Here is a 72,089-nt window from a genome sequence, read left to right as displayed (position 1 = left end):
AGCTGTGTCCCCCTAACTTTTAAAATGGCTGTGATGTCCCTAGCGTATGCTAATTTCTGATGCCATAATATAAGTTTGCTCACTTTCTGCAAGTTCACATGACTCAACATAACACTTTGAGACATACTGTATATAGGGACCTAGGTAGTTAATGCTAGCTAGGTTTTGCATTCTCACATCATGTAGTAGTAGTAGTAGAAGCAGCCTTTATTTGTTTACAGTCCAGCAGAGGGCAGCACGGTGGTGCAGTGGTTAGCACTGTTGCCTCACAACAAGAAGATTCTGGGTTTGAACCTCATGGTGGTCAGAGGCTTTTCTGTATGGAGTTTGCATGCTTTCCCTGTATTTGCATGGGGGTGCTCTCATTTCCAGAAAAGACATGCAGATTAGGTAAAATACCCAGCCAGTGCATACTTATTGCCAGTCCCAAACCGGGATAGATTGGAGAGGGTTGCATCAGGAAGGGCATCCAGTGTAAAATCTATGCCAAATTTAATATGCGGAACAGATCAGCTGTGGTGACCCCTAATGGGAGAAGATGGAAGAAGACACAGCAGCAGAGTGACATTCTTTTCTTTGCATATCCCAGCTAGTTAGGAAGCTGTTGTCAACAGTTGGTACTGATGTTAACAGATGTATAAAACAAAGGGTTTTGTTGTTGTTGTTGTTGTTGGTGGTGGTGTTTTTTTAATTTCATGATACTTTACCATTCTAGGAAGATGAAGATAATAGTAGTAAACAGTTCTGTCCTCCCGTCATGAATACCTGGGCTGTATTCCAATACTCTGAATTTTTATTGTGGGGGATGATGGTCTAGCACAGCTATTGCAAACATGATTTCCATCAGTGACCAAATCTCCATAACTAGCTCCATGAGCTTGCAAGATCACATTTCTATTATTCAAGTAAACTGCAGAAATGAAATTCTGGTTCTCCTGGAGTTGTTTGAGTAGATGTTTAAGTTGACTGGATAGTGAAGGCACAGGGACCCCTAGCGAGGCCTGTACAGTAAAAAGATAGCAACACATTAAGTTGTATAAATTGTGGAGCATCCATGCAGAACATCACTCATCCCAATTTAAAGCAGCTATCAACCACATTTCATCAGCCATTGATACACATTCATTATGGCAGGGAGTCACAACAGTTCCAATAGTGTCAGGGAACAAATGGAAAACAAGAACAAAGAAGAGAATTATAATCTTCAATCTCTACAAACCTGTTCAAGTCAGTCAGCTACAAGTTCTCAGGTCAGTCAGGCTATCACTAAAGCATAGGCAAAAGACAAAGCAGCCCAAGCCAAGGCAGTGTATCCTCAACAGGAGAAAGAGTTAAAGGTTGAACAAGCCTGTCTTCAAGCTAACCTTTAAGTCCTCCAGGTGACAAAAGAAAGAGATACTGCTCAAGCTAAAGTGGACATGTTGGAAGCTGGTTTGACTGAATCTGATTTAGCATCTGCAGTAAAAACTTCTATTCCTCTGTCACTTCAAACCAGTGAAGAATGCCTGAACAGTGGCAGTAGGTTTCCACCAATCTTAACCCCACAGACCATGGGACTAGGTCTGTACCAGCATCCCTTCTGAGCAGCACAACATAGCTTCACAGGAACAGCCTTTTGTCAGTAACTATCCTCACTTGCACCAGAACCTCAGGAAATGTATGATCTTGTTGACCTTATCTCAGGTCCTGAGATATGTCCACAAGTGGCTGTTAACAACACTTGTCTCTAAGGACATTCTGAACACTGCATACTTTGAGTGCCTCTTCAAAGTTAACATTCTCAACAAAGCAGTAGCACACTTAGTCCATGTCACTCATTTCTTCTCTCAAACTAGACAAGGAGACCATTGCTATGGCTGGCACATCTGTCACAAAAGCCTGTCAGAAGAAGAGTTGGAGAAAGCTAAGTTACTGGTCATCAAGAGTTTGCCACATGAGTGCAAGGCAGAAGAGTTCAAGTGCATCAAAACATCAGCAAACCTTCATCATAGCAGTTTGTGGAAGCTGCATCCTTTCATTGACCACACTGGACTACTCAGAGTTGGGGAATCATACAATTGCAATTGCAATCACACGATTGCAATTAGGCACAGACCAAACCAACCCCATCATTGTTCTAGGCCGTCACCATCTGGCAACCCTCATTGTGCGCCATCACCACCAGGCTGTGAAACACTAAGGGAGGCATTTTACAGAGGGTGCCATCAGAGCATCTGGAATCTGACTAGTTTGAGCTAAAAGAAGCATCACTAGTTTGCTCAAGTGTGTCATCTACAGAAGGTTTTTCAGGAAAACATAACACCAACAAATGGCAGATATGCCAGCTGAGTGGGTACAGTTAGCTCCATTCTTTTCCTATGTCAGTGTAGATATCTCTACATGTTGGGAGTTGGATTCCTGCTGTACCAGAGGAGGGCATGCCAAGTGTTTTCATGCATGTGCACATGAGCTGTGTATACTGAAGTGAAGAACCTCTGAGTGCCAGCAGCTTCGCCAATGCACTCAGAAGGTTTTCCAGTGTCAGAGGGCTGGCAAAACAGCTACACTCACACTGCAGCACAAACATGGGCATGTGATGAGAACTGGAAATGGACAGATCTTGCTCCGACCCACAGAGTGCAGTGGAAAAAATAAAATGGCCTCAACGAGGCTGTAGCTCATACTGGCCAAGATGCCCATAACATCATAAATATGACAGGTGGCACCACCATCTTCACAATTTTTATGCAAATCCAGCTGGGGAAAATTGTATGTTAGTTTGATTGAAATCGATCAATCCTGTAGGAGGAGTAGTGATTTTTGTAAATTGTGGACGGATGACATGTGATTGCATAAGCTCACCCGGCCTGGCCTGTGGCTGGATGAGCTAATGTTCTCATCTCATCTCATTATCTGTAGCCGCTTTATCCTGTTCTACAGGGTCGCAGGCAAGCTGGAGCCTATCCCAGCTGACTACGGGCGAAAGGCAGGGTACACCCTGGACAAGTTGCCAGGTCATCACAGGACTGACACATAGACACAGACAACCATTCACACTCACATTCACACCTACTGTCAATTTAGAGTCACCAGTTAACCCAGTGGTTCCCAAACTTTTTGGCTGGGGACCCCCTTTTGGACTTCAGAATATTTTTGGGACCCCCTGACATCGACCCCCACCACCACCACCCATTATGCAGTGTGTAGTGTAGTAATAATAACCATAATAATAATAATAATAATAATAATCAGACGGATATTAAAGTTGCTATTTTTTATTCACAGAAGAGCATTATCCACAAAAGAGCATTGCACATCATAATAAAACAGAACATTACACAGAACATCAGAATATTTTTTCAGTGACTTGTGTGTGCTTGCTTTTCAGTACAGTTTTTCAAATCTTGGTGATAACTGTGAGATCGCCACCCTTAGTTCGTTTTCAATGTTCAACTTTGCCCTGTATTTGGTCTTGATGGAGGCCACTGCAGAAAAGCCCACCTCACAGAGGTAGGATGTGGCAAAAGGGAGGAGTATGGCCACAGCCTTTCCACCCAACAGTGGGTAGTCTTTTTCCACCCCAATCCAAAAGGCAGACAGTGACTTGGCCCTAGACTGCTGTTTGTATCCTATGTCTGAGGTCACATCAATGAACTGTTCCTGTTCAGTAACACTGAGATGAGCAGGTGGCCTTGTATTGAAGGGGTCTGTGATCCATTCATAGTGTGCCAAATCCATAACAGGAAAGTACCTCTGAAAATGTTGTTGGAGGGCAAAAATGTGTGAACGAATGCATGGCATGATTGTGTTGTGACTGTTGGTGTTATGGAGAAATGAATGCAAGTTCTGAAAGCAATCTGTTGTTCCCTCCTCAATCATCTTTCCCCACAGTTCCAATTTCCTTGTAAATGACTGCATTTTAGCAACAAGCTGAGGGAGATGGGTGTTGGGTCCTTGCATTTGCAGATTCAGTTCGTTCAGTTTTTGGAAAATGTCACTGAGGTAGGCAACTGTCATCAGGAACCATTCGTCGTTGTAACAGAGTGCCAGTGCATGATTCTCCTCCTCGAGAAAAATCCGTATCTCCTCTCGCAGCTCAAACACCCTGTTCAATACCTTCCCACATGACAGCCATCGCGCTTCGCTGTGAAACAGAACTGCCGTGTGTTTGGAGCCCATTTCTTCACAGAGAGCAGCAAAGAGTCGAGCTTTAACAGGGCGCGTTTTGATATAATTGACAGTGGCGATTACGTCTGTCATCACCTTGTTCAGTTCGGGACTCAGCTGCTTCGATGCCAACGCTTCTCAGTGAATCATACAGTGGGTCCACTGCACATTGGGGGACACACGCTTTATGAGCGCTTGTAGCCCACTGCGCTTCCCAGCCATAGCCTGAGCCCCGTCCGTACACACTCCAACACAGCACTCCCACTTCAATTTTGCCTCTTGCAAATAAGTGTCAATCACTCGGAACAGTTCATCAGCAGTGGCTCGTGTTTTCACCTCCTTGCAGAATAGCAGATCCTCTCTCATGTCCTCTGTATCAACGAAATGGATGTACGTGATTAATAAACAGTCTCGGTTGCTGTCAGTGGCTTCGTCGACCTGCAGAGCAAACCGGGTGCTTGCACGTACTCGGTCGGTGAGCTGCTCCTCAATGTCGCCAGCGATGTCATGTATGCATCTTCCAATCGTATTATTTGAGAGGGGGATCGCCCGTAACTTGTTTGCTGTTGCCTCGTCGACCATGGTCCTCACCATTTCAATGGCACAGGGCAGGATCACCTCCTCCGCTTCTGTGTGTGGCTTCTTGCTCTGCGCAAGGAGGTAGGCCATTTTGTAGGAGGCGAGCTGGGCATTGACATTGACGGACGCAACTTCAGTGAAGTTCACCCGTTGTGCCTGAAAGTTCAAAAGTTTCCACCGAAAGAATTCAACCGGCTTGTCCTTGTGCTCGGGGTGTGCCATGTCCAGGTGACGCTTCAGCTTGTTTGGCTTTAAATTTTCTGTCGCCAGCACCTTCAGACAGAGAACACACTGCGGTCATTCCTCACCACCCACCAATGTGCTCGTAAAGCCCATTTCGATGTATGCATCATCATACCGCCTTATCTTTTTGACTGCCGAAGTGCATGGGAACTCGTCCTGTGCAGCAGCCTTGCGTTTTGTAGGAAGCACGCGTAGAAACTTGTCCATGTTGTCATAAAGTCGCCATCCGATGTTTTGTTCTGAATCTCAAAATAGGGACCTGTTTTATACAGTTTGTATTCACAGGAGGAGGGTTTGCTAATAACAACAACAATATCAGAGCAATCCAACAGATTGGCGGTTTAGCATAAATTGAATGGAATTAATATTCAAGGACGGAGCGCGATTACTGAGTGAAAGGGAGCAATTGAATTCTAATGACCGTGGCAGCTATACACTGAATGAAATTCATATTCATATTATTCAAAACATTCCAATGCCTGTTTTTTTTTTCTGTGTTATGCAAACAGTCCCGTCTCTCCGCGACCCCCCTGGAGTCCCTCCGCGACCCCCAAAGGGGTCGCGACCCCCACTTTGGGAACCGCTGAGTTAACCTAACCTGCATGTCTTTGGACTGTGGGGGAAACCAGAGCACCCGGAGGAAACCCACATGGACAACATGCAAACTCCGCACAGAAAGGCCCTCGTCGGCCACGGGGCTCGAACCCGGACCTTTTTGCTGTGAGGCGACAGCGCTAACCACTACACCACCGTGCCGCCCCGGATGAGCTAATGATAACTTGTAATTGTTGAACTCATAAAAGTTTTCAAATTGATCTGACTTAGAAATAAAGCTTGGTTAACTGCAACTAACAAAGACTTGTCTCTCCAGCAAACTTCTCGCTACTGTTGTCTGAACAAGTATTTTCAAAATATTATAACAAGTATTTTTGAGCTGTAGTCGGTTTTGTTAACCCCTTGAGGGGAAACCCCATGCATCTCCTAAATTGAGAGCAGGAGATTGTTCTGCATTTTATGGATGGAGGACCTCATGGCCTGAAGTTCATGACAAGCAAATTGTAGCTTTTTGTCGAGGGCATTTGCAACATTTGTGAAGTGGCTGAGGCCCTTTATCACTACACTGCAAAAAATTGAAAACTGAATTTGAGGAGAAAATTACTTAATACTAGTGAAATTATCTTGCTGCATGGACAGATATTTTTACTTGAAAAGACATCTTAGAATAAGTTGGTTGCAATCTAGAACTAGGTTTAATAATCTCAGAATTGGTGTCTTGTATTCTTCTAATAGGAAATGCTAGATCAGTTCAACTATTTAAGACATTTTCACTTGCTAAGATATCATTTTTTTGCAGTGTATATTCAGTCAACACATTTTTGTATGTTGTACTTGAGGCAAGACTTACCTCAGTCTTTACCTGTTATTCATAAACATGGTTTCAGCTAACTTTCAGCTGTGTGCTCTTCATTTTTTATTTCTATATTAATTTATTTGTCAAGCATTCCTTAAATACAATTGCAACAGCATACATTTTCATTGTTAAATTTCATTGTTAGCCTCACAAGAATATCAGAACTCTCTGAATATCAGAATGGCAGAACTCTCGTCTAAACTTGAAAAGTTTAGTAAAGCCAATAACATCAATAGCACTTGTCAGAAGTTGAGAAAACTCAAAAATCTCTTGCTTCATATTGCCTTGATAATTTGAGTTTTCTCAACATTTTCATTTTTACAGTGTGTACAGAAGTATCTGCAAGCACGTTATTTCACCTGGGTATTTAACTCACCTCATCCATCCAACATGGGCATGAATATGGGAGTGAATGACTGCCATTGCTCATCACATTCTGGACTGTATCCTCCTTGAAGGGAAGTAATTCCTAACTCATGAAGTCCTGATGACCCTCATGGCTCAGGTCAGTGTCATTATGAATGCAAGGCCTATCATTCCTGTGTCTTCTGACTGTCATCCTCATTCCCTTGATGCTATTGACCCAGAAAACTGGAGTGCTCCACCCCCTGCCTAATGACTTTGAGAAAGGAGACCTTCTAAAGGAAGAATGGAATTGAGCCCAAAGCTTGGCAGGAACTTTTTGGAGCAGGTAGTGCCAATAGTACTTGAGCACCCTGCAGAGCAGGAACACATGGTTAGACAAGAGGCCTAACCTCTAGCAAGGAGATGTAATCTTAATGAAAGATGCTCAAGCAAAAAGAAATGACTGGCTCATGGCTGTCATCACAAAGGCCCTTCCAATCTAGGATGTATTGGTGAGGAAAATGGATGTTAGAGCGATCAAAGAAGGTGATCCAAGGGTTTATACCAGACCTGTGACAGAAGTGACCTTTCTATCTCTGGAGGACCCTTAAGATTAGATGTAGTAGTCATGTGGGCAGGAAGTGTGGGAGAGATGTTTAAGCTGACTGGATACCAAGGCACAGGGACCTCTAGCGATGCCAGGATAAGTGGATTAAATGAAACTTTTATTTAAATAAATGTGTAAGCATTAATAAGCTTTTTTATTATTTCATTTATTTATTTATTTATTTATTTATTTATTTTTTTAGTTTGTTTAATAAGGCTTCTATAGCTTGGCAACACACTAAACCTGAGTTGAGTCTATCGATTGCAACCAATTTTGACATATGATCTGAGACACCTTTGGAGGTAAACTTGGCTGCTATTTCATAAAAAATTGCCACAGTGGTCTACAAAAAGTTTTATGTGATCACATGCCAAGTAAAATGTCCCCCCCCCCCCCCCCCCCCCCAGCTTATTCCATTCAGCATTCCAATACAACCTAGGACCTCCACCTATAGTACCACTCAAAAGTTTGGACACACCTTCTAATGCAATGGCTTTTTAAATTTTTATGAATTAAAATACACTTTGTGTAAAGTAATGATGGACTGTTGTTTGTCTTTACTTAGTTGAGCAGTTCTTGACATAACATTACTACAGTTGTTGAATAAAGCTTTTTACTGTATTTTTTATTATTTACTGTTTGATGGTCTTAAACACACTAAGAAGTCAAGAAATTCTACTAAATAACTTTTGACAAGGCACACTTGTTAATTGAAAAGCATCCCAAGTGACTACTGCATTATTTAACTTAGATCAGTGGTTCTCAAACTTTTTTCACCAAGTACCACCTCAGAAAATATTTAGCTCTCCAAGTACCACCATAATGACCAACATTAAAATACAGTAGCGTAGTAGACCTAAGTATTCATTAAAAACAAGGCGGAGGTTTTATTTAACAAGTATATTTAATATTGTTGGCCACTGTAACATTACACACAGTACTTTGAACAGTAACACTGTTTAAATATAGGAAAATAAAACACTGTACTTAATGAATCAAATAAATTGGCTAAATCTGCAACATCTGTAGTCTCATCAAGCTGTATGGTAAAATATCTACTGTTCTCAATGCGCTCAATCAGTGTCTTTTTAACATCGTCAGCCATGTCATTTATTCTCCTTGACACGGTGTCATTTGAAAGCGGCACCAAGTTTAACTCTCTGGCAGCTTTCTCTCCACACATGATACGTGTCATCTCTTTGGCTAATGGTAAACACAGCAGTTCCCCGATTGTGTGCGGCTTACCGGCTCTGGCGATCAGGAGGCTGGCACGATATGAAGCTTCCTGTGCTTTGGCTACAGGTGTACCATAGGACAGAATGGTGGACTTGGACTGCTTCAGTTCATCATGTTTTCGTAAAAAAAAAAAATCCATTGGTTTGTCCTTTAGTGCTGTGTGTTTGGTTGTAAGATGCCGTTTGAGATGCAATGGTTTCATGGACTCATTGCTCAGAACGTCCCCGCATACAACACACTGCGGCCTGGGCAGCTCCTCTGTCCCGCTCCAAATGAATCCCAGTTTTATGTATTTTTCGTCATACTTCCTCCTCACTGGTTTCTGCCGTTTCCTAGCAGTTCTGGGGCTGGTTTTGCCACTGTCGTTAGCATCTGCGCTCGGCTTACACACGTCCTCTTCAGTTCTCCCTCTCTCCTGATCCACGCTCCCATTCGCGGATTTAAGCCACGACAGTAATTTTGTCGTACTCGTCATAATTAGCAAAGCCACCTCCACCTTTTCCCATCACAGCCTAGTCTACCAATGGCAGATAACCGTCTGTCAGCGGAACCGGCGGGAATGCGTACGTACGCTACGTATGGCTACCCAGAAGCACTTGCAAACTTTTTAAAATTATTAACTTAATTTGTATCTCCTTTCATTTTCTTGTCATCGGTTGATAAGATATTTTTCATCCATTCGGATATTATGGATAGTATTTCACGTTTTATTTTATTTTTTTAATTTTATTTATATTTAATTAAGTGATTCTTTGGCGTACCACTAGAATGGAGCCCACGTACCACTAGTGGTACGCGTACCACAGTTTGAGAATCACTGACTTAGATGGTTACACATTTGAGCATTTTTTTTACATTTGTATATATTATGTTATGCATAGCAACTTGAAACTGATGAGCTCTGTTTTTAAACTTTCCACTGTTGACATAACAGTTTCATTGACTTGCATCTCAGATTGAAATCTCTGACCTTATATTCAAAAGTATTTCCTACTCTAGATAATCCAGAAGCCTGGTACAGAAAACATACTTTTAGTAGGTTTGAATGCAACATGAGATATTTGTTTTAAAATTAAACAGTAAGTATAACAGGAACAACAATTAGTGTTAATTTACTCTTATTTGTTGGAGGCGAAGTGAATATCGGTGAATAATAACTGAGATGAAGTTGGAGTTATTATTCATCAATATTTACTGAGCCTCAGGCAGATAATTGTTTTAGTATAAATACACAGGTGATTATTTTTTAAAAAATCGTATTAAAAAAATTATTTCAAACTTCAAAAGCGGCATGCGACATGTCACTAGGCTGAGTCACCTAAAATACTTTTTTTTTTTAAATAGATAAAATAAATTGCAATTCCACCATACCTTTGAATAGTTTTAGATCAAACTTTGTAGCATCTTGAGTGCTTTTGGGAACATTTTCTTTCATAATTTGTAATTCTTCCTCACTCATGGTGATGAACTGATTGGCCACCATTTTGCTGGGTCACTCGAGAAGATTGTCAAAAAATAGTCCGAATTTCTCAACCAGAGGTAGAAGGCTGTGGAACGTTGTTTTACTGTTGAATTCCTATGCTCATGCAGCAGGTCAGGATGAAAATGACTATCATAGCATATACCCTATGTGGCTGGTCAGACTGTGACTCCCAATAACATTTTAAACTCTTAGTGCACTAAAATCCTCGATCTGGTGCTTGCAGATGTAAACATTTAATGTTAAATAATCAACCCTTAAAATTTGAAAGAAAACTGAAAAGCTCTTACTTCATGTACTACCTAATTGGATTTAAAAGTGTTATGAGATTATATTGCTTTTATACGACCAATATTTGTTTCCACTTTGTTAGTAGAATAGCAACATTGTTCTGCAATCTTTTTTCTTTCTTATTATTTTTATAACTATTTTTATAGAGCAACAGAAGAGCACAGGTTATTTGTTATCTAGAATAACAACTATGGTCATATACGAAACCTGCCAATCACAGCTGTGTGTTTTTCATGATAACACACACCCTCTTATGTCCTGCTGTTTAAAGGAACGGACACAGCATTATGAGCATTGTGGTAAACTCCATGACTTTATTCATGACTTTAACTCTGCTTGTAGCAGGTGAGACTTTTATTCTTCATTATAACATTTTTTATTAAAATGGATTTAAAAAAAGAGATTTACACACACACACAAAGCATAATACTTGGTGTTAACATGGTATGATTTGTATGCATTTTATCTAATATTTGCCTTATTTATCGATGTACTTTTCATTTCTGGCAATCTCAGAAAATTGATAAAACAGCTCAGTCTGAATTGTCTGAAATAAATGCACTGCTAATGGTAGACAAGTGAATCGGGGTATCCTTGCATAACCACCCCACCCCCCACACACATTGTTTTTGTTTGTTTGTTTTTTTCCCAAACAGAAGCACAGCAAAAGAAAAAAAAAATCCAAATCTCACCATTACATTTTCTCGTTTTCAGGTTAGCTGGAGGAGAGATTTTGTTGATATTTTCCATATGCAGAGAGACTGAAGATAAAAATGTCAAAAGGTATAAAACATTACTTTTAAAAAAACAATATGAATGAAATGAACATCCCAAAAACCAAGATAGATTAAAAGCCAACCAACAAACAAACTAGCTAATTATCTTTGGCAAACTCTCATCATATGAAAACAATATCTAAATACTTTTGCCCTTTGTCTTTTTCTCCACCCTTGGACTGACCTAGTTAATAATGAGCATTATGTTCACTGCATATCTTTATTGTGTTTGCATTATACAAGGACTTTGTTCTATAGACGGACTGCTGGGTGTTTGAAAAGTATATTGTACCCTTTTGCTGATTTGTTTGGGATTTCTTTGTTTAGCAAGTACAACACAGTATTATACAGTGCTTTCCAAAAGTATTCAACTCCCTTAACAGTCTTTGGATTTGTCTGAATTACAAATGACACTTCAACAGATTGTTCGAGATGGTCTTTTTTAATTACAAATCAATATGCTCTTAAGGTAAATATTCAAAGTCAAAATTCATTATTTGTCAACAAATCTAAAAAATGCTGGTATTCGACCCTTTTATACTTGTACTTGGTAGAACCACTTTTTACTACAATAACAATTTTAAGTCTGTTGGAGTAAATTCCTATTAGCTCTGCACACTGTTTGGGAATGATTTTCATCCACTCTTTGTTGCAGATTTGCAGTCTAGATTAAGAGTGGATTCTTAACCCTTTGATGCAAAACATGCATCAAAAGTGACCCGGCTGAATTTTTATCTTCTATATCTTTGCAATAAATTAATTCCATGATTCAGTATTCAAGGTATTCCTCAATTAACTTATTTTGATCATCATACATCCTTATTTTATTTTTTCCTTTCTTACTTTTTGAATAAAAACCCTTTTTGTATCACTACCCTTCTAATGCACAACATGGGTCAAAAACGACCTGCATTCATTTTCCAGGTTATTTCATGTATGGCTGAGTGTTTCTGTGATATACTTTTGAAATAAATTCATTTTGTCATTTACTTTTCCAAATATGCAGTAAATATCTTGTTTTTGTTTAGCACAAATCATCATTTATATTTTTCCTTTCTTAAGTTATGAACAAGCACAGCTTTTGTAATTCTACATCAAGTTTACACACATGGGTCAGAAACGACCCGCATGCATTTACTACAGCATTTGGTGGGAACTGTGAATTGTGCTTGTGTCAGACATTTCACAGCTCAGCACAGCGCCCTTTGCCCATCTAATACATGTAAGTAATGTTTTTCAATTGTTCTAACATTACCTTAGAAAAAAATTGATTATGTTTAGGTTACCTTGAGAGTGAGTAGATTGCTTGTCAGAAAGTTACAAGTAATTACTATTAGCTACCGAGCTGTTGACATATTCTACTTTAGTTAGCTAATTTTATTGTAGTTGGCTTAGCTAACTACATAGTTAATAAATAAATAACTGGCCCCATTCACTGCTAAAGTAATTACTTGAAACAAATTATTATTATAGTATTAAGACATTTAATTTTAAATCACACTTGGATGACCCATGTGTAGTAATATAAAAAGTACAACCCTGATTCCAAAAAAGTTGGGACAAAGTACAAATTGTAAATAAAAACGGAATGCAATAATTTACAAATCTCAAAAACTGATATTGTATTCACAATAGAACATAGACAACATATCAAATGTCGAAAGTGAGACATTTTGAAATTTCATGCCAAATATTGGCTCATTTGAAATTTCATGACAGCAACACATCTCAAAAAAGTTGGGACAGGGGCAATAAGAGGCTGGAAAAGTTAAAGGTACAAAAAAGAAACAGCTGGAGGACCAAATTGCAACTCATTAGGTCAATTGGCAATAGGTCATTAACATGACTGGGTATAAAAAGAGCATCTTGGAGTGGCAGCGGCTCTCAGAAGTAAAGATGGGAAGAGGATCACCAATCCCCCTAATTCTGCGCCGACAAATAGTGGAGCAATATCAGAGAGGAGTTTGACAGTGTAAAATTGCAAAGAGTTTGAACATATCATCATCTACAGTGCATATCATCAAAAGATTCAGAGAATCTGGAAGAATCTCTGTGCGTAAGGGTCAAGGCCGGAAAACCATACTGGGTGCCCATGATCTTTGGGCCCTTAGACGGCACTGCATCACATACAGGCATGCTTCTGTATTGGAAATCACAAAATGGGCTCAGGAATATTTCCAGAGAACATTATCTGTGAACACAATTCACTGTGCCATCCACCATTGCCAGCTAAAACTCTATAGTTCAAAGAAGAAGCCGTAACCAAACATGATCCAGAAGCGCAGACGTCTTCTCTGGGCCAAGGCTCATTTAAAATGGACTGTGGCAAAGTGTAAAACTGTTCTGTGGTCAGACGAATCAAAATTTGAAGTTCTTTATGGAAATCAGGGACGCCGTGTCATTCAGACTAAACAGGAGAAGGACGACCCAAGTTGTTATCAGCACTCAGTTCAGAAGCCTGCATCTCTGATGGCATGGGGTTGCATTAGTGCATGTGGCATGGGCAGCTTACACATCTGGAAAGACACCATCAATGCTGAAAGGTATATCCAGGTTCTAGAGCAACATATGCTCCCATCCAGACGACGTCTCTTTCAGGGAAGACCTTGCATTTTCCAACATGACAATGCCAAACCACATACTGCATCAATTACAGCATCATGGCTGCGTAGAAGAAGCGTCTGGGTACTGAACTGGCCAGCCTGCAGTCCAGATCTTTCACCCATAGAAAACATTTGGCGCATCATAAAACGGAAGATACGACAAAAAAGACCTAAGACAGTTGAGCAACTAGAATCCTACATTAGACAAGAATGGGTTAACATTCCTATCCCTAAACTTGAGCAACTTGTCTCCTCAGTCCCCAGACGTTTACAGACTGTTGTAAAGAGAAAAGGGGATGTCTCACAGTAGTAAACAAGGCCTTGTCCCAACTTTTTTGAGATGTGTTGTTGTCATGAAATTTAAAATCACCTAATTTTTCTCTTTAAATGATACATTTTCTCAGTTTAAACATTTGATATGTCATCTATGTTCTATTCTGAATAAAATATGGAATTTTGAAACTTCCACATTATTGCATTCCGTTTTTATTTACAATTTGTACTTTGTCCCAACTTTTTTGGAATCGGGGTTGTATTTTTGTTCATAAAGTAGGAAAGAAAAAATTAAATTAATGATTTGTGTTAATTAAAACAAGATATTTAAAGAATTCTTGGAATATTCAATCATAAAATAAATTGATTTCAAAAGATAGAGCAAAGAAAAACTCAGTCAGCATGAAATAACCTGGAAAATGAATGCGGGTCATTTTTGACCCATGTTGTGCATTAGAAGGGGTGTGCATATGTTTTGCATCAAAGGGTTAAGATTGGTTGGATATTATTTGCTGACTGCAATTTTCAAACAATGCCACATATTCTCAATGAGAATCTGATCTGGACTTTTTCATTGCCACTGTATAACATTCACCTTTTTGTTTTTAACTACAATATGGTTAGGACCATTGTCTTGTTGAAAGTTTTGCCAAAGCTATTAGCTATTTTTTAGCAGACAGAAACAGATTTGCATGTAATATCCCTTGAATTTTGCTTCATACCGTACATACTTCCTACAATTTTAACAAGAAACTCAGGTTCTGAGGATGAAAAGTGTTCCCAGGGCACGATGATGCCACTGTCCTATATTATGTTTGTACCACACATAGTAGTTTGAAACTTGCTCAGAGATACAATAGGCTTTCAATATTTGTCTCATTACACTAACACACTCTGGTTGACTGTTCTTGAGCAATATTTTCTTCCTAAACAACCTCCCATACAGTCCTCAATTCAGCAACTGCACTCTGTAACTCCTTCAGAGTGACACTTGGCTTCATTGTGGCTTCCCTTACAAATCAGTGTCTTGGTTTTGCACTGAGCTTTGAGCAGAAGCCTTGTTGAGGTAGTGCTTGGTTTGATTATGGGCATAATTCAGCTTCCATTTAACTTCACTACTAATCCAATAATACCAACTTCTTAGATATAATTTTAGACCACACATTTACATTTCTATGTTTTGATATTCTACTACCTTATCTTTGACTTCCTTATAAAACTCATTAGACATAATTTTCACTCCTTTCCTTCAGAATGACTCTTCAATGGTAGTTCAACTAACATTTTATTTCAGAATATGAAGCATGTTAATATTTAACATATTTGACATGTTTCAAAGGTAAAGGTCAATTATAAACCAATTGTGTCCTCTGAGAATATCTTTCATCTGGAGTTTCTGGAACCCTGTGGGTTGAATACGTATGCATACAAAATTTTAAGTTTTTGATTTTCTTTGAAATACTTGCTGAGCAATGATTAATTTTGTCCTTGCGTATTTATCATTTGTTATTCATACAAATCTGATAAATTCCAGGGTGTTTGCAAGTCATTGTATATTATTGAAATAAAGCAGACATTATATTGCTTTGTGAAATGTATTAAAATGTATGTATACTGTCAAACTTGTTTGTTGAACTGACAAATTTCCATTCTCTTTCTTTTAACAGAACTATATACAGATAATGTATATGCATATGCATTATACAAAACTCTTGTAAAAGTTGATTCTCCATTGACTGTAGGCTTATACTCATCATGTCACAGCAGGATTAAAATGATTCTCACAAGCATTGAAGGTTTGTACACCTGTATAACACTGTGGCTACTTGAGTATGGTCAGTCTATTTATTGAAAGCTACATTACAAACTCTTCTGATTAAGATTTGTACTTGGTTGTAAATGAGTGTTTCTGTGAATACTGAGAAATTTGTGTCCCAGAGCCATCTCTAGGCCTGTGTAATGTGGGGAGATCTAAAATCTGTACATACAGAAAGAACTCCCTGGGTCCTACTGTGAAAAAATTCAGCAGGCCTCTCTGACATTTCTTAGTTGTTCAAAAAAATCGAAATAAGTGTGAAAATGGCCAACCTGGCTTGTCCCACCTGCCACCTTGGTTTGAACTAACAGTGTTATTTCTCCACTGAAAGCCAGCAGACAAGACTACCCTCTGTGCATGTCATGGATATGAGTGCATTTAAAGAAAATACAACTAAACTTGATGCAGCTTTTAATAATTTTGACTGCAGCTCAGCTAAAGTAGGTGTCCCTCAAACTTGCAGTCAACTACGTGATGGTGCTGAATTCAGCCCCAGCATTGCAATGGTTACTCAGATACAAGGATTGCCTGCCTCATGTAATCTGGCAGGGCAACAGAACATCTCATGCACATGATTATGTGTACTGCTTTTGGTATGTTTCTTGCGTGGAGTTGTGTAAAAATTGAAGTGGACCTTTTTTACGTGTCAACTATGTGACGATGATTACATCTGTGTGATTAACTGTGGTAAGTAGTCAGTATGATGAAACAAAGTGGCAGCCCACTCCCTACTCGCACAACGGACATGGCAGGCCAAAAAGCCCAAAATTTGTCAACTATGTGACGTCAACTATGTGAAATCTAATTGAAAGTAGATTGAGCATTGCAAATGCTGCTGGATACTGCAGTGAAGGCTACAATTCCACCAACAATGTCTACTGATGTAGCCAAATTCTAGACAACAAGCCATTTGATTTTGACCTTAAAGGAGGGGGTGCACAAAAAGTAGCAGGCCTAGCTTAGTTATTACCTTAAATATTTTGACTACATTTAGTCCCAAATTAAAGTAAAAAGTTAGAATTTAGTATTTTCTGTCATTTATACAAAATACTTAAGGATTACAGCTACCAGGATTGTATTACAGGAATATATAGTAGCTGATCTATCTGTCACATAGTTGATATCTCACAAAATGATGTATGTGATTAGTGTTGTATACTGAAGACTATAAAAGTATTTGAGCATGGCTTTGCTGTGTACCTTTCACTTGGGATGTGGTACTATCCATCCATCCATTATCTGTAGCTGCTTATCCTGTTCTTCAGGGTCGCCGGCAAGCTGGAGCCTATCCCAGCTGACTATGGGCAAGAGGCAACGTACTCCCTGGACAAGTTGCCAGGTTATCACAGGGCTGACACAGAAACAACCATTCATACTCACATTCACATGTATGGTCAATTTAGGGCCACCAGTTATCCTAACCTGCATGTCTTTGGACTGTGGGGGAAACCAGAGCACCCAGAGGAAACCCACGCAGACACAAGGAGAACATGCAAACTCCACACAGAAAGGCCCTCGTCCGCCGCTGGGCTTGAACCCAGGACCTTCTTGCTGTGAGGCGACAGTGCAAACCACTACACCACCATGCTGCCCATGTGGCACTATCATTTGGCATTATTTATACTAAAAACCCAGCATACTTCATTTTTGCCAAATTGCCCACCCCAATTTTTCAGTATTCACAGAAACACTCAAATGCCAGCTTTGATATATATTTTTTTGTAAAATGACTCGATGATTAAAAACATTAAGCATAGTGGTTATAAAGAGTATACAATGAATTTTAATGTTGCCTTGTTTGTTATTCCACAGGTCACATGAACGATGAGACAAAGAGAAAAGAGCAGAAGTGTAACAGAAGCAGGTCCTCTATTGGGAACCTGATTTCACTAATCTTTCGTCTCCTTTTCTATCGACCTGTTTGCACAGAAAAAAAAGAGAGAAAGAACGGCAACCGCTATGTGTTTGTGAGGTTCAGTGCTTGGCAATTTGCAGGCAGTGACTTGCTCTGGGCTGGCTTGGTGATGCAGTTGTGCCAAACTCTTCAGGATAATTTTGGCAAGCTTCAGCTCAGCCTCTTCCGAGTAGCTCAGTATGATGAAGAAGAGGATGGTATGGCAAAGGCTGAAGATAGCTTGAAAGCATGGAGGTCAAAGAAGGTCTGTTGCTGCCCACTGTGGATCTTTGTCCTGATGATACTGATGTTTTGCTTCTTTGTTTTGGTACCAATCATTATTTTTTCATATCCTGAACTAAAGCCTCAAGGAGAGGGGGAGAACAATAAAGACTATGGAATGTTGGAGGGATTTATCTTTGCAATGTTAGGAGTCCCGGCAGTTGGTGCTATGAGATTTATTTTCATGCTGATGAAGAACCTGATCTTTAGCCAGGATGTTAATGTCAGAAATGCCTTGGACAACCAGAAGCTCAGTGAGCAGTTGGGTTTAATGCATGAAGTTTGGAAGGAGGTTAGGCTACTGTCATGTTTTATTCAGTTCATGGAGATTTTTGAGCAGAAAAATATAAAAGTAGTGCTGGAAATCACCAACTTGGACCGCTGCACACCAGCAAAAATTGTTGGGGTCTTGGATGCCATCAACATACTTCTTTCTGATGAGGAAAGCCCCTTCATTTCTCTAGTTGCAACTGACCCAGAGGTTCTTACCCAAAAAATTGATCAGGCAAAGGATTGCTTTAGTAAAGAGGACAGAGCTTTTGGCTTCCTGGACCGCATAATCACACTGCCCTTTACAGTACCCCCTTTATGTGACATGTCAAAGTGCAAAGTCTTCAAAAATATTTTATTGGATCAATCTGAAAAACCTTCTGACAGCCAAGGAGATGAGGTTAAGAATTTATGTAGCATACAGACATCTGTTTCTATAGATGATGTTCCTTTGATAGGGAGCAGCTTGAATGATGAGGACCAAGCCACTTACCCCGAAAGTTTAATCAAGGAAGCACTTCAAAGCATATACTTGCATCACAAGAATAGGCTTCACACTTATATTTCACAAAACACTGTGTCCATGAGGAGGGTTACCAACTCCATCAGGGTGTCCATGATGGTCATTAACACTCTTAAAGTTGAGGTTCCCCCACCTGAAAGAGTCGCTGCTTGGGTTGTGCTGGTAGACCGCTGGCCTTGTAGACTAAGTTGGATACTTCAATGTGTGGAAGATGAACATCAGTCTCTGCAGACTGATAAAACTCTGGTTGACTATAATCACAGCAGGACTCTATGGGATGTGTTCGATGAACACAGGTTAGAGCTCTACATAATTAAGGAGGAGGTGGAGAAATTCCTGGAAAGAGATGATGATCCTGAGTTGTTTGAAACATTTCTCAGAGATGACTACAAATTCACAGTCACAGAGGCAGATAAACTTAAAAAGTATACAGTTAACCTGGATTATTCTATCAAGAATGAGTTGGCAAAGATCAGGCAGTTGAACACTTTGAGAGGATTTGGAAAATATACAGTCAACAATTTGTCTCCAAACACTGTCCTCAACATGTCTGTGGAAGATGTTTGCAATGAGGTCAGTAAACTGTAAAATAATCTTAAAATTCTGTTTATACTGATCAATATAGAGGACATACTATAATTACTGCAAATAACTGACATTATTTTTAATACACTTTTTTTGTTTTTTACTTCTACAGCTATCCAGGCTGAAGCTTCCTGAAATATATATTGAGACTGTAAAGCAAAATAATATAAATGGACAAACACTGCTTCTTAATGACCCAGCTGATCTGAAACAGGTCATGCAAATGACTCTTGGTGAATGGACAGCTTTTAGGATTCACTTTCTTGGAGTCATGTCATGTAATCATCTGAGTTATAAAGCTAAGTCAGCACCAGTTATCTCAAATCCTAGCATGTGTTGTAGGAGCCATATGAATCATAATTAATATCAGTGTTATATTGATCATTATGATTAAACAAAGAATTCTGGATTTTGTAGAAATGCAGTGACTTAAATTTTTGCCTAAATTATATAATAAGGGGCGGCACAGTGGTGTAGTGGTTAGCACTGTCACCTCAGAGCAAGAAGGTCCTGGGATGGAGCCCAGTGGCTGACGAGGGCCTTTCTGTGTGGAGTTTGCATGTTCTCCCTGTGTCTGCATGGGTTTCCTCCGGGTGCTCCGGTTCCCCCACAGTCCAAAGACATGCAGGTTTGGCTAATTGGTGGCTCTAAATTGACCATAGGTGTGAATGTGAATGGTTGTTTGTCTCTATCTGTCAGCCCTGTGATGATCTGGCAACTTGTCCAGGGTATACCCTGCCTCTTGCCCATAGTCAGCTGGGATAGGCTCCAGCTTGCCTGCGACCATGTACAGGATAAGTGGTTACAGATAATGGATGGATGGATGGATTATATAATAAGTAAATGAAAAATCATGGTTTGAAAATAATCTGAAGAGATTATAATCACTTTTCTTATGTTAAATAATGGTGGTTCACCTTGTTGCACTCTGATATTGTGTCATGCTCCGCCCCGGATATCCATTACGGATTACGGATCTCCCACGCCAGCGAACACCACCACTCACCACCACGGAACACCACCACTGGCCACCACGAGTACCTTGTGGTCCCTTTTGGCCTGACCAACGCGCCCACAGTCTTCCGGGCACTCATCAACAACGTCCTAAGGGACTTTCTTAACATCTTCATTTTTGTGTACCTGGATGACATCCTGATCTTCTCTCGCTCCCTGGAGGAACATTGGGGCCACGTCTGGCAGGTCCTCCAGCTCCTGCTAGAAAATAAGCCTTTTGTCAAAGTGAAAAAGAGCGAATTCCACCAGAGCTCCATCTCATTTCTGGGGTTCATCATCTCCCCGGCTAGGATCCAGATGGACCCCTTCAAGCTTGAGGCAGTCACTGACTGGTTCACCCCATCCTCGTGATGAGAGCTCCAGCATTTCCTGGGATTTGCCAATTTCTACAGGCGCTTCATCCGCGACTTCAGCATGGTTGCCGGACCTCTCACTGCATTGACCTCAATTAAGACCCTATTCAAGTGGGGGAAGGAAGCAGAGAAAGCCTTCTTCATGCTCAAGCGCAAGTTCACCACAGCACCCATTCTCACTATACCCGAGCCGACCAAACAGTTCATCGTGGAGGTCGACACTTCCGAGTCCAGGGTCGGAGCCATTCTCTCCTAGAGGGCCAACGATAACAAGGCCCACCCCTGCTCCTTCTTCTCTCGACGGCTGTCCCCTGCTGAATGAAATTATGACATCAGTGACCGAGAGCTGTTGGCTGTCAAGCTAGCCTTGGAAGAGTGGAGGCACTGGCTAGAGGGGTCGGATCTCCCCTTCCTTGTCTGGACCGGCCACAAAAACCTAGAATACCTCAAGTCTGCCAAACGCCTTAACTCACGGCAAGCCCGATGGTCTCTCTTCTTCTCCTGGTTCTGAATCACGCTCTCCTACTGCCCAGACTCCAAGAATGGCAAACCTGACGCCCTGTCCAGGATATTCTCTGCCCGCCAGGAGGAGTCTAGTACACCCGAAACCATCCTTCCTCCACACTGTCTGGTGGGGGATGCGCTACTTGAGATGGAGACATTAGTGCAGAAGGCCCTGGAGCAGGACCCCGGAGAAGGTAACTCAAGCAACATACCACCTAACCTTCTGTTTGTTCCCTATTCTGTGTGAACCCAGGTGCTGCAGTGGGGTCATAGCTCCAAGTTGGCTTGTCACCTGGGAGCTGCTCGAACCCTGGTGCTCGTCCAACAGCGCTTCTGGTGGCCATCTATCAAGGAAGACATCCAGGAGTTCGTGGCAGCCTGCAGCACATGTGCCCGGAACAAGACAGCCAATTGACCCCCTGCCAGCTTGCTAAGACCCCTCCCGACTCCTCATCGACCCTGGTCTCACATCGCCCTGGACTTCATCACAGGACTCCCCAACTCAGGTGGCAACACATGTATCCTCATGGTTATTGACCAGTTCTCCAAGACAATCCATTTCATCCCTCTGCCCAAGCTTCCCACAGCTAAAGAAACCACCAAATTACTCATCCTTCACATTTTCCACCTACATGGACTCCCTACTGACATAATCTATGATGGGGTCCTCAGTTCACTGTGCAGTTCTGGAGGGCCTTCTGCAAACTCATTGGGGCCTCCTGTAGTCTCTCCTCAGGGTTCCATCCTCAAACCAAAGGCCAGGCACAATGGGCGAACCAAGATTTGGAGGTGGCACTCAGGTGCATGGTGTCCAGGGATGCTGGTTCTTGGAGTAAGTACTTACCTTGAGTCGAGCATGCTTATAATACTCCCTTCATCTGCCACAGGTCTCTCGCCCTTCCAATGCTCCCTAGGCTACCAACCACCACTCTTCCCCAACCAAGAAGAGGAGCTCGCCGTACCCTCAGCCCAGACCTTAATACACTGCTGCAGGAGGACGTGGGCATTGGCCCAGAGAAGACTCATTCACTCTGCCCTAGCATCCAAGAGGCAGGCCGAGAAACGTTGCTCTAAGGCACCCACCTACTGGGTGGGGCAGCGAGTCATGCTCTCCATGCACCATATGCCACTCAGAACTGTCTCCCATAAGCTAGCCCCCAGATACCCAGGACCCTTCTTCATCAGCAAGGTAATTAATCCATGTTCTGTCAGACTGGCATTACCACTCACCATGCAATGTATTCACCCCACTTTCCACGTGTCACAGCTTAAACCTCTGGTCTCTAGTTCTTTGTCCCGGATCCGGGATGGGAATTCCATCTCACCTGAACTCACTTCCTGGTTTTCACCACTGCATATATAAACATTGTTCTCAGACTCTGACTTTGCCAGAATGTCTCATTTTGCTATTCTAGCTGTTTCTGTGCCTCTATTGCGTTTCATGGTTTTTTGCTCAAACTATTTTTCTAGTTCATGGTTTTTACACTAAGGGTTTTTTCTCGTTCATTGTTTTTTTTTTGCACTAAGGGTTTTTCTTGTTTGTTTTTTTGCTCTAGCATTTTTGTCCTTGCCTGCCTCGTGTTTTTGTCAAGTTTTTTGTCTCTTTTTACCTGGACTATTTTTGCCATTTGTTTTTGTCTTGTTTGTTTACCTTTTTGCCATGCCCTTTTCCCTGGATTAAATCACCTTATTTATTGGATTACTGTCTGTGTTCTGCTTGTGGATCCTTACCTCACCATACCTCCACCACCCCTAACACATTACAATTTTATCTCTTCCTTTATGGGAAATCAATTGTGTTTCTAACTAACATGCTATGAAAATGCCAGCCAAATATAATGTTTGAGTTGTTTAGCATTTTATACAACTACTGTACATAAGGGGGTGAAAACATGCATGGTGTGCAAATAAAAATATTTCCATGATGGAAATTATTTTCACTAATTCACATTGCTTCACTGTATTTCTAATTACTACATCACTTACTAATATCAGGGGTACTGAAGGCACATCTATTTTCTTTTAAACAGACACTACAGTGTTTTTTTTTACAGCTGTTAGTGTTGTAATTATACAAGTTGTTATATTTATTATGCAGTCCACTCTATAATTATTGGGGCCTTTCATAAAAATGAAAACTGGATAACAAAATTAATTATGCATGCAATGATGCAATAAGTGATCATTTCAGTGTAAACATTTAGGGACATGATAGTTTTATTTTAACAAGGGCTTGAAGTTTTTGCTTTATTTGCACCCAGGTACCTGCCGTTATTGTCAGTATCCCCATTGAAAATGTAGTCACTAACCAAACTACAAACATGGACTCGCAGAACTACACATCCCAGAACACACAGTGCCCTCTGTCACCAGCCTATTGAACTCAGCTGACAATCATCACACACATCATAAGTCTCCCCATATAACCACACCAGTTCAACACCTTCATTGCAAAGTATCGCTTTGTGTTCCAACCAGTACTACCAAGCCTTTTCATTGCCTGCCTGCTATTATCCTGTTGATCTTATACAGTTCCAGACATTCCAGTATCCATGTGTGTGGCATTGAGTCGTAGGCTTTCTTGTAGTCAATCCAGGCAGTGCACAGGTTGGTCTGTCTCTTCTTACAGTCTCGGGCAACTGTTCTATCGACCAGTAGCTGGTGCTTGGCTCCTCTGGTGTTACTGCCAATCCCTTTCTGTGCCTCGCTCATGTATTGAGCCACATGCTTACTCATTTTTGCCGCAATGATGCCTGACAGGGCCTTCCATGTTGTGCAGAGACAGGTAATTGGCTGATAGTTGGATGGGATGGGTCCCTTCTGGGGGTCCTTCATGATTAGGACTGTCCTGCCTTGGGTTAGCCATTCTGGATGGGTCTCATCCCTCAGCAGCTGGTTCATCTGTGCTGCTAGGCATTCATGGAGTGCAGTTAGTTTATTTTCCTGGCCTCTCCCTCCTTGGTGTATCTCTTCAGCTGTTAGTCGCTGTTTGGCAGTTTCGAGTGCCTCTGGTATGGAGAGTGAGTTGTACTTCCTGGCTGCCCCTTTATTCACCATGTTCCCTTTCTGTAGTTCAGCTAGCTGGCTAACTTCTCTCCGTGCTGCCTTTATCTTGGCCTCTAATCATCTCTTCCATGTTGTTATGTCCCGAGCCCACCTTCTGTTGGTGGGTCTGACTGGTTGTTGTTCCCACTGAGAGTACACCTTGGCTGGTTCAGTGGAGAACAGCTTGTTTCTGGGCTAATAGCTGTTTCTTTATTAGCCTTGAAACTAATAAACTTTATTATCTCTTAGGTTGGCATTGTGTGATCATCTCTTAGGTTGGATTGTGTTTCATAGAAGATGCCTTTCCAGTATTTTTCCTTGACTGGTCAGACCCACCAAGATTCCAGCATTCCAGCAACCCGTATTTTCTGTCCTCGTCCATCTATGACTCAGTTATGAGTTATGAATCAGTTATGTCTTCACTCATTCCTGAGGTAGGCTGATATATCATGAGGGGTCTTGCCTAAGGACCCTTACTGGATGATGTTTTGCCCTGACCGGGATTCGAACCCCAATCTCCTGCATCATAGTCAGTGAGCATTACCACTGTACTATCCAGCTGATATATATATATATATATAATTGTGTGTGTGGAGATCTTATGATTTGTTCTTGTGTATTTGTGTATGTTATGTAGAGCCTAAAATTATGTGGTTTTTGTAACCTCCAGTACAATATTACAAAACCTAACCATAGTCATACTTGGTCACAATTAAATGTTATAGATTTGTACATTGAAGTTTAAACATGCTTAATGTTCAGAGTAAATGTTTCTAAACATGTATTTTATTCATAGTATTAGGCAACACTGGGAGAAATTTAGTTATGGATCAGATAATCAGAGAAAGTAAACTTTCTTATGATGTTACACACTTGATGAATATGCTGTAACAATATGTAAAAATGACAAAGTCACCAGTTTGTATATCTCAAGGTTGGACAAAGATATAAGGCTCAGTTTAAAGAGAATGGATTTAACCTACACATTTTTTTTTTAATTTGATAGCACACTTTTCATATTGTGTTGCTTATACAGTGGAGCCTGATTCAGTGTAAACCCACCATAAATAAACAGAATTGCTTTTGATAGTGAATGTCAAAATCCAATTCATGAATTATATAGTCAGAGGAATTCAATTTTGTACAGGCCCTGATTATATTGCATATGCTGTTTCCCTCCTGCTGTATTGGTGAAGAGCTGGGAGTAGAAATAATGATGGCAGTTGTCCTTGGTATTTGTAATTTCTCGCTTTCTGGCAAGGTTGCCTAAGCATTTCAGCTGAGCTAATGGAGCAGACAAACAGAGTTGAACCAATTGAGTGATCATTTCCTCAAGCAGCCATAGCTAACTGGGAACGGAGGAATGTTCAGCAGCAATTCAGTCATTGTCTTGCTCTCAATGAGCCACATCTTACTTAAGACTCATTTATGCTCAATATTAAATGCAGATATGGACAGAGCCTTCATGCCATAGTCTGCATTCATGTCATCCATAATTCTGCTCATTTCCTGAAAGCTTATAAATATGGACAAAACAAAGCAGTCACACTGGAAATCACGGGACAGTGTATGCAATAGTATAAGAAGTTCATTCTGTTCCAGGGTAGAACATGCCATGCTACTTTGCTTGTGGTTAAAACATTAGAATTTTCATACTGTGCATTTAACAAGTTGTGCTGGTGGTTCTGGTGGCCACAGTATTCTCTAGATTTCTAACAATCAAGGTATTTGAATATACAGTATTCATGCTATTGAATATACTGTTGTTAACAGAACTGGGTAACATGGGGGGGAAATAAATAAATAATAGTCGTATCTGGCTGAGGTGACCTTGCCTGGCACTTAACAAATTAAATATGGCTGAAGTGATTGTGGTGTGATCTTTTGCCTTTATCATTCACTCTGATGATTCCTTATTTCATGCTAACAAAGTATTGATGATTCTTGATGCTTAACCAAGTCCTTTTTTTTTTGTGAATGTGTTGCCCTGTGTATCTAAATTTTGTCATTGGTACATGAAATTGCTCATGTAGTAAATTTGTTGCACCTGGCGACTTGTCCAGGGTGTACCCCGCCTTTCGCCCGTAGTCAGCTGGGATAGGCTCCAGCTTGCCTGCGACCCTGTAGAAGGATAAAGCGGCTAGAGATAATGAGATGAGATGAGTAAATTTGTTGCAATAGCACTTTTAAGTACAAGCAACACTCACAAGCTGCTATTTTAGGTTTCACCCTTGGAACTGAATATTGACCTAGATTACTTTCTAGTCTTTTCTTTAGCATAAATACCATTTCTGTTTTGCTTTCTTGGTGAAGTTAAATGAGTGTGTTACTTAGGCATTTAACAGAATAGACATTTCAGACAGAAAATTTCACATCTAGTACAATGGTGATTTATTAAGATATACAGGAGTAGGGAAATTAACAGTTATCTTTGGTAGAATACCTTCATTCGGGGAGCTTCTTCTTGTTATACTGGCAAGTATGAGTGTACAGAATAGCAACTTTACCCCCAAACAACCATCCACCAAAGGTAGTGAAAAACCATGTGAATAAGCAGAGTAAGTGTGCTGCCTCTGTGTAGACCAGTTAAGAGGTACTGCCTCTCAAAAAAGCTAGCAGAGGCCCTGCTTCTGTGTGGACCTGTTAAGAGGCATGACTTCTAGATAGACCAGCAGAGTTGCACTGAATGTCAAATGGAGAGAGAGTGAGTAGAGGTGCTGCTTCTGTGTTTACCAGTTAAGCTTCTAGATATACCAGCTGAGATGTGGTGCACCTCTGACCAGAGAACAGGAGAGTGGAGTTGTTGACTTCAAGCTAGTGAAGAGGCCATGCCCCTCAGATAGACAGAGGGGGTAGAAGCACTGCTTTAGATGGACCAGCAGAGAGGCTCTGTCCCTGAAGGCCAAGAGTGAGAGAAGAAAAAGCGAAAAAGTGCGCTTTGAGCTTTGCCAAACCTGCTCCCATGCTAGAAGACATTTCATATTGGTTTAACTTGAAAATGCAAGTTTACCTGCTACCTTTAAAATGCAAGTTCACTCAGCTTGACATGAATCTTTGTTGCAACTCAGAAATTAAAATTAATAAAGATCATTTAACTACAATGTTCCAGTTGTCTCAACATTGTTTATTATCAAAGTTGATTGAGCTTTTAATCACTTATTATTTCACCTTGATACTGAGTTAAATTAAAAAAAAATGCATTACCTCATTGTACAAACACACATTTCCACATTATTACAACTCACAGTTTCAAGTTAAATAAACTTAGTTGGGGCAAATAGACCACCACTGTAGATATTCATTAAACCACTCAAACCTTTGAGCTAGTCTGCCACACCGATCATACAGACCCTATGCTTTTTTTTTTTGAAGTCATCATCCAACCAGTTCTGAGTGTTCTTCTTCTGTTGTCAGTTACCAAAATTTTGAATATGCACTGTGCAGCACTCAATTATGCCCCCCACCCCCCTCCGTCTTTGGATGCTGCAAGTCAAGTTCCAATCTGTTTCAATCAGTTGTTTTCTATTAATCTCTTACTTTTATTTGAGGGTGAAAATACCCAGGGCGAGGCTCAAAATACCCAGGCCTGTAGCCCAGAGTGATATAGCCTAATGACACCACTGATAACAATCCTTAATAGTTTCATTGTCATTAAATAAGAGATTAATATATCACATGATTTTTTATTTCATTAAATTATTAATTGCCCTTAAAACTCACAAAAATAATAAACTATTTCTATAGATATATGCTGAAGCCTTATATATAATCCATCAAAAGTATTTCAGCTAGCAAACTTGTAGATACTCAGTTGGCAGGTGGTTGGGGCTTGATTCCACTGCCACCTGCAACTTGGGGCTAAGGATAAAGGCTCAATTTTAGGCTTTATGTAACATGGACCCAAACTTGCAAGGAGAGACTGGTGGACCCAAACAGAAGGCTGCTGGACACTGGCTTGAGTTGAGAGACATGGAAGGTAGGGTGGACTTGGATGAACTTGGGCAACTTTAACCTGATTGCAGACTTGACGGATTCTCACATGAACCCTATGTATCGGGGAGTGAGTTTTCTGGAGTGCAAAGGGAATGTTGCTAGAAGACAGCCAGACCCTCTGACCCAGCTGGTAATTGCACGCAGGTGTGCAATGACATTTGGCAATATGTAACCAGGGACAGTTTATGACAGGCAGGGGATGAAGAAGCCCAAAAGGTGGCCGATGGGAGGTCTTATAGCATGTGCACACAATGTAGGCAGAAACATATGCCCGGGTGTCGGCATCCATAGTGGGCCACCAGAAATGCCTCTTCATGAGGGACAGGGTACAGCTGATTCCTGAGGGACAAGAAGACCAGGAAGTCTGAAACAATTGGAGCACTGAGGAAAGAACAAAGTCTAGCACAAAATAAGTGATTCCCTGTTTGTCTCTTCCCTGAACAGGATGGTCAAACACTTTTTTCATCTTGGTGACAAAGCTAGAGAAAGAAGAACAGTTCATGGTTTGGTTTTCCCACACAGCTGTGGCCCAAGCTAACACATTCCCTCTCAGAAATCCCATGATGTAAGCAATTTTTGATTTATCTGAGGAGTAATTTGATGGCTGTTGCTCAAATACCAGGGAGCACTGCAGCATGAAGAACTTGCAGTTCCTCAGATCACTAGCTCTCTGGCCTGGTGGGTTGATGGGGTTGGAGGGCTAACAGCTATGGGTTGACTGGGCTGGCTGGGCTGAGATAACTGGATGGAGATATATTCCATCTGGTCATGGATCTGCACTCAGCCACTGAGCCAGCAGGGGAGGTCGGCAGGTGGGAAGATGAGGCTGGACTGACAAGTCAGCGATGGAGAAACATGGCTGGGTCATAATCAGCAAATGGCATGGGGGGTTCCTGGAGACATTAAAAAAAACAGATTAATTCCATGTAAAACAATGGAGAGCAAGACTTAGTAGATACATTGCTAGTGGTCTAAGACAACCACAGAGGCTGAAACAATGATCTGGTGGTGTGTAGAAGAGAGGCCAGGTTTTTATACTACAAGGAAATGAGGATCAGGGGTGCCACCATCAGGAAGCTCGGGAGAACAAAATCCATGCCCATGATGCTAACTTACACACAAGCAGGAGAGACAGACAGGGAGAGGAAGAAGAGGAAAAATACAGTGAAGAACAGGATATATGGCTGGAACCATGACACATGTGCATGGGTATCTCCAAAGTATACTTGATTTTGTGGACATGTTCGCACACAAGCAGAATGCATGCACACTACCACTACTGGATGAGTGCATTACTATATGCTCAGTTTCGCAAATATGCAGTCAATGAGGATAGTCCTCATGGACATAAAATATGGGTGCTGACAAAATTCACATCGTGTCTACGTCCGCTGAAGTAGACGTGGGCATTAAGAATAGAGTCACTGCTCAGTGTAAAGACTGTATGTGAAATATTATGCTGTGTGCTGTTAATTATAGCTTAGCAATCTCACTGTAGCAAGGCAACACCCTTTATGCAAACAGAAAACCATGAAAGACAGCTGTATTCCAACATACTCTGGCTAAACTACTATGACATAACTTTAACCCTCATCAAACAGATCTCCCTTCAAATGGGTAAAGGGAATAGTAATATGAAAATTGTTATAGGTTTGCGTCATAAAGTATGCATGTAATATATCAATGTTTATTTTCATCTCTTTCTTAATTATTTCTATCTTTCTGGTAAATTATTGACTTTTTCAAAATGTGACTCATTTAAAATGTGTAAACAGACAGGCATAAGACATCGACCCACATTAGCGTAAGCAGCAAGTGGTCAGGACATATAATGCTACTAGTCATTAGTGCCGTTAGATGTCATCAGCTTCTCTGCTTTTCTTGAATCAACAGGGCCCTCTGATGTACTGACACAATGGACTTCCAACTGAGCAGCTTTGTGGGGCATTTTCTGGCCAACAAATGATTAAGGTTTGATTCAGTTCCAAGAAGAGGCGCAGTTTGTGTGCAGACATTTGCTAATATCACAGAAAATTGAGCCTTCAGGGCAATTCAAAACAAATGTAGCCAGTAAATATGGTTGTGGCAGCGGAGGCGTGGCCGAGCATCAGTCTGTGAATGGAGGACGGAGTCAGGGAAGGTGAGTGGTCATATCGCTACACCTGTTGTCAATTAACATGTGTTTGTGTGTCTCCTCCAGTGACCACGCCCTATAAAAGGAGAGTGAGAAGGGGAGGTCGGGGCTGAGGGCTTGATAGTAGCCTGTGTGTGCGTGCGTGCGTGCTTGCGAGTGCGAGAGAGAGTTTGAGTTGTGTGTTGAAAAGCAACAATAAAAAAATAATTAAGATGCAAACAGCCGCCTGCTGTGCTTCTGTGCTCCACCCACATCAGGATCTCTCTACAGTGGTGCTGAAACCTGGGTCAAGTGTAGAAGGGAACAGCCCCATGGAGTCCTCTCTGTTCAAGGACCTGATCTATGTCCTCGCCACAGCCCATCAGAACCAGCACCAAGTGCTGGTCACCCTCTGAAAGGAGCAAGAATAACGGTTTGAAGCTTTGGTGCTGGCCCAACAGGAAGATCGCCAGGCGTTCTGGTACCTGCTCACGTCGGTGGGGTCCACGACCGCCACTGGAGCAGACCCTCCCCACCTCACCCTAACAAAGATGGGTCCACATGACGATCCAGAAGCCTTCGGTGTGCTGGCACTGCGAGCCATCCTCCAGCATGTTGGCCACTCCCCAGAGCAACAATGGTAGCGCTTTCGCTCGCTGCGCTTGGAGGAGGTCGGCCTAACATTCGCGTTTGGGCAACAACTCCGAGACGCCTGCTGGCGGTGGCTGAGGGCAGATGACTGCAACACCGAAGGAGTGATTGACCTGGTGACACTGGAGCAATTTGTTGTGCGACTTCCAGAAAGAACAGCGGAGTGGGTCCAGTGTCATCGCCCAGCGTCGCTGGACCAAGCTATTGAGCTGGCAGACCACATGGCGGCAGTTCCGACGGCAGGAAGGCGTGTCCCCTCTTCTCTCTCTTCTCTTTCTCCCTCTCCCTCTGCTTCCCATCCTTGCCCCATTCCCCCACCACAGAGGCGGGGGCCGGCTCCCCCCCAGCCAGCCCAGCACACCCATGGTGTCCTCCTGTTTTCCCTTTCCTTGTCTGTGTCTCCTCCCCCCAAGGTGAGTGATGTCTGTAACACCGGTGCAGAGGAAGAGCCTGGGCCAGTGTGCTGGTGCTGTGGGGAGCCGGGACACCTCCAGCATCAGTGCTCCGCGATGGAGGTGGGTGCAGTTGTCCGGGTCCCTGACGTGCCAGAAACCGTCCTCGATCGGGCTGGAGCATATCATATACCGGTAAGTGTCCAAGGGGATACGTACCAGGCTTTGGTGGATTCCGGCTGTAACCAGACGTCAATCCACCAAAGCCTGGTGCAAGGTGAGGCATTGGAGAGAGCACGAGTGGTGAAGGTGTTGTGTGTGCACGGGGATGTTCACAACTACCCTTTAGTGTCCATCCATATTCTATTTCAAGGGGAAAAGCATAGTGTAAAGGCGGCGGTTAACCCTCATCTCACCCACTCGCTGATTTTGGGGACTGATTGGTCAGGTTTTAAGGAATTAATGATGCACATAGTAAGGAGTGGGTCCTGCAGTAATCCGTCTGGGGAAAGCCCCGGAGTAGCATTGGCAGGAGAAGCTGTCACAGAGCGATCTACGTCAGCACCGCGTCAGGGTGATATGCAGAGTGAGGAGCACCCTGCCCCTCCTCCCTCTTTCGGGGATTCCCTTGGTGATTTCCCGTTAGAACAGTCGTGAGATGGGACTCTGCGGCATGCATTTGACCAAGTGAGAGTAATTGATGGTCAAATTCTCCAGCCAAATGCGATGCTGGCCTTCCCCTACTTTGCTATGATTAAGGATAGGTTATATTGAGTGATGCAGGACACTCAAACTGGCGAAGAGATAACACAGTTATTAATTCCAGAGAGCCGCAGGGAACTCATATTCCAGGTGGCTCACTTTAATCCCATGGCCGGACACTTAGGGCAGGATAAAACACTAGCCCAAATAATGGCCCAGTTCTATTGGCCAGGGATTTGCGGGGATGTCCGTCGGTGGTGTGTGGCATGCCGCGAACACCAATTAGTAAATCCTGTGGCCACTCCAAAAGCGCTTTTGTGCCCTCTCCCCTTAATCAAGACCCCTTTTGAAAGAATTGGGATGGATCTTGTCAGGCCATTAGATCGGTCAGCACGGGGATATCGCTTTATTTTAATTATGGTGGACTATGCAACGTGATACCCAGAAGCAGTGCCTCTCCGCAATATCTCAACATGCAGTATTGCGGAAGTGCTCTTCCGCTTTATCTCCCGGGTTGGGATTCCAAAGGAAATCCTGACAGACCAAGGTACTACATTCATGTCATACACACTGCGCGAGCTGTATGGGTCAGTGGGGATTAAGCCTATCCACACCAGCGTCTATCACCCACAAACTGATGGCTTAGTGGAACGTTTTAATCGAACTCTCAAAAATATAATTTGGAAGTTTGTAAGCAAAGATGCACATAATTGGGATAAGTGGCTCGAGCCCCTATTATTTGCAGTACGAGAGGTCCCGCAAGCCTCCACAGGTTTTTCACCATTTGAATTATTATATGGGCATAAGCCGCGTGGCATTTTGGACATGCTATGTGAAAATTGGGAGGAGGGGCTTCACCTAGTAAAAACGAAATTCAATATGTTCTTGACCTGTGTGCCAAACTCCACACACTCATGCACTTAACCCAGAGGAATTTGCAGCAGGCGCAAAAACATCAAGTCCGACTGTACGACAGGGGCACGCACCTTAGGGAGTTCACACCGGGAGACAAAGTACTCATATTACTGCCCACATCAAGCTCCAAATTGATTGCCAATTGGCAAGGGCCCTTCAAGGTCACACTGCGAGTTGGGGACGTCGACTATGAGGTGAGGCGAATGGACAGGGGTGGGGCATTGCAAATTTACCACCTCAATCTATTAAAACATTGGAATGAGGAGGTCCCCGTGGCGTTGGTGTCAGTAATCCCAGAGAAGGTGGAGCTGGGGCCAGAGGTTCAAAAAAGAAAATTGACATCGCCCACCACTCCGGTCCCCTGTGGAGACCACCTCTCCCTGGCCCAACACCCAGTTGCAGAAAGAATTTTCCGACATGTTTTCACCTCTGCCCGGCTGCACCCACCTCATAGAACACCACATTAAGATGCCCCCGGGGGTGGTAGTACGCAACCGCCCTTACCGCCTGCCCAAACACAAAAAAAAGGTGGTCCGGGATGAACTCAAGGCCATGCTTGAAATGGGCATAATCAAGGAGTCCCACAGTGACTGTAGCAGCCCAGTGGTCCTGGTCCCCAAGACTGATGGGTCGGTCCGGTTCTGTGTGGACTATAGGAAAGTCAATGCAGTGTCTAAATTTGATGTGTACCCAATGCCTCGCATTGACGAGCTGCTCAATCGATTAGGCACTGCTCATTTTTATTCGACACTGGATTTAATGAAGGGATATTGGCAGATCCCCTTGACTCCTCTGTCCCAAGAGAAAACAGCCTTTTCCACACTGTTTGGCTTACACCAATTTGTCACACTTCCTTTTGGGTTGTTTGGGGTGCCAGCTACGTTCCAGTGGCTTATGGACAGGGTCCTCCACCCTCACACCACCTACGTATCTCAATGATATTATCATCTACAGCAATGACTGGCCATGGCACCTCGAACGCCTTAGGGCCATCCTAAAGTTGCTGAGGCAGGCGGGTCTCACAGCTAACCCAAAGAAGTGTGCAACTGGGTGGGTGGAAGTACAGTATCTGGGTTTCCACTTAGGCAATGGGCAGGGGCGTCCCCAAATTAATAAGACGGCAGCGATTGCGGCCTGCCCAAGGCCCAAGACCAAAAAGGGGGTGAGACAGTTCCTGGGGCTGGCTGGCTACTATCGTAGGTTCATACATTCAGACGTCACCAGCCCGCTGACTGATCTCACTTAAAAGGGAGTGCCAGATCCGGTCCAGTGGACAGAGCAATGCCAACAGGATTTCTCTAGGGTAAAGGCTGCACTGTGTGGGGGGTCCACTGTTACACTCCTCTGACTTTTCTCTCCCTTTTATTTTACAGACAGACACATCGGACAGAGGGCTAGGGGCCGTTCTGTCCCAGAAGGTGGAGGGGGAGGAGCATCCTGTGCTGTACCTTAGCCGAAATGCAGGAAGGCAAGTACAGCACAATAGAGAAAGAGTGCCTAGCCATCAAGTGGGCAGTCCTCACCCTCCGGTACTACCTACTGGGATGCCCTTTCACCCTCTGTTCGGACCACGTGCCTCTCCAGTGGCTCCACCACATGAAGGATGCCAACGCGCGGATCACCCGTTGGTATCTTGCCCTCCAGCCATTTAAATTCAAGGTGGTCCACAGGCTGGGGGCGTAGATGGTGGTGGCAGACTTCCTGTCCCGTCAAGGGGGGGTCCACTGCAGGCCGGACGGCTCCCCGGCCTGAGTTAAGCGGTGGGGGTATGTGGCAGCGGGGGCGTGGCCGAGCGTCAGTCTATGAATGGAGGGTGGAGTCAGGGAAGGTGAGTGATCGCATCGCTACACCTGTTGTCAATTAATGTGTGTTTGTGTGTCTCCTCCAGTGACCGTGCCCTATAAAAGGAGAGTGAGAAGGGGAGGTTGGCGCCGAGGGTTTGATAGTAGCCTGTGTGTGTGTGTGTGTGTGTGTGTGTGTGTGCGCGCATGCACGTGCACGCGAGAGAGTGAGTTTGAGTTGTGTGCTGAAAAGCAACAATAAAGAAAATAATTAAGATGCAAACAGCTGCCTGCCGTGCTTCTGTGCTCCACCCACATCAGGGTCTCTCTGCAATGGTCTTTTTTTCATAAGGTCAAATTTGCATGCGCAGGGAGTGCCAGAATATATCGTCCCATTAAAGCATGTAATCACATCCTAGAACATGACCAAACTATCTTGGCACCCCCAGTTAGCATGTAAGACCAAGTGCCAATGCAAATGACAAGTAATGACTAACTGTTATGGCCATTGTGATTTTATCCAGCATTTGTTGAACATTGCTTAAGATGGGCAACTATGTATTTATTGTAAGAACAAGTCTAACTAATCTGCAATGTTTGAATAATTTAGGGCCTGCTCCTCTCTTCTAGTGCCTTCTATGACCTAGTGGATTAGATGAAAAGTGCTTGCTGAAAGAATATGACAAAGCTAGCTGCAGTTTTTGTATTTCTGTATCCTTAGTTTCTTAAGATCTGAGCCTTCCCCGCCACTCTTTTCATTGCATAGGCAAGGAGGAAATGGAGGTTTCAGCCACTGTAGCAGAAGAAAGAATGATAGAAATGAAAGAATGGATCATTCTCTTTCTCACCTGCTCTTTAGGAACCTTGCTGCTGGATATGTTCACTGTTGCATTTTACATTTCATCTTACGTCATTCTTTTATATCTCCATCTTTTCCCTGATTATCTATTCCTACTAAACAATGAGAATGCATGACTCTTCATGCTCAAGCACCATTTTGGAGAGAAAATGCCTCCCGCTGAGATAGACAGGGTCCATGGGACATGTTCTAATTGGCTGTTCTGAGTGACATGGGTGTCTTAATGAATGCTGATGACAGTGTGCTAGAAAGTAATGGAGCTTCGTGGGCAAGCTCTGACTTGACTATTTCAATCCTGTGTGCTTGGGCCAACAGGATTGCCAGAGTGTGTAAGATGATCATGACTGGGTAGTCATTATAAGCATTGATGATCCTATTAGTGCTGAGAAACCAGCCAGCTTCTAACAGTGCCCTTTATTGCCATAGAGACAGAAAGCATGCTCTTGGCAAAAGCTTGTTATGGCATTGATAGTAGTGCCCCTTTTCCCTAATGAATGCTCTTACAGGGAAACAGAACTAGCCATTAACTGTTTGCGATAACAGGGGATGTGGACAAGAACACATACTTCCACATATGTACAGGAAATGCATGGTTATGCACATACCTATACATTGATTTTGCTCATCATTGACTACACTTTCTTCAACTTGCTCTATTAAATAAGCTCACTGTCCCCTGATGAAAATCAGTCTGAAAATAAGAGCCAATGCCTTTCACTGTGCCATATATAGAAGAAAATAAAACATTTAAAATTCAAACAAGCATACAAAGGAAAAATAACACCCTTAGGGCTTAAGGGGAATGCCCTTCAAAACACACTATCCCTTGATGTACTGAAGTTTATGAAGTATCTGTGTTCCTGCAGCTCATCAGAAGGCAGGTTAGTTCTATTTTCAGCCATCTCAAAGTGGAAGACTTCTCTTCTTTTCTTCTCTGCTGCTGTCCAAACATAAGTAAGTAAGTAAATAAACAAACAAACAGATAAATACACAGGACAAGACAATCTGAATTTTATAGTCTATTGTAAGGCTGAATATACTGTAGCTATAAGTAGTTTAAAAAAAGGAACTGAAAGGTAAAAAAGTGTATAGTGAGGGAAAGCAGTACATTTCCAGTAGTATCTTTACATGGAAGGCAGCATTCAGGTTTCTAGCACACTTGTCCTGTGTCCAAAATTGCTCCCTGATCACTATATAAGGCACTATATAGTGGGGACGCCATTTTGTAGTGCTGTCCGAAACCTAGTGAGGATTATTTACACCCTACAGTGGATATTAAAAGTGTACACACCCCATTAAAATGATAGGTTTTTCTGATGTAAAAAAAAAAGAGACCACGATAAATAATTACAAAACTTTTCGCACCTTTAATGTGGCCTATAACCTCATTCATTATCATCTCATTATCTCTAGCTGCTTTATCCTTCTACAGGGTCGCAGGCAAGCTGGAGCCTATCCCAGCTGACTATGGGCAAAAGGCGGGGTACACCCTGGACAAGTCGCCAGGTCATCACAGGGCTGACACATAGACACAGACAACCATTCACACTCACATTCACACCTACGGTCAATTTAGAGTCACCAGTTAACCTAACCTGCATGTCTTTGGACTGTGGGGGAAACCGGAGCACCCGGAGAAAACCCACGCGGACACGGGGAGAACATGCAAACTCCACACAGAAAGGCCCTCGCCGGCCATGGGGCTCGAACCCAGGACCTTCTTGCTGTGAGGCGACAGCGCTAACCACTACACCACCGTGCTGCCGGCCTATAACCTGTACAATTCAATTGAAAAACAAACAAATCAGATAGGGGGAAAATCATCTCATCTCATCTCATCTCATTATCTCTAGCCGCTTTATCCTGTTCTGCAGGGTTGCAGGCAAGCTGAAGCCTATCCCAGCTGACTATGGGCAAAAGGCGGGGTACACCCTGGACAAGTCACCAGGTCATCACAGGGCTGACACATAGGCACAGACAACCATTCACACTCACACCTACGGTCAATTTAGAGTCACCAGTTAACCTAACCTGCATGTCTTTGGACTGTGGGAGAAACCGGAGCACCCGGAGGAAACCCACGCGGACACGGGGAGAACATGCAAACTCCACACAGAAAGGCCCTCGCCGGCCACAGGGCTCGAACCCGGACCTTCTTGCTGTGAGGTGACAGCGCTAACCACTACACCACCGTGCCGCCCAGGGACAATCATAAAAAATAAAAAATGTACAATAAGCTGATTGCACAAGCGTGCACACCCTTAAACTAATACTTTGTTGAAGCACCTTTTAATTTAATTACAGCATTCAGTCTTTTTGGGTAGGAGTCTATCAGCCTGCTACATCTAGACTTGGCAATATTTGCCCACTCTTCCTTGCAAAAGTGCTCCAAATCTGTCAGATTGTGAGGGTATCGCTTGTGCACAGCCCTCTTCAGGTCACCCCACAGATTTTCATTTAGATTTAGGTCTGGGCTCTGGCTGGGCCATTCCAAAACTTTTTTGGGGTGATTGTCATGCTGAAAGATGAAATTCCTCTTCATCTTCAGCTTTCTAGCAGACACCTGAAGGTTTTGAGCTAAAATTGACTGGTATTTAGAACTGTTCATAATTCCCTCCACCTTGACTAAAGCTCTGTTCCAGCTGAAGAAAAACAACCCCAGAACATGATGCCATCACAATGCTTCACCATGGGTATGGTGTTCTTTTGGTGATGTGCAGTGTTGTTTTTGCACCAAACATACCTTTTGGAATTGTGGCCAAAAAGTTCAACCTTGAGGGCGGCACAGTGGTGTAGTGGTTAGCACTGTCGCCTTACAGCAAGAAGGTTCTGGGTTCGAGCCCAGCGGCCGGCGAGGGCCTTTCTGTGTGGAGTTTGCATGCTCTCCCCGTGTCTGGGTGGGTTTGCTCCAGTTTCCCCCAAGGGCATGCAGGTTAGAAGAAGAAGAAGAAACATTTATTTGTCACATGCACACTTCAAGCACAGTGAAATTCATCCTCTGCATTTAACCCATCTGAAGCAGTGAACACATGCACACACACCCAGAGCAGTGGGCAGCCACACTACAGTGCCTGGGGAGCAGTCAGGTGCTACTGTAGGTACCTTGATCAAGGGCACTTCAGCCCAAGGCTGCCCCACGTTAACCTACTGTAACTGCATGTCTTTGGACTGTGGGGGAAACCGGAGCACCCGGAGGAAACCCACACAGACACAGGGAGAACATGCAGACTCCACACAGAAAGGCCCTCGCCGGCCACTGGGCTCGAACCCAGAAACTTCTTACTGTGAGGTGACAGTCCTAACCACTACACCACCGTGCCGCCATGTTAGGCTAATTGGTTAGGTTAATTGGTGGCTCTAAATTGACTGTCGGTGTGAATATGAGTGTGAATGATTGTCTATGTGTTAGCCCTGTGATGACCTGGCGACTTGTCCAGGGTGTACCCCGCCTCTCACCCATAGTCAGCTGGGATAGGCTCCAGCTTGCCTGCGACCCTGTAAGACAAGATAAGTGGCTACAGATCATGGATGGATGGAAGTTCAACATTGGTTTCATCAGACCATAACACATTTTCCCACATGCTTTTGGGAGAGTTGATGTGTTTTTTGTTTTTTTGCAAAAATTTAGCTGGGCCTGGATGTTTATCTTTGACCCTACCCCATAGTCCAGACATATGGAGAATACGGGAGATTGTTGTCACATGTAGTACACAACCAGTACTTACCAGAAATTCCTGCAGCTCCTTCAGTGTTGCTGTAGGCCTCTTGGCAGCCTCCCTGACTAGTTTTCGTCTTGTCTTTTCATCAATTTTGGAGGGACATCCAGTTCTCAGTAATTTCACTGTTGTCCCATATTTTCTCCATTTCTTGATGACTATCTTCAATGTGCTCCATGGTATATCTTATGCCATGGAAATTTTTTTTCACCCTTCTCCTGACTGATACCTTTCAACAATGAGATCCCTTTGATGTTTTGTAAGCTCTCTACGAACCATGGCTTTGGCTGTATGATGCAACTGAGTAAATATCTGAACTTTATTTGGGGTTAATCAGAGTCAATATTAATTGATGGTAGGTGTGAACCCAATGCTGTAATTAAATCAAGACTGAATGCTGTAATTAAATCAAAAGGTGCGTCAATAAAGTATTAGTTTAAGGGTGCGCATACTTATGCAACCAGCTTATTGTACATTTTTTTATTTTTTATGTTTTTCCTCCTAACAGATTTGTTTGTTTTTCAATTGAATTGTACAGGTTATAGGTCACATTAAAGCTGGGAAAAGTTTTGAAATTGTTTATCATGTTCAGGGTGGCATGGTGGAGTAGTGATTAGCACTGTCGCCTCACAGCAAGAAGGTCCTGGTTTCCCAGCGGCCGGCGAGGGCCTTTCTGTGTGGAGTTTGCATGTTTTCCCTGTGTCTGTGTGGGTTTCCACCGGGCGCTCCAGTTTCCCCTACAGTCAAAAGACATGCAGGTTAGGTTTATTGGTAGCTCTAAATTGACCGTAGGTGTGAGTGTGAATGGTTGTTTGTCTCTATGTGTCAGCCCTGCGATAACCTGGCGACTTGTCCAGGGTGTACCCCGCCTCTCGACCATAGTCAGCTGGGATAGGCTCCAGCTTGCCTGCGACCCTGTAGGACAGGATAAGCATCTACAGATAATGGATGGATTATCATGGTCTCATTTTTTTTTACATCAGAAAAACCTGTCATTTTAACAGGCTGTGTACACTTTTTATATCCACTGTATATAGTGCACTCAAAGTATCCCACAATGCATCATGAAAAGTAGTGTACAACCGATGGTCACTAACCAAAGCAATATATCCCATCACCATTATGCATTGTGGTCATACTGAAAGAAATCAAATTAAAAGTCTCAAATTTGATTTAACAAAAGGCTCCGGCAAAGAAAAAAGTATTCAGCCTTGGTTAAAAAAAACTGAAAGATGCAGGTACTTTGTATTGATTAATGTGGGAAATATGTTCAGTATATTATGTATTTATCACAAAAATACATGCATGTATTTATTATTTTGAAAACCCACCAGCCGACTGATCTGGCACGTTTTAAGTGTGCGACAGTAATGACATAAATACCAGCGCGACGGACCAGTGTCCAAAAGCGTTTTTTTTTTTTCATTTTCCAAATGAGCTCACTATACAGTGGTGCTTGAAAGTTTGTGAACCCTTTAGAATTTTCTATATTTCTGCATAAATATGACCTAAAACACCATCATATTTTCACACAAGTCCTAAAAGTAGATAAAGAGAACCCAGTTAAACAAATGAGACAAAAATATTATACTTGGTCATTTATTCATTGAGGAAAATGATCCAATATTACATATCTGTGAGTGGCAAAGTATGTGAACCTCTAGGATTAGCAGTTAATTTGAAGGTGAAATTAGAGTCAGGTGTTTTCAATCAATGGGAAGACAATCAGGTGTGAGTGGGCACCCTGTTTCATTTAAAGAACAGGGATCTATCAAAGTCTGATCTTTACAACACATGTTTGTTGAAGTGTATCATGGCATGAGCAAAGGAGATTTATGAGGACCTCAGAAAAAGCGTTGGTGATGCTCATCAGGCTGGAAAAGGTTACAAAACCATCTCTAAAGAGTTTGGACTCCACCAATCCACAGTCAGACAGATTGTGTACAAATGGAGGAAATTCAAGACCATAGTTACCCTCCCCAGGAGTGGTCGACCAACAAAGATCACTCCAAAAGGAAGGTGTGCAATAGTCCGCAAGGTAACAAAGGACCCCAGGGTAACTTCTAAGCAACTGAAGGCCTCTCTCACATTGGCTAATGTTAATGTTCATGAGTCCACCATCAGGAGAACACTGAACAACAATTGTGTGCATGGCAGGGTTGCAAGGAGAAAGCCACTGCTCTCCAAAAAGAACATCGCTGCTTGTCTGCAGTTTGCTAAAGATCATGTGGACAAGCCAGAAGGCTATTGGAAAAATGCTTTGTGGACGGATGAGACCAAAATAGAATTTTTTGGTTTAAATGAGAAGCATTATGTTTGGAGAAAGGAAAACACTGCATTCCAGCATAAGAACCTTATCCCATCCATGAAACATGGTGGTGGTAGTATCATGGTTTGGGCCTGTTTTGCTGCATCTGGACCAGGACGGCTTGCCATCATTGATGGAACAATGAATTCTGAATGATACCAGTGAATTCTAAAGGAAAATGTCAGGACATCTGTCCATGAACTGAATCTCAAGAGAAGGTGGGTCATGCAGCAAGACAACGACCCTATGCAGACAAGTCGTTCTACCAAAGAATGGTTAAAGAAGAATAAAGTTAATGTTTTGGAATGGCCAAGTCAAAGTCCTGACCTTGATCCAATCGAAATGTTGTGGAAGGACCTGAAGTGAGCAGTTCATGCGAGGAAACCCACCAACATCCCAGAGTTGAAGCTGTTCTATATAGCGGAATGGGCTAAAATTCCTCCAAGCTGGTGTGGAGGACTGATCAACAGTTACCGGAAATGTTTAGCAGCAGTTATTGCTGCACAAGAGGGTCACACCAGAAACTGAGAGCAAAGGTTCACATACTTTTGCCACTCACAAATATGTAATATTGGATCATTTTCCTCACTAAATAAATGATCAAGTACAATATTTTTGTCTCATTTGTTTAACTGGGTTCTCTTTATCTACTTTTAGGACTTGTGTGAAAATCTGATGATGTTTTAGGTCATATTTATGCAGAAATATAGAAATTTCTAAAGGGTTCACAAACTTTCAAGCACCACTGTATAGTCCTCTATATAGTAATTCCCTATATTGGGAGTAGTGAACAATTTCAGACACAGGATTGGTGTCACATGTGTACAGTGAGTGAAAAAGGCAGGGAAGAAGCTGACAAGTTTGATGAATGAGAATGTGTGTGTGTGTGTGTGTGAGTGAGAGAGAGCGAGAGATGAGTGAAAGCCCTGGAGGGCTGCCAATGTAATGGGACACATTTTGCCTACGGTGAGGATGATCTGTGGGTAGCTCTGCCAAGTATCTTAAAACACACACACACACACACACACACACACACACACACACTATTCTTTCCCACACCTATTTCTACAACTCCCTGGAGCAACTCAGCCATCCATAACAGTGCACAGAGAGAAAGAGAATCAGAGTGACTGGATTTTACAGGCTTTGCATGTTTGGTCTGCACAAACATGGCTTTCCACCAGGCACAAGCTGTCACTTGAAAGGTTATTGAATCAGTAAGATGCTAATCAATATTCTACCACCAACACACTGCAAAAATTGATATCTTAGCAATTGAAAATATCTTGAAAATAGTTGAAACAATCTAGCATTTCCCATTAGAAGAATACAAGACACCAATTCTGAGATTGTTAAACCTTGTTCTAGATTACAACCAACTTATTCTAAGATGTCTTATCAAGTAAAAATATCTGTCCATGCAGCAAGATAACTTCACTAGTATTAAGTAATTTTCTCCTCAAATTCAGTTTTCAATTTTTTTTTTTTGCAGTGCACATACACTGCAAATTATTTGGAACTTGCCAAGATTTAAAATCTCATTTTTCAACAGGATAGATAATTTGCCTTGTTTTAAAAGTTATTTACTTATTTTTAATCATTGACATTACATTATAATCTTAAATTAAGCATGAACATGGCATTTTGTCTCTATTAGTCCAGGAATCTTAAAACTAAGTGAATAACTGTTAAAATAAGCTAAATTAGTTATCTCACCAAAGTCTCACCAAAATAAAACTTGTTTCAAGATTCAGTAACAAACTCAAGTTGTTTGATTTAAGAATTGCACATAAGGCATCTGTTGAAAAAACATTTTTTTTAAATAGAATGGCTCTGACTTCAAACATGTACAAACAACATAAAAGAGAAACCATACAACCTTAACCACAGCTCATGATACAATTACACATTTTTAGTAGAGATGCAACAATTGTAAAAATCAGGCCCGATCTCATCTCATTATCTCTAGCTGCTTTATGCTGTTCTACAGGGTCGCAGGCAAGCTGGAGCCTATCCCAGCTGACTACACTGCAAAAAATGGCCTTTCAAAAATAAGAAATAAAAGATTAAAACAAAGCATATTTGCTTGAATCAGGTGAAAAAAATCTGCCAATGGAACTAGTCAAATTTGACTTGGTAAGATTTCTTAAAGTAAGATGAAAAATCGAACCTGTTTTTAGATTAAATAATTCCAAAATAAGATTGGGGAACTTATTATGCGAGATCTGATTAACTCAAAATAATCAAAATAGTTCTTATACCAAGATCGTACTTCTTACATTTAGCCATTCAAGTCATTTTTATTTATTTCATTTTAAGGGTATTTCACTTAAATTCATGACAAAGTCTTAGTAGTAAAAACTGAATTTAAGATAAATATACTAATATTAGGATTGTTAAATTCTACAACTAAGCATTGCTAGCCTAAAAGATTCTCCTTTTGTGACCTGTAATTAGTAAAATACTCTAGATATGAGACCAGAGACTATCTTGAATCAAGTTGACGACACGTGTAGCATTGCAACAAGTTTTTTTTTTTTCCCCATTTCAACATTCAAACATTAAAATGTCTCTTAAGATTCCACTTCCCCAGGACCTCAGGCACCAAAAAAAAAAAAGTCTACGCATTTTGACTTACAGTGCTTACACAACGCCAAAGCAACAGTGCATTTTGGGGGCACTGACTATTCATGTGTATGAGGGGTTTACAAGATCAGACACACAAAAAAAAAAAAAAAAACACTGAACTTAACTCACAGCATTCTAAAAAGACCTCATTAAAACGCCCTCCACTCACTCATAGCCTTTTTGAAGGTACTTGTCTGGTCTAGAGTATGTACAGCATCTACAGTAGAAGGAGCTCACTCTGAATGACTGAGAAAACAGTCGCAGTAAACTTAGGATATGTAAGGTGGAGTTGAATTGTAATGAAAGATTCAAAGATTTCAGTAAAGTTCATTTATTCCCAAAACAAGCATACTTTGTTTTGTTTTTTTCTTGAAACAAGATGAACCGCATTTGACAAATGTCCAAAATGTACTTACTTGTTTAAAAAAAAACTTGTTTTATTTTCAAAGGTGCTCCAAATAAGATTTTTTCAAGACATTTTGTCTATACAAGATTTTCAAGATGGACTGTCTAAAAACTAGCCCTTCTAGCTAAATGAGGTTTTGCTTGTTGGGCAATTATGTCTTGTAATAAGGGTAGCTAGATGTTTTGACTTGAAAATAGACAAATAAACTTCCTAAGATTTTTTATTTTTTTCAGTGTAGGGGCAAAAGGCAGGGCACACCCTGGACAAGTCGCCAGGTCATCACAGGGCTGACACATAGACAACCATTCACAACTACGGTCAATTTAGAGTCACCAGTTAACCTAACCTGCCTTTGGACTGTGGGGGGAAACTGGAGCACCCGGAGGAAACCCACACGGACGTGGGGAGAACATGCAAACTCCACACAGAAAGGCCCTTGCCGGCCACGGGGCTTGAACCTGGACCTTCTTGCTGTGAGGCAACAGGGCTAACCACTACACCACCATGCTGCCCTAGGCCCGATCTGATGTTTCAAATATTTGATAGCTTATTCTATATTTATTTCATGTCCTCTTTGTAATTTTTGGTGTCTGTTTTTCACATCAGCTATGAGATTTTATTTATTCAAATAGTTGTTAATAGTGACTGAAACATGTCTTACCCACTGCATGTCTCAGAGTTATATTCCCACACTGCTGACACACTGCTGACTTTCACATGACCATGAAAACAAAGAGAGTTTGTCAAACATAGGACTTCTTCAGCCCAATAAAGAAATCTCTTTTCAGAATCAGCTGTTAGCTATACTAGCATGCCAGCATTAAGCTGATGTGGCACAACAGATACACATCAGCTACTGACATTGGTTCATGGAACATTTTTTTGTTGATGGCCGATGCTCGTCAACAGGGCTGATATTGGCAGATATCTATGTTCAACCGATACATAGGTGCATCCCTAATCCTCAGGCCGATTTCTATGGGCAATAATATCACAAAGACTATATTTTATTGGCACACTGGCAAGAGTGGTGGCGTACCTTGTGTCTGATTAGCCAAAGAAAAACTGATGATGCAGATTATCAGTTCGGGCATTGAACCCAACCAACTGAACTGAACTGAACTTATTGGCACAAAAACACTTTCTCTGAAACTAATAGAAAAATATGAAGTGTAATCAATGAGCTCATGTACTAATTCTGTAGCCTGGGCAAGAGTGGGCACTGCCACTTCATATGCCAGTAAGTTTTGATTCAAATTCAAAGTTTTATAGCGCTGGTACTCAAAAGCAACAAAAGAGGAATCAATCAAAAATATATCCTTAATCAGGCCAAACACTGGGAAAGTGTCATCCACATCTGTAAAAATCATAGACTTCCCATGTATGTACTTATCGCCATTGAGTATATACCATTTCACTGAGACAACAGATTGCATGACCTCTACTCCCCAAAAATCTTTGACTTTTCTCTTAACGTATTCAGTATTTGTAACAGCTGATACAGACCTGATTCTTTTTCATTTGCAAAAATTGGATGCTCAATGTTTATTTCATTCTGACAACATTCAAGAAACTGATTGTGGTTTGCTAGTGATTTACAAACATTTTTAAAATTTAACTTAGAAGCCCAGTGTTTAAAATAGCAGTGCTTTGCCTCAAAGCGCATGCAAGTACTCCTTATTAAAGTACCAAGGGATATGATTTGACTAGGAAGATGCAACATGTCATGCTGCTTGGGTATTCCATTCGCTTCAGGGAAAAGTTGTTTGAACTGATACAAGTGTTGCTCAATCATACTTTTAAGCCATAATATGCTTTGTAAAGAAATAATGGGAGCAAGGACTAGAAGAAGAAGAAACCTTTATTTGTCACATGCACACTTCAAGCACAGTGAAATTCATCCTCTGCATTTAACCCATCTGAAGCAGTGAACACATGCACCCAGAGCAGTGGGCAGCCCAGAGGTTCAGTACCTTGCTCAAGGGCACCTCAGCCCAAGGCTGCCCCACGTCAACCTAACTGCATGTCTTTGGATTGTGGGGGAAACCAGAGCACCCGGAGGAAACCCACACAGACATGGGGAGAACATGCAAACTCCACACAGAAAGGCCCTCGCTGGCCGCTGGGTTCAAACCCAGAACCTTCTTGCTGTAAGGCGACTGTGCTAACCACTACACCACCGTGCCACCCTATCTGAACTATCTCAATTAACTTCATAATAAATTTAACATACTCATTGTCTACATCATTCAAAAGAAAAGGTAATATTTTTAAAAGTATTAACATCTGTCCACAAGACTCTTTCAATCTGTTATCATTAGCTGGTAGAGTGCTGACACTAACAGGGCAAGATTTATCCCGCATATCGAGAGGTGAGTAAGGAAAATTTTGAATGGCTGAATTAAACTCATCTAATTCTATCTGTTCTGACAGAAGAAGGTGTTTTAATACAAGCTTAACTTCCATTGGTGCAACACCTTCAAAAATAACATGCATTACATATGCCCTGTGGAGTTTGTTTGATCAGGTCAAATGCAGGAACATCAACTAGTCTGCTTCTTCTGTTAATCCCGTAAGTGGTTTTGAGGGACGCTTTCAAGGAATCTGCACTAGGCTTTGTCTGTTTCAAGACACTGTCTGATATGCTTTTCCAGAGTTTTTTCAACAAACTTATTCTCCTCAAAAATACTTTGCATATCCTCAAAGGTGCATTCATAGTGTCTACATTTGTTATAAGCAAAACTGACACCTTCTTTAAAGCCAGCAAGCTCATGTTGGGCAAGTGTGTCTCCACATATGGCTATCACAGCACCAAACAACTCATTGTCACCATTAGGCATTTCAATCCTTACACCACTGTAAAGCAATGTTAGATCTTGAATTCTTTTTAGTACAACATCAACAACCCCCTGAGAAATATTGTTCACCTTAGCAATGGCAAGGAGTCATATTGCAGCCAACCTTGACCTAAATTTTGGAGCAATGTTACCTAAAGCCTCACTCACAACCCACCGTAAGGGCTTTGGACACGCACGGGTCGCACGGTTTGGTAGCTCGCAGCTGTGCCGCAGGGTCGAGGTGAACCCGGGGGAAAGTTTGGGGGCAAAGTACAGGCAAAGTACTTGTCAAGTACAGGTTACACACTTGACTTCCTCAAGGTGTGGGAAAAATTGCACCATTCGCCCTTAGAAAGCATATATCTGACGCGTGTGATCAGTATGTGTTCAGTGAGTGTGGAGTGTGTGTGACTTGGATTTTACCAGTTTCCTGCACTATGAGTTTGGGCCGCACTTGTGAAGCGTGTGTGATGCATGTGATCAGCACATTACAATCACTCATAACTTGTGTGTGATACAAGCCAGGAGTGGGTATAAAACTAGCGTGTCTGCAGAATTCTGCATCTGTCTTTCGGCTGAAGAACATTGGATATTTTGTGGGAAAAATTTTAAAATTTTCAGTGTAAAGTTTAGAAAATGGGACCCAAGAAGAAGCGAGCAAAAGTGAAGTAACCCAGCCTGAAACAGCAGCGGGGGAGGAGGAGGAAGAATTTGATGATGATGGTAGCAGCACCGGCGAGCCCTGCACGGACAGGGAGAAGCATGCCTTCAAGCTGGCGGAAGTCACAGCACCCCACCAGAGGTATTTTCACAAGTAAATACACGTGCTTTAAACATTCATTTCAGTATCTATATGCTTATGTAATTAATATTATATATGCTGATTTTCATGTATGTTTCAGCTAACGACCCCCAGAAGTGAGGACATTGCAATCCCATCATTGCTGTCAGGCCATTGTGCCATGCTCAGTGATAAGGACAAGGACATCCCGGCACCCCGTCCCACCACTCAGCAGCAGTAGGAGCAGGATAGCAGCTTGGAGTCAGAGTGTGTTTCAGTGCCCAAACTGTTGGGCTATTTAGTTGGGAGTTTTTACAGTGTAATTGTGGCAGTGGGGGCGTGGCCAAGCATCGGTCTGTGACCGGAGGGCGGAGTCAGGGAAGGTAAGTGGCAGAATCACTGCACCTGAGGTTAATTAATGTGTTTGTGTGTCTTCCCCAGGGACCATGTCCTATTTAAGGAGAGAGAGCGAGAGCAGAGGGAGCTCTCTCCCCAACCAGACGACTGGAGTGTATGTGTGTAGTTAAGGCTGAAAAGCTATAATAAATGGGTTTTGTGAACTTAGTTCTGGTCTGCCATCCTTCTGTGCTCCACCCACCCATCCGAACTGCTACAGTGGTGCCGAAACCCGGGACTTGGAGCGCAGAAGCAGAACAGCCCCATGGAGTCCTCCCCTTTCGCCGACCTGGTCCACACCCTCGCCACGGCCCAGCAAAGCCAGCACCAGGCACTAGTCGCCCTCTGGAAGGAACAGGAACAGCGGTTCGAGGCCCTCGTGCTGGCTCAGCAGGAAGAGCGACAGGCGTTCTGGCACCTCCTCGCGTTGGTGGGGTCCACCGCCGCGGGCCCATCCCCCTTCACCCTGACGAAGATGGGCCCCCAGGACGACCCCGAGGCCTTCCTCACGCTCTTTGAGCAGGTAGCAGAGACCTCGGGGTCGCCGGTGGAACAGCGCACGGCGTGCCTCCTCCCCTTGCTAACGGGAGAGGTACAGCTCCCCGCCGACTGCCAGCTGGCCTACGCAGACCTTCGCCGGGCCGTCCTCCAGTGTGTGGGGCACACCCCCGAGCAACAACGGCAGCGCTTCCGCGCTTTGCGCTTGGAAGAAGTCGGCCGGCTGTTCGCGTTTGGCCAGGAACTCCGGGATGCCTGCGGGCAGTGGTTGAGGGCCGACAACCGCGACGCTAAGGGGATCATCGACCAGGTGGTGCTGGAGGAGTTCATCGTGCGCCTACCAGCCGGAGCTGCAGAGTGGGTCCAGTGCCACTGCCCAGCATCGCTGGATCAGGCAATTGAGCTGGCGGAGGATCATTTGGCGGCTGTCCCGATGGCAGGACAGCAGACAACCTCTTCTCTCCGCTCTATCTCTCTTGCCACCTCTCCTCCTGTGTCTCATACTCGCCCTGTTCCCCCACCGCGGAGGCGGGGGCCGGCTCCACCCCAGCTGGCCCACTGCACCCGCGGTGCCCTCCCGTTTCTCCCTTCTGTGTCTATCTCTCCCCCCCCCCCAGGTGAGTGAGCCCCATAGCACCAGTGCGGAGAGGAAGCCCGGGCCGGTTTGCTGGCACTGCGGGGAGCTGGGCCACCTCCAACAGCAATGCTCGGTAATGGAGGTGGGCGCGGTGGTTCAGATCCCCGACGCGCCAGGAGCCGCCCTCAATTGGGCCGGAGCGTATCGCATACTGGTGAGTATCCAAGGGGATACACCCATCCATTCCTTGGTTCCTCCCCAATATATATATACACCCAGAGTCTTGCCCCTCGTGTCACGTGCAGGTCGCGTGCACTGTGTGCAGGTCGTGTGTGCTGCACGCACACCACACATAGGGGTAGAAAGTGAGATGTACTTCTGTCTTGCGCACCACACAAATAGCAAGTGTGGATACTTGTGTAGTATTTCTGAGGCACGTCACTCATACAATGACCGTGCGTCACTCATGCGTCTTACTGTCATCGCAAAAAGCCCCTACTAGCCATGCTGCTGTCTTGGTTCAGGCGTACAAAAGGAGTACGGGTCCTGTACGTAGTGTATGCGTTCTTGATTTGTCGCAAGACCCGTAGAATTTGCATGTGCAGGACCAAAAGTCTCTACAGACAGTCTGCGACCTTCTACGGCGCTGAACACACGCAAGTGTCGCACAAGTCTCAAGCACGGTTTTGCCAATTTTTTTTTTACTGTAGACCACCCGTAGCAGCCTGTACGGCGGGTTGTGAGTGAGGCTTTAACTATAATAAAACAAGCAATTTATTTGCAGAAGCATGGGACCCTAAAGTGTTACATATTTCAATTTCATCTGTGTACAGTATTATTTGCAATGCATTCAGCCTTTGAGAAAATAAAGGGTGAGATGTAAAGAGGGCCCCATCAGTAAAATCATACAAGAATCCCGCTCTGCTTCTTTGTGGTACAGTGTTCAACATGGTGAAGATTCTGGAATTGGTCAATAATTGCTTTAGACTTTGAATTACATAGTACATAGTAAAAACTTTTGTTTCTTATGGACACGACCCTTGAAAGACCTCGCTTTCCCCAACAAATCTTGTGGGACACTACTACTTCCTCTGGGTTGACTGGATTAAATAGTTCCTGAATGGTCCTATTCTGTCCATATTGCAGTGGTGGAGAAAGGATCTATGAACGTATCAAACGTAGCCAAAGCCTCATCTTGTAGCTGAGTGGTCATCCCGGGATGCTCTTCAAACACCCTTCTCATTCTCTCCCACAGTGCATCCAGGAGGACAGCTTTATTGTTGCAGTATTGTTGCACCCCTGAGATGACACTGTTGACTGTTCTCTGTGAAAATATTTGAAATTCATATTAATTTTTTTTCAGCACTATAAATCCAAACCAAGAGGTCCACAATATACACTAACACATTGAAAGGGATTGCCATGATAAACAAATAGGATATTAATTGTATAAATGTATTGGTCCATCAGGACAAACTTACCTGTGGCAAGTGGCACTGTTCCTGGACACTGATGGCAAAAGCTGCAGCAGATCTGGCAATGTCAGGTCTGGTTGTGGATGTTACAGCAACAGCTTCTTCCTTTAGAGAATAATAATAAAAAGCATTTTTTTTCTTTTTTCGGGGAGACCAACACTATTATGGTTGTGTTTGACTTAAACTAAAGCTGTTTTTTGGTATCTTATTGTAAAAAATAATAAATAAATAAAACAATTTCTTGAATATTTAAATAGACAAAAATACTATTTACAAGACAAGACAAAGGAACAAATCCAAAGAGGTGCAAGAATAAAATTGACTCCAAACACATGGCAAATAAGTAGCGTTGTTACTCAGCAAATAAGCAAGTTACTCAGCAGGTGTCATCGGTTACTGTTGATAATTACTCCTTAAAAAAATAAATAAATAAATGACTAGGGGTGACTCCAAATTGTGAAAATTCAATGATTTGTTGGAAAGAGCCTCATTCCTCTGCCCATATCATAGTCAAACACCTGCTTATGAAACAAGGATCATTCCGTTCCAGCTCTATGGGGGTGTTAAATGTCTAATTTTACATAGATTTGTCTGTTTTCTCTAAATAAATCATCACTCATAGACTATCTTGGTATAAATATCAACTTATTAGTACTATCAATGCAATTATGAAAATAACTCATGTACCTTTAATTAGGGCTGAACAATTAATCAAAATTTCAATAAACTCGCAATATGGCCCAGTGCAATTTTCAAATTGCAATTGTGCAATATTTCTTTATGGTCAAATGTGTGTCAAAATACCATTTTAATTTAAATATTTTGCAGCAGAGGTGCAATTTTGGTAGGACCATGATTTTATTAAGACATATAACCGCATTTCAATTATCTGCCACAAGGGCTGCTGGTCAGCAAGCTAACCAACATTAGCCATTGTCAACTTTTGCTAGCTTACTCTGTAGGAGTGAGCCAGAGAATTCCGTTAACTCGGCATGGATGAGTTTGATGACACCATACTGTCGGTGTTGGAGGGTGTCACGTTTTTCATTTGTTAGCTGGTTAGCTAAGCAGCGTTAGTATCTGTATCTTTGTACGCAGGATTGTTAATGTACTTTATTTTTTTCGCAGTCCGGTTTCCAGCAAATCCTGTGCTCTGATTGGCTGGTGAGCGGGTCCGTATCCTACGATACGGACCCCGGTTACAGACCTCTGGTGACTCGCTCGTTCACAACAACAACAAACATAGTAGCATTTGTTGTCAACATTTATCTTTTTTTATAAGATTTATTTATAAGATTATCAAAAATCTTATAAATTTTTGCCAGCATTTCTCAGGAGAATAGCATTAATTTTACAGCATGGATAGCGATAACAACAGTGTTCACAGTGAAAGTGAGTTTTACTACCCTGAAGAAGAAGAAATAAAAGAAAACATTTCAGGAGAAAGCTAAAACCTGTAACTGTTGCTAACGCCGAGCAAAAACATGGCTGAATCCTGAATGACTCAATTTTGTATAAATAAGGGACTACATAGGCGGCAAAATGTAGTTTTTTTTCCTGCCATGGAAGTGCACTTGTATACTGAGGAGGAAGCAATTTGCATTACAGCCGTGAATGAGGATTCAAAATGGCGGTTCGGCTCGGTTTTCTCTTTTGCGTGCTCTCGTTTTCTGTTAGAATTTGGTAAAGAAAAAAATAAATATATTATTTACCAGCTTAAGGTTGGTCCGTATGGTGAAATACCGTGACCTCGGCCTTGAATATTGACCTCAGCCCAGAGGGCCTCGCTCAGTACTTTCAAGACCTCGGTCACGGTATTTCACGATACGGACCTCCCAGCTGGTAAATAACATATATATGTACTGTGAGCTGGATAATGCTTGTCTGCAAAAAAGGCCATGGATAACAACCATCATGAGAGAAAATAAGTAAAATTATTTAAGTTCTCAGCTATTAGTTGTTTTTGACAAAATATACCTAAAGCATTATTGTGTACAATTTAATGTACCCAAGTATTAAAGGTATAAGTAAAATAAATCATACTGCACATATATTTAAATGTACAATACACTTTCTATCGTATATGTGCTTCTAACATGCAGCCACATCAAGACAAATAAATGGCAACTTTTTATGTGACTAGGAGCTGGAAAATGTCTCATCTAAATTTAGATATGTCTCATCAGTTTACAGCTGCCAATATTGATGAGGAGGCTTTGAAAATCCTTAGCCGGGATGACCTGAAGGATCCTTTTTCTGGCCCTGAAAATTTTCTCCAAAGAAAGAAGCTTTGGGATTTCATCAGTCAAAAGGTAAATTCACATTGAACAACTAATGGGATTATTATTTTCCAAATTGTCTCACGTGATTAATGTTCTTAATTGTATTTCATCATTATTTTTTATCCTCAACAATTGTAATAGTGTGAAAGTACTACTGACCAAGATGCCAACACTTGTAGTGGAAGTGGGATTATACGCTCAACTAGTGCTGTGCCAGCATGCCAACCTCGAGCCTCCACTCCCATATCCCAGACTACTGACAAAACAATGAAAATGCCAGACCCACCAGAGTATGTGGTGTACACAGATTCAGAGTTGGACATGGTGCACAGTCAGTACTTTGAATTGCTCCGCAATGGAAAGGAAAAGGGCTGTAAGATGTCTCAGGAGCTCTGTTGCAGACTTGTAAGGAACACAGTCACCAGCATGGTTGCAATCCTGTGTGCTAGTCCCATGGGGAAAGAAGTAAAATACCCCTCCAAACTTGAAATGAGAGCAATGTTACAGAAGATGGTCAACTATTACCCAATGTTACGTGATGCTGACACACATATGTCATAAGTAAGTAATGTTTTTTTTCCCTTTAAACAAAACCAAACTGTGAGTGGGACAGCAACAAGACACACAATTTATCAAACATTCTTTTACCACAGCTGACCATCTACACCAAAATGTACAAGCAACTCCAAAATATGAGGTCCCCAAGGAAGAGGCAGGGCTCCATGCCGCAACGAGGCAGGGCCAAAAAGACTCTGTTCAGCTCAAACAACACAAACAATGGGACAGATGGTGGCATAAGTGGCGACACAAGTGGTTCAAGTGATTATACCAGACTTCTTGAAAGCAATGATGATTTCAGCGAGGACAACTCCAGTACAGGTATGTTCTTAAAGTAGGAAAAAATGAAAGTGTGCTTTTATAGTACTGGTTTCTGTACATCTTAAAACATTTTAAACCTGTAATGAGACTACAGTTGCCTCCATTTCATGATCGAGAGTGCATTGCAAAGCACGCACAATATTGGATATTTGCCTGTGCTTTCCAGTTATAGTTTCTTATAGTTAAATTTAGAAACTTTTCAATTATTTTCCCCAGAAAAAGTGTCCCCACTGCAGCTACCCCCCAGTGTGCCAAGGAAGCCAAACAATAGCACCCTGGCTTCACTGCTACCATTACAACTCAGCCTCAGTCTCCTCACCCAGGACAGTGACAGCTCCACCAACTGCACCTGCAGAGGATGCTGTTGGTAAGCCCACCATCACCCTTTGCCATCTCTCAGCCTGCTCTCTACGATAGATCTTGATTTTTAGATCAAATTACTTGAAAATTTTTTATCCATCAGCTCACAGTCATTGTCCACACTGATGTGAACAAAATTAAACAAATTACTATAGTGTCCAAACTTCATTTGATTTGACCTATTATTTTACAGTAAAGCATCTCAAACATGCATGTATCATAATGTATTTTTATAAAAAAATTAGTTGTTGAAATGGATAAAGTAATTTAAATTGTCAATTTCTAAAACTTCATTAAGAAATTACTGCTCTACTCAAGCTTTTATTGTCTTTAAGACTTGACGTTGGCAGAAATGTTACAACCCCGATTCCAAAAAAGTTGGGACAAAGTACAAATTATAAATAAAAACAGAATGCAATGATATGGAAGTTTCAAAATTCCATATTTTATTCAGAATAGAACATAGATGACATATCAAATGTTTAAACTGAGAAAATGTATCATTTAAAGAGAAAAATTAAGTGATTTTAAATTTCATGACAACAACACATCTCAAAGTTGGGACAAGGCCATGTTTACCACTGTGAGACATCCCCTTTTCTCTTTACAACAGTCTGTAAATGTCTGGGGACTGAGGAGACAAGTTGCTCAAGTTTATGGATAGGAATGTTAACCCATTCTTGTCTAATGTAGGATTCTAGTTGCTCAACTGTCTTAGGTCTTTTTTATCGTATCTTCCATTTCATGATGCGCCAAATGTTTTCTATGGGTGAAAGATCTGGACTGCAGGCTGGCCAGTTCAGTACCTGGACCCTTCTTCTACGCAGCCATGATGCTGTAATTGATGCAGTATGTGGTTTGGCATTGTCATGTTGGAAAATGCAAGGTCTTCCCTGAAAGAGACATCGTCTGGATGGGAGCATATGTTGCTCTAGAACCTGGATATACCTTTCAGCATTGATGGTGTCTTTCCAGATGTGTAAGCTGCCCATGCCACACGCACTAATGCAACCCCATACGATCAGAGATGCAGGCTTCTGAACTGAGTGCTGATAACAACTTGGGTCGTCCTTCTCCTGTTTAGTCTGAATGACACGGCGTCCCTGATTTCCATAAAGAACTTCAAATTTTGATTCGTCTGACCACAGAACAGTTTTCCACTTTGCCACAGTCCATTTTAAATGAGCCTTGGCCCAGAGAAGACGTCTGCGCTTCTGGATCATGTTTAGATACGGCTTCTTCTTTGAACTATAGAGTTTTAGCTGGCAACGGCGGATGGCACAGTGAATTGTGTTCACAGATAATCTCATCTCATTATCTCTAGCCGCTTTATCCTGTTCTACAGGGTTGCGGGCAAGCTGGAGCCTATCCCAGCTGACTACGGGCGAAAGGCGGGGTACACCCTGGACAAGTCGCCAGGTCATCACAGGGCTGACACATAGACACAGACAACCATTCACACTCACATTCACACCTACGGTCAATTTAGAGTCACCAATTAACCTAACCTGCATGTCTTTGGACTGTGGGGGAAACCGGAGCACCCGGAGGAAACCCACGCGGACACGGGGAGAACATGCAAACTCCTCACAGAAAGGCCCTCGCCGGCCACGGGGCTCGAACCCGGACCTTCTTGCTGTGAGGCGACAGCGCTAACCACTACACCACCGTGCCGCCCTGTTCACAGATAATGTTCTCTGGAAATATTCCTGAGCCCATTTTGTGATTTCCAATACAGAAGCATGCCTGTATGGGATGTAGTGCTGTCTAATGGCCCGAAGATCACGAGCACCCAGTATGGTTTTCCGGCCTTGACCCTTACGTGCAGAGATTCTTCCAGATTCTCTGAATCTTTTGATGATATTATGCACTGTAGATGCTGATATGTTCAAACTCTTTGCAATTTTACACTGTCGAACTCCTTTCTGATATTGCTCCACTATTTGTCAGTGCAGAATTAAGGGGATTGGTGATCCTCTTCCCATCTTTACTTCTGAGAGCCGCTGCCACTCCAAGATGCTCTTTTTATACCCAGTCATGTTAATGACCTATTGCCAATTGACCTAATGAGTTGCAATTTGGTCCTCCAGCTGTTCCTCTTTTGTACCTTTAACTTTTCCAGCCTCTTATTGCCCCTGTCCCAACTTTTTTGAGATGTGTTGCTGTCATGAAATTTCAAATGAGCCAATATTTGGTATGAAATTTCAGAATGTCTCACTTTCGACATTTGATATGTTGTCTATGTTCTATTGTGAATACAATATCAGTTTTTGAGATTTGTAAATTATTGCATTCTGTTTTTATTTACAATTTGTACTTTGTCCCAACTTTTTTGGAATCGGGGTTGTACTTCTGATAGGTGTACCTTACACTCTTTTTATGGATTTTGTCAAATCTAGTGGGGGGAGTAGTGATAGTGTTTTATTATTATGTCTATATTGACTGCTACAATTACTTTGTAATATCTTGTAATTTAATTTAGTGTCTTGTAATTTAATCATACAAATGAACTATTATTTTCCTTCTCTGATGTTGGTGTAAAAGTGTTTACTTTGAAATGTCTTTCCCTGACTTGCCCCTTTCCTTGTTTTTATCAATTTTAGCAGGCCAGGACAGTCTAAAGATGCAGGCAAGGCACTACAAAACACTGAACAACATGTACAAGAAGCCCTATGCAAAACCCAACCAAAGCGATGTTGCTCAAATTTTGGACCTTGAATTTGATGCAGGTGTTACGAGGGAAGAAGACTGACCCACAAAAATCTTTGAGGCATACCCATGCTTCAGAGACATTCAAAATGTAAGTTTCTTAACTACCTTGACTTGAATGATTTGCTTCTGTCTGTAGGCTGCCTTCTTTTAAGCTTGGTCAGTGGTTGAGGAACTGAGCACAATTTTGTCCTCGGCAATGGATGAGCTGTGTCGCATCCTTGGTGGCACCAACCGCAAAACCATAGAGGAAACAAAGGGACTTTTGTGTGAAGGTGCAGTTATGTGGTGTGTGGAAGAAAGTTCTGAAGCCTCCTTTCCCTTTGGATGCATGTGGAGGCAAGTTGCTGTTCCATACAGTGGTGCTTGAAAGTTTGTGAAGCCTTTAGAATTGTCTATATTTCTGCATAAATATGACCTAAAACGTCATCAGATTTTCACACAAGTCCTAAAAGTAGATAAAGAGAACCCAGTCAAACAAATGAGACAAAAATATTATACTTGGTCACTTATTTATTGAGGAAAATGATCCACTGCGATGACCTGGAGACTTGTCCAGGGTGTACCCTGCATTATTGCAGCTGCAGCAGTTTGTTAGTTCAACACCTGTTTCTGATGCGCCGCTGTTTCAAACTATTAGTTTGGCACCTGTTGCTGATGTGCAACTAATAACTAGTAGTGGTATGACATTTCAGGAAAAGAGAGAATTGCTTCAGTTTCAAATTGAACAAGAAAAAAATAAAGCACATTTCAGAAAATAATCAAATTGAATTAGAAAAAGCCACACTAGATCTGGAATTTCTTCAATTAAATCTTCTTAAAGATGGCAAAATAACTTCTGAAGGTGTCATAGATGTTAGGCCAGATTTAAGATTGGTGCCGAAGTTTAATGAGAAGGATCCAGACATTTTCTTTTCTTTGTTTGAACGTGTTGCAGATGCATGGAAATGGTCGGATGTTGACTAATGTTTGCTTTTGCAGTGCACATTAACAGGTAAAGCCCAGGAGGCATATTCTTTATTGTCTTCTGATGACTCGAAGAGTTATGTGAAAGTAAAAACTGTTTTGCGCGCATACGAACTTGTTCCAGAGGCGTATCGCCAGAGATTCCGTGCAGGAGTTAAACAAGCAGACCAAACATATTTAGAGTTCATTAGAGATTTTCGAAACTCTCTTAGTCGCTGGTGTTCTTCAAGTGATGTTAAGTCACTTAATGATTTGACTAATTTAATGCTTGTAGAACAATTTAAATCCTCTGTTCCAGAATGCGTTGCTACTTTTATTTCTGAGCATATGGTTAAAACACCGGAGGAAGCCACTGCACTGGCCGACGAATTCGTTTTGATTTATAAAAACAGTTTTCATAACTTTAGTAGTCTACAGAATGTTGGGCAGGGAGCTTACAGGGTTTTGCCCAAACCTCCTATGGCACTGCGAAAACACGACGCTGATTTGACTTGCAATTACTGTCGTGAAGCTGGACATTGGAAAATTGATTGTCCTGTGCTTAAAAATACTGTAAAACAAGACAGTTTGGTTATCAAGCGCAGGCTAGACCAACTGTTTAGCATCATCTTTGATAATTAGACCTAAAGTAAAGACTGCTGATAGGCCCTGTAAAAGTGATTTGGCTGCAGATTGTTTAATGTCCTATCTGCCTTTTATTACAGATGGCTGTGTCTTTGCCGGTTCATGATGTTCCAGTGAAAATTTTGCGTGATACGGGCGCAGTGGATTCTTTTGTTTTGCAATCTGTGTTGCCGTTTTCTGAACAATGTTCTTATTTGTGGCATTGGGATGAGCACTGTATCTGTTCCTTTGCATAAACTTAATATCCAGTCGGATTTTGTGCAGGAAGAAGTGGTTTTGGGCGTTTGTCCAGCTCTGCCTGTGGATGGAGTTCATGTGATCTTGGGCAATGCGATTGGGGGCAAAAGGTTTTGGGCTGACATTCCTTCACCTGTCGTTTTTGTTCCCCAGAGCAATCGTACCATTGAAGATGACTCTTCAAATGCAGTTTGTGTGGTTACACGTTCTATGCCTCGTTCAGGTCAGTGCGTAGTGAATACTGATCAGAAGGAGAGTTCGAAGTCTGTGCTGTGTGTGCCTTTTCCTGTCAGCTAAGGAGTTGGGTGATGATCAATTTAAGGATCCGACACTGGCTGACTTGTTTTCTAATACGCTTTCTTTTATAGATGTACAGAGTGGCTCATGGATATTTCACTGATAATGGAGTTTTGTTTCATAAATGGGTGCCACAGTGGGATAAGTTTGTGGGAGAAGCTATAATCCAGGTGGTGGTCCCAACTAAACATCGAAATTTAATTTTGCAGGTGGCTCACGATCAGTGTGGTCATGGTGGTGTCAGGAAGACCTATGATCATATCCTCAGACATTTTCTTTTGGCCTTGTGTTAAAAGGGATGTGTCCGCTTACATCAAGACCTGTTATACATGTCAAGCTACTGTACGAGTAAGCCTAATCAAAAGCTTAAGCCGGTCCCATTGCATCCCATTCCTGCTTTTGGAGAACCTTCTGAGCACCTTGTTATCGATTGTGTAGGCCCACTCCCACGATCGAAAAGTGGTTGCAATTACATATTTACCATCACGTGCTTGAATACTCGTTATCCGTTTACATATCCTTTGCACACTATCTTGACGAAATCTGTACTTAAAGCCCTGTCTCAGTTTGTCTATTTTTGGAATTCCTAGATTTGTGCAAAGTGATAAAGGTTCGAATTTCACCTCTTGTATTTTTTCTGAGGTTTTAAAACAATTGCATATTGAACATCTGACTTCAACAGCTTATCACGCTCAGTCTTGAGGCTCTCTTGAGCGTTTTCATCAAACTATGAAGTCGCTCTTGTGTGCTTACAGCGTTCAGTTAGATGCGGATTGGGAAGAAGCTCTTCCATGGCTTATGCTCAGTTTGCGAGGTAGTCCAAGAAAGTACGGGCTTTAGCCCAAATGATTTAGTATTCGGGGAATTTTGTCTGTTTTAAGTGAGGTTGGGAATAAAACTGAACTGCCTAAAAGTATTGAGGCCTATGTGAATGGCTTCAAGGATCGATTGTCTCGAGTGCGTGAAATTGCACAGGAAAATCTGCAGTACGCGCAGCAGAAAATGAAGCATTTATATGACCGCACAGTTGAACTCCGTTCATTTGAAGAGGGTGATCGTGTCCTTGTGCTTCGCCCATTAGTTAGTTCGCCTTTTGAGTCAAAGTTTAATGGTCCATACATGGTCTTGCACAAAGTCTCTGATGAAAATTATTTGGTTTCTACTCAGTCTCGTAGGAAGAAGTCTACTGTTCCATGTGAATATGATGAAGCCCTATTATGATTTGTTTTTTGTTAAACCTTTTTTAACCTCGGCTCCAGTGTTTAATTCTGGTCCATGTAACGAAACTGAGAGTGAGCTTGTTTCGCCCAGTGATGGAATTTTAAGGGGCGTTTAAAAAATTCTGAATGTTTGGCCCAGCTGGATAATTTGCTTGCATATTTGTCGTCTCAGCGGGTTGAGCTGATTCAGCTCATTAAGTATCCCACTTTGTTTGGTGATACCCCGTCTAGAACAACGTGGATTGAGCACGATATTGATGTAGGTGACTTTGCACCGATTAAACGTTTTTATTGTGTGTCTCCAGAAAAACGAAAATTGATGGAGGCTGAAATTCAATACATGCTTCATGATAAAATCGCTGTGCTGTCCTTTTCTGAATGGGCCTCTCCATGTATTCTTGTCGACAAACCGGACAAAACTGTTTGTTTTTGTACAGATTTTCGTAGGGTTAACAGTGTCACTAAAAGTGATAGTTTCCCGTTACCCAGAATTGAGGATTGCATTGATGAAGTTGGATCAGCCAAATTTGTAACTAAATTGGACCTTTTAAAAGGTTATTGGCAAGTGCTGCTTACACCAAGGGCATGGGATATTTCGTCTTTCATAACACTGTTTGGGCTGTATTCTTATACAGTAATGAGTTTCGGGTTACGTAATGCACCAGCCAGTTTTCAGAGACTTATGAATCGTGTAATATCTGGTTTTGATGGATGTGCTGTATATCTTGATGTGGTTCTTTTTAGTGACACTTGGGTTTCTCATTTGCAGAGGCTCAAGTCAGTGTTCAATCACTTGACCGAGGTGCAGCTTACCGTGAACCTGTCAAAGTGTGAGTTTGCCAGGGCCATGGTGACGTACCTCGGGAAAGTTGTTGGGAATGGTGAAGTGCGTCCTATTCATGCAAAAATTGTGGCCATTCAACAGTATCCACCTCCTGTTACAAAAAAGATCCGCACTGATTTTTGGGTTTGGTTGGTTTTTATCGGTGTTTCTGCTAAAACTTCTCAACTGTTGTGGCTCCTTTGACTACTCTTTTAAGGGATGGGGAGAAGTATGTGTGGACATCAAATTATCAATGAGCATTTGAAAATGTGAAGTCCATTCTTTGTTCTGCTCCTGTTTTGGCCGCTCCACGGTTTGATAAATGTTTTTCGTTACAGGTGGATGCCAGTAACGTCGGGGCTGGTGGTGTTCTAATCCAAGCTGATGATCAGTTTTTTTTTCATCCCATTTGTTTCTTTTCGAAGAAATTTTGTTCTTATCAGCTGCATTATTCAGTGGTGGAAAAGGAAGCATTGGCTTTAATTTGGGCTTCACAACATTTTGTAGTATACATAAATTGTGATGTAGCATAGAGGTCTGTGCGGGACAGAATTTTCAGTCCCGCTCCCGCCTGCTCCCGCATTGTGCAGTCCCGCTCCTGCAAAGAATTATGATTTTCAGTCCCGCTCCCGTCCGCAAATCCCGCATTATGCAGACGTTCGTGTTATTTCTCATGAAAGTTCTTGTCATTGGCTTGGGGAATTAAACATGCTGAGCTTAGCTGAGCTCTCCACTGACCGATCCTTCATTTGTTGCAAGTTTATTGTTTAGACTCTGACATTCTGCTGACACATTCCAAGTTGAGCGCTGCATGCGCTCATGATTGACAGCTCTCGCTTTGATTGACAGCTCTCGCTTTGTGCACTCGCACTCCCACTTCCGAGTCTGTGGCGTTATGATTCCAACCGCGATTTCATTCTCCTCTCATATGAAGTGCTGCACAACCCACTCCTCAGATTACACACTGTCTATTTCTAGCTTTAAATTGAACAGTGTATAATCTGAGGAGCTGGTTGTGGTTGTGCAGCACTTCATACGAGAGGAGAATGAAATCGCGGTTGGAATCATAATGCCACAGACTCGGAAGTGGGAGTGCAAGTGTGCAAAGCGAGAGCTGTCAAAGCGAGAGCTGTCAATCATGAGCGCATGCAGCGCTCAACTTGGAATGTGTCAGCAGAATGTCAGAGTCTAAACAATAAACTTGCAACAAATGAAGGATTGGTCAGTGGAGAGCTCAGCTAAGCTCAGCATGTTTAATTCCCCAAGCCAATGACAAGAACTTTCATGAGAAATAACGCGAACGTCTGCATCATGCGGGATTTGCGGGCAGGAGCGGGACAAAATATGGCAGGCAGGAGCGGGACTGAAAATCATAATTCTTTGTGGGAGTGGGCGGGAGCGGGTCTGCACAGGGCGGGAGCGGGACTGAAAACTCTGTCCCGTGCAGACCTCTACTCTGGGGTCCTTTGTGACCTTGCCGACTATTACATGCCTTGCTCTTGGAGTGATCTTTGTTGGTCGACCACTCCTGGGGAGGGTAACAATGGGCTTGAATTTCCTCCATTTGTACACAATCTATCTGACTGTAGATTGGTGGAGTCCAAACTCTTTAGAGATGGTTTTGTAACCTTTTCCAGCCTGATGAGCATTAACAACACTTTTTTCTGAGGTCCTTGGAAATCTCCTTTGTTTGTGCCATGATACACTGTCATGCTCTGCCCCAGACATCCACTCTGGAGATTACGGATCTCTCACACCAGCACCGATCCGGGACAGGAATTCCTTCTCCCCTGAACTTACTTCCTGGTTTTCACTGCTGCCTATTTAAAGGCCATTCTCAGACTCTGTCTTTGCCAGAATGTCTCGTTTGCTTCTCTAGCTGTTTCTGTACTTTTGTTCCTCATGGTTTTTTTTCTCTCTAGCTATTTTCTCTTATCCATGGTTTTTGCACTAGCATTTTTCTGGTTCTTGTTTTTTTGCACTAAGGTTATTTCTGGTTCATGGTTTCTTGCACGAAGGGTCTTTTTTTCTTGTTTATGGTTTTTTGTGCTAGCATTTTTGTCTTTGCCTGTCATGTTTTTGTCAAGTTGTTTGTTCTCATTTTGCCCTGACTGTTTTTGCTATTTGTTTTTCATCGTTTGTTTTTTTACCACACCTTTTCTTCCCTGTATTAAATCATCCTATTTATTGGATTACTGTCGGTGTTCTGTTTTGGGATACTAACTTCACCATACCTCCACCAGCCCTAACAGTACGTTCTGGCCAACATGGATCCAGTGGAACTCACCCATCTGAGAATGGCCATCCAGCAGCAAGGGACTCTCCTCGGGACCCAACAACAAGACCTACAACAAATTACCCAGAACCTCACCACCCTGTCCAATGCACTCAACCTTCACACCACGCAGATGCAGCACTGTCAAGCCGTGCCTACCCCTGCTCAGCTGTCTCCTACTTCAGCTCCTGCCACTGCCTTTCTCCACGAACAGGGACTTCCAGTACCTCAGCCCTACAATGGAGAACCAGGTACTTGCAGATCATTTTTGTCTCAGGGTTCATTGATTCTAGAACTGCAACCTCTGGCCTTCCCCACAGAACACTCCCGGGTAGCATATACAATAACGCTCCTCACCGGCAAGGCCAGAGAGTTGGGAACTGCGGTCTGGGATGCCAATGCACTCTTTTGTTCCAGTTTCAAGGATTTCTCTGAAGAGCTGAAGTGAACTTTCGACTGCTCTCTGTCCGGCCGGGAGGCGGCCAGAGAGCTCATGTAGCTGCGGCAGGGGTCCCGGTCTACCTCGGATTATGCCATCAAGTTCTGGACGTTGGTGGCTTTGTGCGATTGGAAGGAGAACACCCAGATCGACGTGTTCCTGCGCGGTTTGTCCAACGCCATCAAGGACGAGTTGGTATCACGGGAACTGCAGTCAGACCTCTCTAGCCTCATGGACCTCACCTACCGCATCGATGCTTAGATACCACAATGGAGAAGAGAGAAGAACCGTCCCAGATTCACCTCCTCTCCACCTCCCGCCGCGTCCATCGAACCCATGCAGGTAGACCAGATTCGGATGTCAGCAGAGGAACGACATTGCTGGCAGAGCACGGGGGCCTGCTTCTACTGCGGTCAGCTGGGACACATCTGCCGAGCCTGCCTGCTAAAAGGATGAGCCCACCAGTGAATCAAGGGTCCCTGGTGGGCAACACTCGGAACCAGTCCCCTGCTAATCGTCCATTACTTCCTGCCATCATTATCCATGACAACCAGCATCACCACCTCCAGGCCCTCGTCGACTCAGGGGTGGACAGGAATCTGATCTTCTCTGCCACTGTCAAGCATTTGGGAATCCTGTTACTTGCTGTTGACATTCCTCTCACTGTCCTGACACTCAATGGCACTGACTTGACCACCATCACCCACCTTACCGCCCCACTCACCCTAAGGATTTCCAGTAACCACTCAGAAACCATCCAGCTTCATGTTACGAACAACCCCCATGTACCCATCATCCTAGGATTACCCTGGTTAATGCAGCACAACCCCCACCTTAACTGGGCTGACGACACCATCCTAGGCTGGAGCCAGTCCTGCCTAGCTTCCTGTCTGAACTCTGCTTTGCCTCCCACCAAACCACTGCAGCCTTCAGCCAGTGAGTTCCCCGACATCTCTCACATGCCTTTGGAATATCTGGATCTCAAATTTATTTTCAGCAAGACCCTAGCAGTGTCCCTCCTTCCTCACAAACCCCATGACTGTGGTATTGACCTCCTACCTGGGACAGTGCCACCCAAAGGATGACTCTACTCTCTCTCTCCTGTCAAAAGGCAAGTCATGGAGAAGTGCATCTCTGAATCTTTGGCAGCTGGGATCATCTGTCCTTCCTCTTCCCCAGCAGGGGCAGGGTTCTTCTTTGTGGAAAAGGACAAGTCGCTCCGCCCCTGCACTGACGACCATGATGGCATTGAGACCACGATAAAGAACCGCTACCCACTACTGCTCATGACCACAGCCTTTGAACTATTCCAGGGAGCCAAGGTATTCACCAAGCTAGATCTATGCAATGCATACCATCTTGGGAGGGGGATGAGTGGAAGACTGCCTTTAATACCACCACTGGTCACTACGAGTACCTCGTGGTCCCTTTCAGCCTGACCAACATGCCTGCAGTCTTCCAGGCACTCGTTAATGATGTCTTAAGGGACTTCCTAAACATCTTCGTTTTTGTGTACCTGGATGGCATCCTGATCTTCTCCCGCTCCCTGGAGGAACATCGGGGTCATGTCCGGCAGGTCCTCCAGTGCCTGCTAGAGAACAAGTTGTTTGTCAAGGTGGAAAAGAGTGAATTTCACCACAGCTGTCTCGTTTCTGGATTCATCATCTCCCCGGCAAGGATCCAGATGGACCCCCTCAAGCTCGAGGCAGTTGCCAATTGGTCCACCCCATCTTCGTGCCAAAAGCTCCAGCACTTCCTAGGATTTGCCAACTTCTACAGGCGCTTCATTCACAACTTCAGCACAGTGGCCGGACCTCTTTCAGCCCTGACCTTGACCAAGACCCAATTCAAGTGGGGGGAGGAAGCAGAGAAAGCCTTTTTCACGCTCAAGCACAGGCTTGCCACAGCACCCATTCTTACCATACCCGATCCTACCAAGCAGTTTATTGTCGAGGTCGATGCTTCTGAGTAAGGGGTCAGAGCTATATTATCCCAGAGGGCCAGTGGTGACCAGGTCCATCCATGCTCCTTCTTCTCCCGCCGGCTATCCCCAGCCAAACGGAATTACGACATTGGCGACCGAGAACTAGTGGCTGTTAAACTAGCCTTGGAGGAGTGGAGGCACTGGCTCGAGGGGTCTGAGCTCTCCTTCCTAGTCTGGACTGACCATAAGAATCTGGAATACCTCAAGTCCACCAAACGCCTGAATTCTCATCAAGCCCGTTGGTCTCTCTTCTCCCAGTTCAACTTCACGCTCTCTTACCACCCAGGCTCAAAGAACAGCAAACCCAATGCCCTGTCCAGGATGTTCTCTTCCTACCAAGAGGAATCCAAGCTGCCTGAGACCATCATTCTTCCATGCTTCCTGGTGGGAGCTGCCATTCTAGAGGTTGAGACGCTTGTGCAGAAAGCCCTGGAGCAGGACCCTGGTGAAGGTAACCCCAACAACTCCTCTTAACCATCTGTTTGCTCCCTGTCCTGTGTGAACCCAGGTGCTGCAGTGGGGTCATGGCTCCAAGCTGGCCTGTCATCCGGGAGCTGCACGAACCCTGGCACTCATCCAGCAGTGCTTTTGGTGGCCATCCATCAAGGAGGATGTCTAGGAGTTCATGGCAGCCTGCGACACATGCTCCTGGAACAAGACAGCCAATTGACCCCCTGCCAGCTTGCTAAGACCCCTCCCAACTCCACATCGACCTTGGTCTCACATTGCCCTGGACTTCGTCACAGGACTCCCCAACTCAGGTGGCAACATATGCATCCTCTGTCACTGACTGTTTCTCCAAGACCATCCATTTCATTCCTCTGCCCAAGCTCCCCTCAGCCAAAGAAACTGCAGAATTACTCATCCGCCATGTCTTCTGCCTACATGGACTACCCACCGACATTGTTTCTGACCGGGGCCCTCAGTTCACTGCACAGTTCTGGAGGGTCTTCTGCAAACTCATCGGGGCCACCTGTAGTCTCTCCTCAGGCTTCCACCCACAGACCAACAGCCAGGCAGAATGGGCGAACCAGGCTTTGGAGGTTGCACTCAGGTGCATGGCATCCAGGGATGCCAGTTCTTGGAGTAAGTACCTACCCTGGATCAAGTACGCTCATAACAGTCTGCCACAGGTCTCACCCTTCCAGTGCTTCCTAGGTTACCAACCACCACTCTTTCCCAACCAGGAGGAGGAGGTCACTGTACCCTCAGCCCAGACCTTCATACACTGCTGCAGAAGGATGTGGGCATTGGCCTGGAGAAAACTTATTCACTCCACCGTAGCATCCAAGAGGCAGGCCGACAAATGCCACTCTAAGGTGCCCACTTACCTGGTGGGGCAACAAGTCATGCTCTCTACACGCCATCTGCCACTCAGAACCATCTCCCACAAGCTGGTTCCCAGGTACCTTCCTCATCAAAAAGGTAATCAACCCATGTTCTGTCAGACTGGCACTACCACTCACCATGAAACGCATCCACCCCATGTGTCAGCTTAAACCTCTAGTCTCTATTTCTTTATTGATTATGGTATTTTCTGCTCTGGAACTGAGTTGAGTGAAAATACAATGGATACAGCTGCTAATGTTTTGATTTTTTTTTCCAATTCATTAGAAAATGATATTTATCAACAAAAATTGTTGGTATATGCATCTTTACATGATGGAAATGTGCATGAATTAGTGTTACTGAAATTCATTAAAAAAATACTGAAATATTTTCCAGAATACTGATTCAAAATTTTGGGTAGGCATCTCTGCCACTAGCGCTTATAAGAAGGCAATAGCTGAATGGAAGTCATTCATTGAAAAATAGGTGAATGCCAAGCAGCATTTTGTCAGGCCAGTTCTGCTTGTTTGTTTGCAGTGCCTTTCAGTAGTTTTTGTTCCTGGCTTGGCTAACTACTACTGTAGTTATTATTCCTGACAGATTACTTAATGTTGACATTTATCATACTTGCAGTCCTGGTTATGATTTCAGTAGAATGTTTAGGTCAGTGTTTGTTTTATTTGTTCGGCTAGGGAAATTGCACTCAGGATTGTGTGTGTACATTTATATAGTGGCCTGTTGTCATATTAATGTCATGTAAATTAATTTCAATTCATTTTAATTTTGCACAAGACTAAGCATGTGCATTGCATTCAGTAAAATGCTATTTTCTATTAGCGTATACTCTCACTCTCTTTTCTCTCACTTCCTTTCTGTCACTAACTCTTATCCCCACTCATCAGTAACTAGGAACTCCCATGCCAAAACCAGAACCCAATGCTCTATTCCCCCGGTCTCAGCCGAGTTTGAGCTTTTAGTTGATTTGGTTCAGGACACAAATCTAAAATGTGGACATGCTAAAGTGAACTTTGATTTAGATCTTGCAGATATGCAAAGCATATTCCTTTCTAGGTGTCTCCAAAACCTAATTTTACACACATGTACACAACTTCCTCAGGTCATGAACAACAGAAGAATAATCTGATTTGTTCTTAGCATATGCACAATAGACACAGATTAATGACAAAGCAGCATCTTTTGACAAGCTAAAAACAATTACCTTACCCGTCACCTTCGGAAAGAGCCAATTAAGGTGCACTGAAGCACTTTCCCATGACTGGATAAAGGGGGAAGCATTGAATTTAAACATGACTAATGTGCACTTAATCTTCTCTCCTTTTGATGTCAGACTTGCTTCATGGCCCTAGGTTGATGCTGTGGTTTGTGTTCTAAGGTTAAATGCAAAAGAATGATGAATACCAGGAAATTAACTGTGACTGCCTTTAGCATTGCTGAAATAATGCATGCTGCCTTGGTAACAGCAGCTCTGAGCATAGCTTCTGTAAAGCAAATCTCTTAGAATAAAAGTGCTAAAGTATTGAATAGGATTCTTTGTTATAAATGTTTTCAGCTGCTGAGTGAACTCATGAAACATTTGGTGACTGACTCTGAATGTGATTGGATCTTTATTTGATCCCCTTCAAGGTGCATTCAAATCAACAACAGTATGACATTCTAATGTCAGTTTTAATAAAATGGACATTTTTTTACAAGTGTTGCTACTGCAGAAATTTTTTTTGATCATCATGACCGAGCTCTTCAAACTGCACACAAATATAATTTCAGATTGTTTGTATGACATAGGAAATTGAAGATGCACAATTTGACTTTTATTGAATGAATGTTTAATCATTTCACAATGCTAACACACTGAAATTATTCTACTGAACTGAAAATGTTTGTTGCTGATTTTCCACTTTCTTAGCATCATGAAAGTGTGCAACAATCTGCCAACATTTTTGGATTCCAGTTGCACTGCTACTGTTTTTCCATCATTGCAATGACTAGAGACCTTTCACCAAGTTTATCACTGACTGCACTGAAATTTGCACAGAAGAAATCTAGTGTGAAATGGATCCCAAGTTCGCAAGAATGCTTTTGAAATTTTTCTTGAATGCCTCCCATGCAATTTTCTCCAGTCCCAATAGAAGTTCTTCAAACTGCCTGTCATCAATGATGTATTTGATTTGATTTCTGGAAAAAAATTACATAAAATTAAAATATAAAATAAGTCCTTCTTTTATCTTGGCATCAGCTATTTTGGAAAACATCTGTCTGAAGTATTGAAATCTTTCCAGCTCCGTCTTCATTGCTTTCATTTAACTATTTCGTCAGACCAATTTTTATATGTAGAGGAGGCAGAATTATCTTTGGTGGGTTGACAGGTGTTTTGTGCTCCATACTTTTCTGTCCTGAAGCCACAGGCTTACAGCCTATGCTTTTTAATGGAATGAGACCCTTTTAACACAGCTGTTGTATTCACAAATGAAACAATAGTACTTGGAAAACTGTCTGGAAAACATCTTTACTTGCATTGTGAGCAATTTTGAAAATAAACTTGAAATTTAGGATTGAAAACACAAAATAAGCAATTTCAGGGAAAAAGAGTAAGGTTTTAAAAAAAAAAAAAAATCAATACAATTTTCAAACTCAGCAGCCCAAAATCTATGATACACCCAAAACATTTCATGTAGCAAACTATTTGTTGCCCAGTGTTGTTCAAACAAGGTTAAAAGAGAGAGAGAGAGAGAGAGGGGAAGAAGAAAAAAAAGAAAATATACAGTAAAATAATGTGCAAAAAGTGTTGGACAGCCTAATGCATTTATTATTATTATTAGGGCCTGAGCACCGTTCGGTCCGAAGACCCTATTGTTTTTTTGAAGGATTATTAGGGCCCGAGCACCATTTGGTGCGAAGACCCTGTTGTTTTTCGAAGGATTATTTTTTTTTTTTCTTTTTTCTGTTGCGCTTGGCTTTTTTTGAGGCATTTCCCATGCATGAAAACTCATGAAATTTGATACACACATCAGTCATTGTAACCACTTCTCAGCCACAGATGTTTGGCCCCGGGCGTGGCCCAGGGACTTCATAGCGCCCCCTAATGTCATGAGTCCTTGGATTGGCATATAGTTTCAGCTACGCATACCAAATTCGGTACGTGTGTAGTGCATCCCAAGACGAACAACTTTCATATATAGATTGAATTAGCCACGCCCAACAGGAAGTGAGGTAATTGGGCTTATGTGTTTGGACACATGGTCATTTTTAACATTCTCCTCCTAGACGGTTCATCAGATTCATGTCAAACTTGGCAAACACAATGCCAAGATATTGCTGATGTTGAATTGTGAAGGGATTTTTGATATGTTGTAATATGTTGAAATGGCAATATTATGAATTTTAATACTCACCACATAAACAGGAAATGTGTCATGAAGTCATAATACAGTTAATGATTTGACTGAAACCTTTCAGGTTATTAGAGAAGTGATTATTATGACATCTAGATGCCCAATATGCCTGTCTGGTATAGCGCCACCAACTGGCCAAGGAAAGAATAGGGTTTTGAATGTGTGTTTTGACACATGATGAATTTTAACATGCTCCTCCTAGATGGTTCATGAGATTCATGTGAAATTTGTTATACGTGATGCCAAGATGTCGCTGATATTAAATTGCGAGGGGATTTTTGATATCTTGTAATATGTTGAAATGGCCTTATGATTTTAATATCTTGCCACATAAACAGGAAACGTGTCAGAAAGCCACAGTGCATTGACTGTATGGTCGGACACTTCTTACTTCAATAGATATTATGATAACCTGACACCCAATGGGCCTGCCTGTTATAGCGCCACCACCTGGCCAAGCAGGAAATGTGCCAGAAATTGGCAATGCCTTAACTGGTTGATCTGACACTTTACAAAATATTGTGTATTATGATTGTGATGATATTCACATGTGTAATTCAGATGCCTAGCACAGCGCCACCATCTGGCCAAGCAGGAAATGGGCAAAAAATGTCCAATTCATTGATGGATTGATCTGAAACTTTACAAAATATTGGATATCGTGATTCTGATGATATTGACACATCTAATTCACATGCCTAGCACAGTATCACCATCTGGCCAAGCAGGAAATGTGCCAAAAATTTTCAATGCTTTGACGGATTGATCGATGACATGCCTGACATAACGCCACCAACACACTCACACTCATATACATGTAGCATACACACACAGTCATATGCATATTTATGCATACACACATTGTCTCACAAGTATGCACTCACATGCACACGCAACATCTATGAGCACACTCTCTCTCTTTCACACACACTTTCTCTCCCTCTGACAAAC

General features: G+C 42.6%; 1 protein-coding gene across 1 annotated transcript; it reads left to right on the top strand.

The window, feature by feature from the left end:
• Positions 1 to 15,647: 15,647 nt before the first annotated feature.
• Positions 15,648 to 64,676, top strand: nkpd1 (NTPase, KAP family P-loop domain containing 1; the record flags this gene model as incomplete). The annotated part of the gene is made up of 7 exons (XM_060940692.1): positions 15,648 to 15,786; positions 17,619 to 19,348; positions 19,473 to 19,698; positions 53,477 to 53,616; positions 53,728 to 54,051; positions 61,648 to 61,764; positions 64,551 to 64,676. Coding segments are annotated over 7 exons (2,802 nt in total), but the record flags the coding sequence as incomplete, so codon positions are not given.
• Positions 64,677 to 72,089: the final 7,413 nt, after the last annotated feature.

The sequence above is a fragment of the Neoarius graeffei genome, chromosome 15 (assembly GCF_027579695.1).
Source record: "Neoarius graeffei isolate fNeoGra1 chromosome 15, fNeoGra1.pri, whole genome shotgun sequence".
Taxonomy (NCBI): Eukaryota; Metazoa; Chordata; class Actinopteri; order Siluriformes; family Ariidae; genus Neoarius; species Neoarius graeffei.
The sequence above is the reverse complement of the archived record's forward strand: the minus strand, read 5'-3'. Positions and strand labels throughout refer to the sequence as shown.